The sequence below is a fragment of the Bos javanicus genome, chromosome X (assembly GCF_032452875.1).
Source record: "Bos javanicus breed banteng chromosome X, ARS-OSU_banteng_1.0, whole genome shotgun sequence".
In the NCBI taxonomy this organism is placed as follows: domain Eukaryota; kingdom Metazoa; phylum Chordata; class Mammalia; order Artiodactyla; family Bovidae; genus Bos; species Bos javanicus.
The window spans coordinates 3,525,771-3,597,859 of NC_083897.1; the positions used below are offsets into that span (position 1 = coordinate 3,525,771).

The 72,089-nt window shown below is 41.2% G+C and overlaps 1 pseudogene; it reads left to right on the top strand.

Annotated features, from left to right (window-relative positions):
• Positions 1-10,329: 10,329 nt before the first annotated feature.
• On the top strand, positions 10,330-10,793 carry LOC133242382 (small ribosomal subunit protein eS26-like; annotated as a pseudogene).
• Positions 10,794-72,089: the final 61,296 nt, after the last annotated feature.

Here is a 72,089-nt window from a genome sequence, read left to right on the forward strand (position 1 = left end):
TATCTCCAGTAATACTCCTTATCTTAAAGTCTGTTTTCTCTGATGTTAATATAATCACTAGATTTCTTCAGCTTCGTGTTTGTGCAGTATATATTTTTCCTTGTCCTTTTACTTTTTTTTTTTTAGCAGCACCATGCAGTTTTCAGGATCTTTGGGGCTCCCTGCAGTGGAAGTGCTGTGTCCTAACCACTGGACCTCAAGGGAATTCCCTGTGTTTCTACTTTTACCCTAGTATTTAAACTATTAGACTGGGTTTCCCTTTCCTATAGGGAAGACTACCTATTTCTGTATTGCCAGGCTGACAGCATCTAGCTTTCATTTGGAGTGTTTACTACAGTCCCTGTAATTATTGATATGGTTGTTTCTAAATCTCCCATCTTGGGATTTCTTCATATTTGTCCTATTCTTTCTTTTTTCCCCCTCCTTTTCTCCCTTCCTTAACATTTCCTGAGTATTTTTAGTATCCTATTTTGGCTTTTTAGCCATATGTCTTATTTTATGTTTTAGTAGTTGATCTGAACACCACAGTAGGAATCCATAACTTATCACAGTGTACTTTGAATTAATACTGTACCAGTTCACATAAAATGTAACAGCCTTTTAACAGCACACTTCCCTTTACTCCTTTCCTTCCCATTGTAATCTTGTTTTCTACTTCTAAATAGATTACAAATTCCACAAGACACTGTAATTCTTTTTGTTTAAAATACTCAATTGTCTTTTCAGTACATTAAGAAATGAAAAATGAGTCTTTTATGTTTACCCAGACATTAACATGTCCAGTGCTTTTCATTCCTTCACATAGCTCTGAATTTCCAGCTGGTATAATTTCCCTTAAGTCTGAAGAATTTCCTTTAATAATTCTTATGGAACAAGTCTGCTGGGGATGAATTACAATTGGTTCTCATTACTGAAAGTTCTGTAGTTATGTTCTATAGAGTCACCATGCACACTGAGTTAATGAAGCCTGAACCAGTGCCTCTAGGGCAAATACAAGGTTAGGGTTCTGCTAGCGTCTGGTCAAAACATGGTCATCAATGGATCAATAAGTAACCCTGTTTTATGTGTTTCCATTTAAAGATAACTTACTTAATATACCGACACATGTACTTTCTCTGTAAGGCACGTCAAGCCCTCTTGCACTTGGGAACACTAGTCAGCACTTCAGCACAGCCTTGAGGGTCATTTTAAATAGCAAAATCACCAATAAAAACGTGGCAGTAAACAGACCACAGAAACGACACTTTTTTTTTTTTTTTTTTTTTAACAACATGAGAGCTGAAACAAGAAGGCATTGCTTTGCTTGACCTCAGCTGGGAATGTGCACTTTGGGAATTCAAAATTTTGCCACTCTGTGCATGTCTCTGAATGACTTCAAAAGTGCCACAAGAGCGTTGATTTGGGGGGTTACAGATAAATTTCAGCCAGTAGGTGAATTTGTAAATATGGAATCCATGAATAATGAGAATTGACAGTATCTGATCTTTCTAGAATTTGTTATCATCCTTTAAAGAGTGTTGAGCTTAGTTCTAGCAGTTCTCACTCATCTGATGCCTGAAAACAATTGTTCCATATATTTTGTTTACTTACATATGTTCACAGCCAGAAGGTAAATCTGATGCCCATCACTCTATCATGTCCAAGCCATCCCTGAATTTGGAAAGGAAGATGTAAACTCTGTATTCAGTCTCCCAACAAGTATTGTGTGGATGTGAATGAAGAGGTGTCCAGGGGTACCTTTGCAAATTTTGGTTATTGTATAAATGACTACTTTTTAGCATCCTGTTAGGTGTTGTGAAAAATGAAGAAGAGTAAAAACTCTGCTCTTCTTCCTAAGGAGTTTTCATTTCAGAAGACAAGACGTCATACATGAAATGTCAGCATTTCTCTCACTTACAGTCCTGATTGCCGGCCATAACTCTGTTCCCCTGCAAGCCCTGCCCACAAAACTGTTACAGAGATGTCTTCAGGCTGAGGGATCAAGCAAAATCTCCACTGGATACAACAGTCTCAAGTTGCCCTATTACACGTGGGTCCTATTAATACGTTTGACATTTGGGGTGACCAACTGATTCTGCTTTAACCAGAACTTTCTCAGGAAATTCTGTCCCAGGAACCCCATCAGTCCCAGGAAACTAGACTAATCAGCCACTGTAGCCCATGTTCCCCACAGATTTCCATTGCTTGGACATGGTTTTTCCAGTAGTCATGTATGGATGCGAGAGTTGGACTGTGAAGAAGGCTGAGCACTGAAGAATTGATGCTTTTGAACTGTGGTGTTGAAGAAGACTCTTGAGAGTCCCTTGGACTGCAAGGAGATCCAGCCAGTCCATTCTGAAGGAGATCAGCCCTGGATGTTCTTTGGAAGGAATGATGCTGAAGCTGAAACTCCAGTATTTTGGTCACCTCATGTGAAGAGTTGACTCATTGGAAAAGACTCTGATGCTGAAGCTGAAACTCCAGTATTTTGGTCACCTCATGTGAAGAGTTGACTCATTGGAAAAGACTCTGATGCTGGGAGGGATTGGGGGCAGGAGGAGAAGGGGACGACAGAGGATGAGATGGCTGGATGGCATCATCGACTCTATGGATGTGAGTTTGAGTGAACTCCAGGAGATGGTGATGGACAGGGAGACCTGGTGTGCTGTGATTCATGGGGTCGCAAAGAGTTGGACACGACTGAGCGACTGAACTGAACTGAATTCAAAAAAAGGTGTAATATGTGGAGTACAGAGGAATGATCTCTAGTCCTCAAATACTTTTTTTTTTAACCTGCAGTGTCACATGGCTCATAATTCCATCAGAAATAATGATGCTGGGTTGGTGGCATTCTATTGGAAATTCTTGTTAAAATGCAAATATTTCTGGAAATCATGACATTAAACAATTATCAATTATTAATATGCGATGGGAATTTAACAGATCAGCCAGTAGAGACCAGGACTATGAGAGAACAAGAAAGATTAGGTTTGACAGAAGGCTGCCAGTTTTAAGTAAGTGGTAACACCTCCCTTTTCCAAGTGTTGGGCAAGACAAGTAGTGGTTCTTTACTTGTTTGTTGTTGTTCAGTCACTAAGTTCTATCCAACTCTTTGCAACCCCACGGACTACAGCACACCAGGCTTCCCTGTCCTTCACCATCTCCCAGAGTTTGCTCAAACTTATGTCCACAGAGTTGGTGAAGCTATCTCATCCACTGTCACCCCCTTCTACTTTTGCTTACAATCTTTCCCAGAATCAGAGTCTTTTCCAATGAGTCAGCTCTTCCCATCTGGTGGCCAAAGTACTGAGGCTTCAGCTTCAGCATCAGTCCTTCCAATGCCTATTCAGGGTTGATTTCCTTTAGGACTCACAGGTTCGATCTCCTTGCAAGGAGTCCAAGGGACTCTAAATGTCTTCACCAGCACCACAGTTCAAAAGCATCAATTTTTCAGTGCTCAGCCTTCTTTATGGTGCAACTCTCACATCCATACATGATTACTGGAAAAAACATAGCTTTGACTATAGGGACCTTTGACAGTAAAGTGATGTCTCTCATTTTTAATATGCTGTCTAGGTTACTCATAGTGTTTCTTCCAAGGAGCAAATGTCTTTTAATTTCATGGCTGCAGTCACCATCCACAGTGATTTTGGATCCCAAGAAAATAAAATCTGTCACTACTTCTCCACTTTTCCCCTTATATTTGCCATGAAGTGGTGGGACCAGATGACATAATTTTAGTTTTTCTAATGTTGAGTTTCAAGCCAGCTTTTTCACTCTCCTCTTCTACCCTCATCAAGAGGCTCTTTAGTTCCTTTTCACTTTCTTCCATTAGAGTGGTAACATCTGCATACCTGAGGTTGTTGATATTTCTCCTGGCAATTTTGATTTCAGCTTGTGATTCATCCAGCCTGGCATTTCACATGATGTACTCTGCATAGAAGTTAAATAGCAGGATGACAGTATACAGCCTTGTCATAGTCCTTTCCCAATTTTGAACCAGTCAGTTGTTTCATGTAATGTTCTAACTTTTGATTCTTGACCCACATACAGATTTCTCGGGAGACAGGTAAGGTCGCCTGGTATTCCCATCACTTTAAGAATTTTCCACAGTTTACTGTGATCCACACATTCAAAGCTTTAGTGTAGTCAATAAAGCAGAAGCAGATGTTTTTCTGGAACTCCCTTGCTTTCTCCATGGTCCAATGAATGTTGGCAATTTGATCTCTAGTTCCTCTGTCTCTTTGAACCCAGCTTGTACACCTGGAAGTTCTCCGTTCATGTACTGCTAAAGCCTAGGTTGAAGGATTTTGAGCATAACCTTGCTAGCATGTGAAATGAGCACAATTGTCTGCTATCTTGGGAAGATGGCTTGGAGAAGGAAATGGCAACCCACTCCAGTATCCTTGCCTGGAAAATCTCATGGACAGAGGCGCCTGGTGGGCTGCAGTCCATGGGGTCGCAAAGAGTCGGGCATGACTGAGTGAGTAACACTTAATCACTTTGAACATTCCTTGGCATTGGCCTCCTTTGTGATTGGAATGAAAACTGATCTTTTCCAGTCTGAGGCTACTGATTTTTTCCAAATTTGCTGACGTAGTGAGTGCATCACTTTCACAGCATCATCTTTTAGAATTGAAATAGCTCTGCTGGAATTTCATCACCTCCACTCCATTCTTTGTAGTAATGCTTCCTAAGGCCCACTTGACTAGGTGAGTGACAAGGCCATTGTGGTTATCCCGGTCATTAAGACATTTTTGTATAATTCTTCTGTGTATCCTTGCCACCTCTTCTTAATCTCTTCTGCTTCTGTTTGGCCCTTACCTTTTCTGTTTTTTATTATGCCCATCCGGCATGAAACATTTCCTTGATATTTCCAATTTTCTTAAAGAGATCTCTAGTCTTTCCCAATCTACTATTTTCCTCTACTTCTTTCCATTGTTCATTTAATGGCTTCTTATCTCTCCTTGCTAATCTCTGGAACTCTGCATTCAGTTAGGTATAGCTTTCCCTTTCTCTCTTGCTTTTTGCTTATCTTCTTTCCTCAGCTATTTGTAAAGCCTCCTCAGTCAACGATTTTGCTTTCTTGTGTTTCTTTTTCTTTAGGATGGTTTTGGTTACCGCCTCCTACACAGTGTTAGGTATCTCTGTCCATAGATTTTTCAGGCACTCAGTCTACCAGATCTAATCCCCTGAATCTATCTTAACTGCCAATATAAGAGGCTTTGATTTGGGTCCTATCTGACTGGCCTAGTCATTTTCCCTACATTCCTCAATTAATCTACAGGCTAGGAGTCAGCCAATCAAGGCAACGTAGAGGCAAGGAGTGAGCCAAACAGGGCAAACTACAGGCTAGCAGTCAGTCAATCAAGACAAACCATAGTCTAGGAGCTCGCCAATCAAGGCATACTACAGCCTAGGAGTCAGCCAATCATGAGAAAGTACAGGTTAGCTTTCAGCCAATCAGGGCAAGCTACAGGCTGGGGCTTCCCTGGTGGCTCAGGGGTAAAGAGTCTACATGCAAAGTAGGAGCCACAAGAGAAGGGGGTTTGATTCTTGGGTCTGGAAGAACCCCTTCCAGAGGGCATTGACAACTCACTCCAGTATTCTTAGGTGGAGAAGCCCATGGACAGAGGAGCCTGGTGGGCTACAGTCGATGGAGGTCCCAAAGAATCCAACATGACTGAGAAACTGAGCATGCACGCATGCCTGGCAGTATCCACCTAGGACCAGCCACAGATCATCCCCTCTAGATAAGACCATCAAAATAAGTAAGTAAATCACAGTAACAAGAACTACCCTTTATTGAGTGGACTCTAGGTCAGAGAGTGTTGGAAGGGATTTATAGACATAACCCCATGAAATCCTCACCACCACTCTGTAACATGGGGACCATTACTATAAATGAGGAAACAAAGCCACAGAGAGGTTAAAAATGTAGTCCAGGTCACAGAATTACAGAAGAATTCAAATTCAGGTTTTCCTGACTATGCAGGAACTTTAGATTTTTTTACCTTCAACTTTTTATTATGAAAAACTTCAGGCATATACAAAAGTGGAGTGAAAATCTCAAGACCCTGCTGTGCCCCTAGCTTGAGTGACTATCAATTCAAGGCTAATCTCATTGCATCTATACCCACATTTACTTCTCCTCCTCTGGATATTAAAGCAAACAATAGACATCATTATTCCAGTATAGTTCTCTAAAATGACTCTTTTTAAAAGCATAGTCACAACATTTTATCACACCTAATTATTAACAAATATTCATCAAAGATTCAATCAGTATTCAAATATCCTTGATAGGTTCATAAATTTTTACAGATATTTTTTGTTCCTATCAACATCTAGAGAAGACCACATAGTGCAAATAGTTGGTGTATCTTTTAAGTCTCTTTTAATCTATAGGTTCCTCCACCAATTATTTTTTTCTACTGGAACTTTTTCTTGCAGATGTCGGCTGGTTTCGACTGGAGAGTTTTCCACTATCTATGGATTTTGGTGATTATATCCCAGTAGTATCTTTCAAGAAAACTGGTAGTTAGATGTAGAGATTCATTGATGATTAATTTTTTGGCAAGAGAGCTTCATAGGTGGTGCTGTGTGTTTTCATCAAAAGTATGTAATATCTGGTTATCTCTCTTCTTGTGATGGTAACAGCCATTAATGAGCATTGTCTAGATCCATTATTTCATTGTTGTTCCCGTTGTTCAGTCACCAAATCATGTCCAACACTTCGCGACCTCATGGACTGCAGCATGCCAGGCTTTCCTGTCCTCACCAGCTCCCAGAGTTTGTCCATGTTCATGTCCATTGTGTTGGTAATGTCATCCAGTCGTCTCATCCTCTGATGCCCTCTTCTTCTGCCCTCAATCTTTCCCAGATCAGGGTCTTTTCCAATGAGTTGGCTGTTTGCATCAAGTGGCCAAAGTATTAGAGTTTCAGCTTCAGTCCATTGAATGAATATTCAGGGTTTATTTCCTTCCTTATTTCATTTCTGCTGCTGCTGCTTCTAAGTCGCATCAGTCGTGTCTGACTCTGTGCGACCCCATAGATGGCAGCCCACCAGGCTCCCCCGTCCCTGGCAAGAACACTGGAGTGGGGTGCCATTTCCTTCTCCAATGCATGAAAGTGAAAAGTGAAAGTGAAGTCGCTCAGTCGTGTCTGACTCTTAGCAACCCCATGGACTATAGCCTACCAGGCTCCTCCGTCCACGGGATTTCCCAGGCAAGAGTCCTGGAGTGGGGCGCCATTCCTTATTTCATTAGGGATTGTCAAATGGCGATACTCTGTAATCCCTTTTTCACTCATTGGCTCATGTACTTCTATAAACAAAAACCTCTTGTCACCAAGTTTTTAGTTACACTAAATGCTATATGTATAGAAGAGACTGCAGTGACAATGTTGCTGGTATAGGTCTCCATGTGCACCTCAGGCTTGGGCTCCCTGTGTTTACAATCACACCTCCAGCCTTTCTTTCCTAAGTATATCTTGCATACTAGTGTGTCTGGGTCCAGCCTTGACCACAAGAAATTGGGAGAAAGATTTTTAAATCTATGAAGTATAAATCCAGGGACTTGCCTGTCAATCTAATGGTTAAGACGTCACCTTCCAGTACAGGGGATGCAGGTTTGATCCCTGGTCAAAGAGCTAAGATCCCACATACCTCATGGCCAGAAAAAAAACACAAAACATAAAACAGAAGCAATATTGTAACAATTTAATAAAGAGTTTAAAAATGGTCCACATCAAAAATATTTTTAAAATAAAATATAAAATATAAATTCAGGAGGGTCAACCTCCATTTAAATAGAATTTCAGAAAGAAAGAAAAACAGTTGAGGGGAGGAAGTAATGTTTTAAAAAAGAAGAAAAATTCTAACTGAAAACTTCAGTTTGAAAAGACCACTGAGTTGTAAGTAGAATGAAAGACAAAAGACTTGTGTATAAGCACAGCTTGTGAAATTTTAAGATATCAAGAATAAAGGGGTGAGCCTTAAAACTTCTGGTGAGAAAAGAAGTCTACAAAGAAATGACAATCCTCATTAGCAGCACTTAAATGCTAAAACAACAACAACAAACACAAAAATATTTGTAAAGTTAGAGAAAATGACTGAATGTAGAATTCTATATTAGTTAAATATAAGAACAAAATAGACATTTTTAGACATGAAGTATGAAAGAAATGGCAACCCACTCTAGTATTCTTGCCTAGAGAATCCTGTGGACAGAGGAGCCTGGTGGGCTGCTGTCCATAGGGTCACACAGAGTCGGACACGACTGAAGTGACTTAGCAGCAGCAGCAGCAGACATGAAGTAAGTCAGAAGTTTTAACTCCCAGTTACCTCCTCTGAAAAAATTAATTACTTGAGGATGTACTCCAGCAATCAAAAAAACAAATCTAAGAAAGAAGACCTGGGATCTAAGGAGAAGAAATTCTAAGCCAGGAACACAATGGAAAAAATTCTAAGATGGCAACTGTGAAGAGAGGAGGCCTGGAAAGAGTCAGTAGATGTCAGAGCATTTAACAAGTTGTCCATCCAAACAATTGGAAGAAACGAGTAATATCATGATAAAAACACAAAAACCTTTTGCCAACAACAACAACAAAAAAGACAATTAGAAACTCTAAGAAAAACACACTTCCTCCAAAAGTCATGACCCACATATAAAACAATGTAAAATGTGGCGTGACAAAGCAACTGGTGGACTGTAAGCAAAGAGAAATGATTTGAACTGGAAATTTGTGCTATTCTCCCCTTCAAGTGTTTTTTTAAAATAAGATCATATTACATATACTTCCCAGCATCCTGTCTTTTCCACTTAACAATACTTTGAAGAATCTCTCTAAATCTGTTGCTATAGACCTAATTCTTCATTGTTAATGGACAATACTCAGTGATGTAGATGCACCAGATTTCTATGCTATTAACGACTGATTGGAATTGATTCTATTTCCTTTTTTTGCCACTGCAAACTGAGCTACTGCTAACATCCTTATACATATATCTTTGTTTATATAGTAGTGTTACTATTTCTGTTGGTACATTTCTTTTTCTTTTTTTTTTTTTGGCCCCGTAGCATGTGGGATCTTAGTTTTCCAACCAGGGATCGAACCTATGCCCCTCACATTGAGAGGTGGAGTCTTAACCACTGGACCATCAGGGAAGTCCTATAGTACTTTTCACTTTAAACTTTATATACTGTTTGAATTTTTGCCATCAACAACTATTAATTTTATTTAGGACAAAGCAACTATTAATTTTATTTAGGGTTTTGAAATTACATGCATCTGAATTCAGACCCACTAAGGCTCAGATACTGCTGGTGGAAGTGTGAGGTAATGCATCCCACTTTGAAAAATTATTCAGCATAATTAACCAGACTTGAGCATGCACAGCCCTATGACCCAGCAGCTCTACCCTTTAGCACATCCAATGCAAATGCATACACACGTGCCCCGAGAGATATGGGCAACGTTGTTCTTATCACTTCTATTTGTAATAGCTCAAAACAGAACACTACAAATGTCTAACAACAGTAAAGATAAGTAAGTTGTGGTATATCCCTACACTAAAACACTGTACAGTAGCTCTTCTAAAAACTGTGGTCTGTGGGCCCCTGGGGAATCCCTAAAACCCTTATGTGGATCCTGAAGGTCAAAACCCTTTTCACAATAAGACTAAAAGGATATTTTCCTTTTTCACTACATGGACATTTGCACTGATGGTGCAAAAGCAAAGGTAGATCAAAAAAAATTGCTGGTGCCTTAGCACCTAATGCGAAGAGTTGACTCATTGGAAGAAAACTCTGATGCTGGGAGGGATTGGGGGCAAGAGGAGAAGGGACGACAGAGGATGAGATAGCTGGATGGCATCACTGACTCGATGGACGTGAGTCTCGGTGAACTCCAGGAGTTGGTGATGGACAGGGAGGCCTGGCGTGCTGCGATTCATGGGGTCACAAAGAGTCGGACATGGCTGAGCAACTGATCTGATCTGATCTGATCTAGCACATGTTAAGGCAGCAATACCAACTGTATCACTATTCACTGCGTTCTTCACCCCCACACACTCCCAGTAAACAAAGCCTTTCATGAAACAGTATAAAAGTTAATTGTATTAAATTTCAACCATTGAGTACAGTTACAAAATTTTCCATGTGATGAAATAGGGAGCACGCATAAAGCACATCTGTTACGTATCAATGTGCAATCGTTGCCTGAAGGAAAAGTACTTGTTTTTGTGAGATGAATTAGACCCTTTTTTCATGGAACACCATTTTTGCTTGAAAAGAAGACCCACAGACAGACTATAATTATTCAGACTGAGGCTTTTGGCAGATAGCTCCTTGAAAATGAGTGAAGTGAGTCTGTCACTTAACTGACAGTGTTTGCTACCAGTGATAACAATGGAGACAATGGAGCTTTCAAATAAAAATTCCAATTTTTGCTCTAACCTCCTCATCTCCAAGATGACCAAGGAAAGAAAGAACTGTGGTAATGCCCAAAAGGGCCATGGCCACATACAACCTATTCGCTGTACCAACTGTGCCCAATGTGTGCCCAGGGATAAGGCCATTAAGAAGTTTGTCATTTGGAACATCGTAGATGCCACAGCCATCAGGGACATTTCTAAAGCGAGTGTTTTTGACACCATGTGCTTCCCAAGCTGTATGTGAAACTACATTACTGCATGAGTTGTGCCATTCAGAGTAAGGCAGTTGGGAATCCAGGAAGTCCAGAAGGACCCAACACCTCCATCACGATTTAGACCTGTGGTTGCTGCCCCATAGCTTCCACCAAAGCCCATGTAATGAGCTAAGTCCTTAAAGACTGAAGAAATACTGTTCCCTGAAAAGATAATAAAATGGAAATTACATTTTAAAAAATTCAAATTTGGGGAAACCTATCCACCACTATGGGGGCTTTCCTGGTGGCTCAGACAGTAAAGAATCTGGCTGCAATGCGGGAAACCCAGACTCCATCCCTGGGTCGGGAAGATCCCCTGGAGAAGGGAATGGTAACCCACTCCAGTAGTCTTGCTTGGGAAATGCCATGGAGAAAGGAGCCTGGCGGGCTACAGTCCACGGGGTGGCAAAAGAGCCAGACATGACAGAGCAACTAACACTTTCACTTTCTTCATCCACCACCATGAGTTTGACAGCTTCCCAAATGGTTAAAGACTTTGCTGATGGGACCTATGCTAATAGTAACAAATGTGATTTTTTTGCTACTGTATAGTAAAATTTGTTAATATTTGGAAAGTCTGCACACCTCAGTGAAACAATATTTTCCAAATGACCAATAGAGAATGTAAAATCAAGCATGGGTGAAAGATTGATTCAAAGTGCAAGATAGATTAATGGGATTTTTCTAAAGCAATTGTATCCAAGAATAACTGACACACAATAAACTGCACATATTTAAAGTATAATTTGTTAAGTCTTGACATATGTCAACACCTATGAACCCAGCACTATAATCAAGATAATGAGCATTTCTAAAACCCCAAAAGTTAGCTCATGCCTCTGTGTAATCTGTCTCTTGCACCTCTCTCTCCTTCCCACACCATCCAGAGGCAACCACTGATCTGTTTTGTTGTGTGTATTAGTCGCTCAGTCGTGTCCAACTCTTTGCGACCCCACAGACTACAGCCCGCCAGGCTCCACTGTTCATGGGATTTACAGGCAAGAATACTGGAATGGGTTGCCATTCCCTTCTCCAGGATATCTTCCCGAGCCAGGGATCAAACCCAGGTCTCCTGCATTTCAGGCAGATTCTTTATTGCCTGAGCTGCTTTGTTAATAGAGATTAGTTTACATTTTCTAGAATTTCATGTGAATAGAATCATATAGTACATACTCTTTTGGTCTAGCTTCTTGTACTTAGCATATTGTTGCATGTAGTATTCCACTGTGTGGGTACATCACAATTTATCCATTCACCTATTGATGGACATTTGGGCTGTTCCTAGGTTTGGTCTACTATAAATGAATCTGCTGTGGACATTCTTGTACAAGTCTTTGTATGTACATAGACTTTGATTTCTCTTGGGTAAATAACCTAAGAGTGAATATGGTAGGTGTATGTTTAACATTTCTAGAAACTGACAAACGTTTTCCAAAGGGAGCTCCTGACCTTTAATCAACCTTTAAGCAAGGACTGTTTCTCATCTATCCAGCTCAGGGTCAACTTGACAACAGAAGGTTAATTAACCAGCCACTGACAAAGTAAATGAAAATGACCTGAAATTCTCTGAAAGGTTTGGACCAGCCTGCTCCACTCATCACAGATAAATCAGTAAATAGGTACTGCATTCCTGTGTGCAATGCCTCATAGGGAGACATTGTTGTGGATAGAGAAGCAAGTACCACTGACTGCCTGGAGCTGTACTAGAAGGTAGGGACTCATCAGTACCTAAGACCCATGGCTTATCCTAGTTCATGGTCTAGAGGGGAAGACAGACACTTGGATGATGATAACAAAAGATTGTCAAATTCTAAGACAGAGATGAGCACAAAGTGTTATGGGAGCATAAGAGAGTGGATATGAGCTGGAGTGGGGAGGTAAGGGAAGTAGTTTGTTGCCTAGGAAGATGCTTAAGAGGAGGAATGTCAGGTGGGTCCTGAGGGTCACCAGTTTACCTGGTAGTAAAGAATGGAAGAAGGATGCCACTGCAGGTAAAGGAGATAGCATGAAGAATGGACAACATGGATGCATGTGTTTGCACCTATCTAGGGAAAGAAATGGCTGGAGCATCAGAGTGACAGATGGGGCCTGAATAGCCAACTAGGGCCATGAAAACCACACCAAGGGGTTTTCACTTCACCCTGACAAGTATGTCTTCTGCCTCCCAAGCAAACAGATATTATCTTCTGCCAACATTCCCATCTCCACTTGCCTGGACAGAACTTTCCCATCCTCTTCACTTCCTACCCAAACTGGATCAACTTTATTCCTTACATCATGCATTTACACATTTACCAAATGTACTGGGTGCTTTGCAACATACTAATGTCGTGTCTCCTAGGCCGGCTTATTTGTATCTATTGCTAATTGACATGCAGAACTCAAAAGATGACAAATCCTTCTGCCCCATCACCATTCCTGTGGCCTCTGGGGTTTGGCCAAGACCTCTGGAACCCAGGCCCTCCCAGCAGCACACAGTGTCAGTCTTCTGATATATTTGCCCAGACTCTCATTCATACTCACTGCCACATTTCTCCCTCTTTTTTGTTCTAGAAAATACAATTATTTTCATTAAAATGTGTTATATATATATTAACATGTAATGAATTTGATATTTTTAATGAATTGAATATTTTTTAATTTCTCAGTTTAATTTCCTATACAGTAAATATCTTAGATACAATTCACAGAAACACAAGTTCTTTAGGTTCCTCAATAGTTTTTATAAATGGAAACAGTTTCCAAGACCAAAAAGTTTGAGAATTGCTATACAGCTATGAAAATGAGCAACTACTGCTACTCCCAACACCATTTATAAATTTCACACACACAGACAGAAAAGCATAGATACTGGGTAGACCATTTATATAAAGCTCTGAAACAAGAAAAGCTAATTAATGGTGTTGGAAATCAGGATGGGGGTTTCCCTGGTGGTTCAGTGGTTAAGAATCCACCTGCCAATGCAGGAGACAGAGGTTCTATCCCTAGTCCTGGAAGATTCCACTTGCCTTGGGGCAACTAAGCCCAGGAGCTACAACTGTTGAGGCTAGCGCTCTAGAGCCTGTGCTCTGCAGCAAGAGAAGTCACTGCAATGAGAAGCCCATGCACCACAATTAGAGAGTAGCCCCTGCTTGCCACAACTAGAGAAAGCCCATACATACACAGCAACAAAGACATAGGGCAGCTAAAAGTAAATGAATACAATTAAAAAAAAAAAGAAATCACTATGGTGGTCACCTGGGGGAAGAAGGGGGGCCGTGTGGTTCAGAAGAGGAGTGTGAGGGGTTCTAGGATGCTGTCCCTGTGATGTTTACTGGCCCAAGTGCTAGTTACCCAAGTGTATTCAACAGGTGACAATTCATTGGTATATCACACATTTTCCTATACATGTGTTTGGCTTGGCTTTTTTTTTAAGTTGAAAAAGTATGCCCCATCCACCTTAGCTCTGCTATCTTGTTGGGAGTTGGAAAAGTTACTTGACCTCTCTTCACTTATTCAACCAACAATTCTCAAGAACTGCTCAGACAGGCACTGTGGCACACAGTAGGCACAGTAGCAGGACGGAATACACGGTCTCAGCCTTGTCTAGTGCAGTGCAGGAGACACAACCATTAAAAACGTAATCACAGGGATGGCAAAAAGAGAGCTACGGGGACTACAGAATGTATAACAGGAGACTTAACCTTCACAGCCAGTCTGAGATGAGGAGGGAACTGTCGGGGGGTGGGGGGTGTTGTAATTTCCTCGGTTCTGTCTTGCCGCAGCAAAAATTTGAAATGACGGATGGATCAGTGTTACAGCTCAGTTTTATTTGGCAAGTAAAGGAAAATACATCCTAGACGCATGAGGGCAGGCCAACCCAAAAGAGGCGAAGAGAAGAGAAGCCAGTGGCTCAATTTTGGCTCCTCTTTTTATGTATTTTCTCCTCCCCTGAGCCTGCCCTATGTACATTGGGATAGCCAGGAGGGCTGTTGTTTCACCTGAGGTTCTCATTTGGCTCTTCGGACCTTCCTTTGTTCTGTTTTCATGGACTTTTCCTCTTCTTTGTCTTGTAGCCACTGCCATTCTGGACTCCTTTTTCCTATTCTAACTACCTAACAGAATGCTTAGCTGAACTGTGAGAGATGAGCAGGAGTAAGTCACAAAAGGAATGGTGAAAACTGCCACTTGACTTCTCTGCTTGGCTGTTTAATAGGCATCTCATTCTCTTTTTTGCATATTTTCTTTTCTTACTTTTTAATATTGAAGTATAGTTGATTTACAATGCTCTATTAATTTCAAGTATACAGCAAAGTGATTCAGAAACATATATATACTCTGTTTCAGATACCTTTCCATTATAGGTTAATACAAAATATTGAGTAGTGTTCCCTGAGCTATACAGGCATGTGTGACTGCTCAGTCGTGTCCAGCTCTTTGTGACCCCATGGACTGTAGCCCGCCAGGCTCCTCTGTTCATGGGATTCTCCAGGCAAGAATACTGGAGCAGGTCACCATTTCCTCCTCCAGGGGGTCTTCCTGACTCAGGAATTGAACCCATGTCTCCTGCACTGCTGCTGCTGCTGCTGCTAAGTCGCTTCAGTCGTGTCCGACTCTGTGCGACCCCATAGACGTCAGCCCACCAGGCTCCCCCATCCCTGGGATTCTCCAGGCAAGAACACTGGAGTGGGTTGCCATTTCCTTCTCCAATGCATGAAAGTGAAAAGTGAAAGTGAAGTCGCTCAGTCGTGTCCAACTCTTAGCGACCCCATGGACTACAGCCTACCAGGCTCCTCTGTCCATGGGATTTTCCAGGCAAGAGTACTGGAGCAGGTCACCATTTCCTCCTCCAGGGGGCTTCCTGACTCAGGAACTCAGGAATTGAACCCATGTCTCCTGCACTAGCAGGCAGATTCTTTACCAGTCAGCCACCTGGGAAGCCCCTGTGCTACACAGTAGGACCTTGTTGATTATCTATTTTATATATAGCAGTGTGTATCTGCTAATCCCAAACTCCTAATTTATCCCTCCCCACCTTTCACTTTAGTAATCATAAATGTGTCTTCTGTGTCTGTGGTTTTATATTTGTTCTGTATATAAATTCATGTGTATCATTCTTTGGCATCTCAATCCTAATACAGCCCTGTCTCTCTGTCTCCACCCCCTCTCCACCCCGCACTATTTGACCAGCCAGCTCCTCCCATCTTTGCCACATCAGCAAGGGCAACTTCATCCTGCTGACTTCTCAGGCCCAAAACCTTAGAATCATCCTAAATGTTTCTCTTCCTGTCACATCCCATATCCAATGCCATCATACCCCTCATATCCAGTGCCATATTTTCTTGAAGCTGATAAAGTTTTAGTTTCAGGGACCCTCACATTCCAAGGTCCTGAACAGGTCCATAGGCATGTGTTCACATTGTCATAGATTTTTATGTGATTGGGAAAGATATTTTAACTGCAGTCAGTTGAGACCACTGTCTCTTTCCACTCCAACATTCCTTCCATCACATTTTCCCCTTGTGTTGCATGATAGTTGAGTGACCATGGACATTTTGGGGATCCTGTTTACTGGAAGTTAAGATGTAGACACATTTAGCTGGGCCTTGGGGAGATACATTCATGTGGTTTGCATTCACTTCCTGGGGTCATGACAGGACAGTGGAGGACCAGAAGTCATATTGTGATGGGAATCTGTCCTATGGCACTTGGCATAGGAAGTATACAAATCGTAGAAGTGACAGAAGGTTTGAAATGTACACAGCCAGAATCTAGTCTATGTAGAATTCTCCCAAATTATGGAGCTGTTTGCAGAAAGTTTGCTTCTTATTGATGTCTAAATAAAAATGAAATTTCTCGTTAAAAATATACTGGACAATGTAGCATACACAAGTTCAAGTGCAGGCTACTCTTTTATTTTCTTCTGGTCCATTAAGCAAAATCGGCTTCCCTGGTAGCGCAGATGGTAAAAATTCTGCCTGCAATGCAGGAGACCTGGGTTTGATTCCTGACTCAGGAATATCCCCTGGAGAAGGAAATGGCAACCCACTCCAGTATTCTTGCCTAGAAAATTCCATGGACAGAGGAGCCTGGCAGGCTACAGTCCATAGGGTCACAAAGAGTCAGACACAAGTGAGAGATTAACACTTTCAAGTAAAATCAATCAGAATACCCATGTTTGTAAGGCAAACACCTGTAGCAGGACTGTAAGCAGTGTGTGTGTGTGTGATGTTTTCTTGATGAATCCCTGCATACCAAATCACATAAGTCTTAGAGTATCTGACCCACCCACTTTGTCTTGACAAAGCCTGACTGATCATTGTGATTTTTTTCTCACCTTAAATACATACTCACTTTTCTACCTAATGTTGTACTCTTAAAAAAAAGTCCCACAAATCTTAACAGCTTCAAGTCTTATATATAGACTGCAGCCCTGCTTACATGTTATACCCAACCAGCAAGTCCAGATGGCTGTACTGTCAAAATATATTCATAATCCAACCCCTTCTCACCACCTTGACTGCTGCTACTCCCCTAAGCTAAGCCGCCACCTTCGCTCACTTGCCTTACTGCAGCCGCCTGCTGACAGTCTCCCTGCTTCATCCCTATCATATTCCACCACCTACAGTCTATTCTCCACATAGCAGACAGAAGGAGCTTTTCATGCCATATGTAACTATTCTGCTCAAAACCTTCCAACAGCTTCATATTTTAATCAGAGAAAAACCGAACTCCGTAAAGCAGCCTACCTGCCCCTTCATGATCTAGCCTCCAGCAGCTAGTTTGCAGTCATCTCCAACCACACTTCCCTGCACTTGCTCCGCTCCACCCGTACCATGCTCCTTGCTGTTCCCCAAAGATGTCCCACCAGGTACCCCTGCCACCCCCAACAAAAGTTCTTCATTCAGACATCCACGTGGCTTTTTCTGTCACTTCCTTCAAGTCTTTAAGTATGACTGTCTCAGTGAGGCTTACTCTGATCTTGCCATGAAAATTTTCACTCACTCACCCTTCTCTGCACTCTTTATCTCTCTTACTTTGCTCTCTACTTCTTTTTTCCAATAGTGCTTATCCCTTTCTAAAACACTAGGTGGCTTACTTATTGATTTTACTTATTCTTTTTAATCTCTCGCTTCCTTCTAGAATACAACCTGCTAACAGGCACAGGAATCTCAATTTACTCATTGCTATGGTGGCTCCCTGGTAAAGAATCCACCTGCCAATGCAAGAGATGCAGGTTCAATCCCTGGCTCAGGAATATCCCCTGGAGAAGGAAATGTCGACCCATTCCAGTATTCTTGCCTGGAAAATCCCATGGACACAGGCCAAGGGGCCACAAGAGAATCGGACAGGACTAAGCAACTAAACAACAACTAATATCCTCAATATTTAGAATAGTGTCTAGCACTTAGTAGGCACTCAATAAATATCTGTTGAATGAATAAATAAATGAATCAAGAGTAGCCCAGGCAGTGGGAATGCAAATGCAAAGGTGAGAGGTGAAAGATGTGTGGCTTATTCAAAGAATTCAAAGAAGTCCCTAAGAGTATGGTCAAAAAGGAAAGTGGCTCAATCTGGAGTCAGAAAAGTTAGGCAGGAGCCAAAGGGGGAAGAGATCTGTAGACCAGAGTAAGAAGTCCCAAGCAAGGAAAATTCGTTGAGGAGTTATAACCAAGGGAGTGATGTGATCATAGTTCACAGATACCATTGGCAGTTGTATATAGAAAATGGATCCCTGTGATGGTGGTGACAGGGGTGGGGGAGCAGGGTAAGGGGGTGAAGACCAGAGGCAAAGAGAGCAGTTAAGAGGCTACTGAAGTAGTTCAGGTGAGAGACAATGGTGTCTGACTACTTCGGGTGGTAACAATGGATATGGAGAGAGGTGGAAAGATTTTTTATTTAGGAAGTAGAATCAAGGACTTCCCTGGTGGTCCAGTGGTTAAGACAGTGTCTTCCACTGCAGGAGGCATAGGTTCAATCCCTGGGGAGGGAACTAAGGTCCCACATGTGGGATGCAGCCAAAATTCTTTTAAAAAGGAAGTAGAATCAGAAAGCTCTGGTAATGAACTAAAAGAAGGAATTCTGATAAGAAGGGTGTGGTCATCAGTGCTGACTGCTGCTAGGATTTCAAGCTAACAAGGACTGAAAATTAAGTATATATCGGAATTTAGTGACAGGGAAGTAACAGGTGATCCTGTCGAGCCCAATTTCACAAAATGCAGATGATTCAATTCAGCCTGGCCTGAGAGCAAGGACAAGTGAGTGGGATCTAAGGAAGCACCGGTCACTGGATGTACTGACAAGACCTTGACACCCAGTGGGCTCTCAATCCATGCCACTTTTCTCCCTCCTCTCTCTTGCATTAGTGATGTTGCATAACTGGGATAATCAGTCAGTTCAGTTCAGTCGCTCAGTCGTATCCGACTCTTTGCAATGCCATGGACTGCAGCATGCCAGGCTTAACTGTCCATCACCAACTCCCGGAGCTTACTCAAACTCATGTCCACTGAGTCGGTGATGCCATCCAACCATCTCATCCTCTGTCGTCCCCTTCTCCTCCTGCCATCAATCTTTCCCAGCATCAGGGTCTTTTCAAATGAGTCAGCTGTTTGCATCAGGTGGCCAAACTATTGGAGTTTCAGCTTCACCATCAGTCCTTCCAATGAACACCCAGGACTGATCTCCTTTAGGATGGACTGGTTGGATCTCCTCACAGTCCAAGGGACTCTCAAGAGTCTTCTCGAACACCACAGTTCAAAAGCATCAATTCTTCAGCGCTCAGCTTTCTTTATAGTCCAACTCTCACATCCATACACAATCACTGGAAAAACCATAGCCTTGACTAGACGGACCTTTGTTGGCAAAGTGATGTCTCTGCTTTTTTTTTTTTTTTTAATTTTATTATTATTATTATTTTTACTTTACAATATTGTATTGGTTTTGCCATACATCAACATGCATCCGCCACGGGTGTACACATGTTCTGCATCTTGAACCCCCTTCCCACCTCCCTCCCCATACCATCCCTCCGGGTCATCCCAGTGCACCAGCCCCAAGCTTCCTGTATCGTGCATCAAACCTGGACTGGCGATTCGTTTCTTATATGATATTATACATGTTTCAATGCCATTCTCCCAAATCATCCCACCCTCGCCCTCTCCCACAGAGTCCAAAAGACTGTTCTATACATCTGTGTCTCTTTTGCTGTCTCGCATATAAGGTCATCATTACCATCTTTCTAAATTCCATATATTTGCATTAGTATACTGTATTGGTATTTTTCTTTCTGGCTTACTTCACTCTGTATAATAGGCTCCAGTTTCATCCACCTCATTAGAACTGATTCAAATGTATTCTTTTTAATGGCTGAGTAATACTCCATTGTGTATATGTACCACAGCTTTCTTATCCATTCATCTGCCGATGGACATCTAGGTTGCTTCCATGTCCTGGCTATTATAAACAGTGCTGTGATGAACACTTGGGTACACGTGTCTTTTTCAATTCTGGTTTCCTTGGTGTGTATGCCCAGCAGTGGGATTGCTGGGTCATAAGGCAGTTCTATTTCCAGTTTTTTAAGGAATCTCCACACTGTTCTCCATAGTGGCTGTACTAGTTTGCATTCCCACCAACAGTGTAAGAGGGTTCCCTTTTCTCCACACCCTCTCCAGCATTTATTGCTTGTAGACTTTTGGATCACAGTCATTCTGACTGGCATGAAATGGTACCTCATAGTGGTTTTGATTTGCATTTCTCTGATAATAAAAGAGACCATAGCAAAAATCAACAAAGCCAAAAGCTGGTTCTTTGAAAGGATAAACAAAATTGACAAACCATCAGCCAGACTCATCAAGAAACAAAGGGAGAAAAATCAAATCAATAAAATTAGAAATGAAAATGGAGAGATCACAACAGACAACACAGAAATACAAAGGATCATAAGAGACTACTATCAGCAATTATATGCCAATAAAATGGACAACGTGGAAGAAATGGACAAATTCTTAGAAAAGTACAACTTTCCAAAACTGGACCAGGAAGAAATAGAAAATCTTAACAGACCCATCACAAGCACAGAAATTTAAACTGCTTGTAGACTTTTGGATCACAGCCATTCTGACTGGAGTGAAATGGTACCTCCTTGTGGTTTTGATTTTGAATATGCTGTCTAGGTTGGTCAAAACTTTCCTTCCAAGGAGTAAGTGTCTTTTAATTTCATGGCTGCAATCACCATCTGCAGTGATTTTGGAGCCCAGAAAAATAAAGTCTGACACTGTTTCACTGTTTCCCCATCTATTTTGCCATGAAGTGATGGGACCAGATGCCATGATCTTAGTTTTCTGAATGTTGAGCTTTAAGCCAACTTTTTCACTCTGCTCTTTCACTTTCATCAATAGGCTCTTTAGTTCTTCTTCACTTTCTGCCATAAGGGTAGTGTCATTTGCATATCTGAGGTTATTGATATTTCTCCCAGCAATCTTGATTCCAGCTTGTGCTTCCTCCAGCTCAGCATTTCTCATGATGTACTCTGCATATAAGTTAAATAAGCAGGGTGACAATATACAGCTTTGATGTAATACTTTTCCTATTTGGAACCAGTCTGTTTTTCCGTGTACAGTTTTAACTGTTGCTTCTTTACCTGCATACAGATTTCTCAGGAGGCAGGTCAGGTTGTCTGGTATTCCCATCTCTTGGAGTATTTTCCACAGTTTGTTGTGATCCACACAGTCAGGGCTTTGGCATAGTCAAGAAAGCAGAAGTAGATGTTTTTCTGGAATTCTCTTGCTTTTTGTATGATCCAACAGATGTTGGCAATTTGATCTCTGATTTCTCTGCCTTTTCTAAATCCAATTTGAACATTTGGAAGTTCATGGTTCATGTACTGTTGAAGCCTGGCTTGGAGAATTTTGAGTATTAATTTCCTGGCATGTGAGATGAGTGCAATCGTGTGATAGTCTGAACATTCTTTGGCATTGCCTTTCTTTGGGATTGGAATGAAAACTAAACTTTTCTACTCCTGTGGCCACTGCTGAGTTTTCCAAATTTGCTGGCATATTGAGTGCAGCACTTTCACAGCATCATCTTTTAGGATTTGAAATAGCTCAACTGGAATTCCATCACCTCCACTAGCTTTGTTCATAGTGATGCTTCCTAAGTCCCACCTGACTTCGTATTCCAGGATGTCTGGCTCTAAGTGAGTAATCACACCATTGTGACTATCTGGGTTGTAAACATCTTTTTTGTATAGTTCTTCTGTACATTGTTGCCATCTCTTCTTAATATCTTCTGTTTCTGTTAGGTCCATGCCATTTCTGTCCTTTATTGAGCCCATCTTTGCATGAAATGTTCCCTTGGTATCTCTAACTTTCTTGAAGAGATCTCTAGTCTTTCCCATTCTATTATTTTCCTCTATTTCTTTGCACCGATCACTGAGGAAGGCTTTATTATCTCTCCTTGCTATTCTTTGGAACTCTGCATTCAAATGGGTATATCTTTACTTTTCTCCTTTACCTTTAGCATCCCTTCTTTTCTCAGCTATTCGTAAGGCCTCCTCAGACAACCATTTTGCCTTCTTGCATTTCTTTTTCTTGGGGATGGTCTTGATCACTGCCTCTTGTACAATGTCACGAACCTCCATTCATAGTTCTTCGGGCCCTCTGTCTATCAGATCTAATCCTTTGAATCTATTTGTCACTTCCACTGTGTAATTGTAAGGGATTTGATTTAGGTCATACCTCAATGGTCTAGTGGTTTGTTTTTTACTTTCTTCAATTTAAGAACATACACTGAACTGGGGAAACAGACTCTTGGAGGGCAAAAACAGAAAGCTGTGCAGACCAGGGCCCAGGAGAAAAGAGCAGTACCCCACAAGAGACTGACCCAGATTTACCTGTGAGTGTCTAGGAGTCTTCAGCACAGGCATGGGTCAATGGTGGCCTGCTGCAGGGTCAGGGACATTGAGTGTGGTAGTGTGTGAACAGGACCTTTTGAAGGAGGTTGCCATTATCTTCATTACTTCCACCATAGCTTGGCCTCAGGTCAAACAACAGGGAGGAAACACAGCCTCTCCCTGGATTACTGTGATATTGAATGGTTTGCCTTGGAAATGAACAGAGATCATTATGTCATTTTTGAGATTGCATCCAAGTACTGCATTTTGGACTTTTGTTTTTCAGCATTCAGAAAACTAAGATTATGGTATCTGGTCCCATCACTTCATGGCAAATAGATGGGAAACAGTGGAAGCAGTGACAGATTTTATTTTGGGGGCTCCAAAATCACTGCAAATGGTGACGGCATGAAATTAAAAGACACTTGTTCCTTGGAAGAAAAGCTATGACCAACCTAGACAGCTTATTAAAAAGCAGAGACATTACTTTGCCAACAAAGGTCCATCCAATCAAAGATATGGTTTTTCCAAGGAGTCATGTATAGATGTGGGAGTTGGACTATAAAAAAAGCTGAATGCTGAAGAATTTTGCACTTTTGAACTGTGGTGTTGGAGAAGACTCTTGAGAGTCCCTTGGACTGCAAGGAGATGCAACCAGTCCATCCTAAAGGAAATCAGTCCTGAATATTCATTGGAAGGACTGATGCTGAAGCTGAAACTCCAATACTTTGGCCACCTGATGCAAAGAACTGACTCATTTGAAAAGACCCTGATGCTGGGAAAGATTGAAGGTGGGAGGAGAAGGGGACAACAGAGGATGAGATGGTTGGATGGCATCACCAACTCAATGGACATGAGTTTGGGTAAACTCCAGGAGCTGGTGATGGACAGGGAGGCCTGGCGTGCTGCAGTCCATGTGAACATAAAGTGTTGGACATGACTGAGTGACTGAACTGAACTGAACTGAGCATGACCCCGCCCACCAGAACAAGACCCAGTTTCCACCTCAGTCAGTCTCTCCCATCAGGAAGCTTCCTTAATCCTCTCATCCTTATCCCTCAGAGGGCAGACAGAATGAAAACCACAATCACTGAAAACTAATCAAACTGATCACATGTACCACAGCCTTGTCTAACTCAATGAAATTATGACCCACGGCGTGTAGGACCACCCAAGACAGATGGGTCATGGTGGAGAGTTTTGACAAAATGTGGTCCACTGGAAAAGGGAATGGCAAACCACTTCAGTATTCTTGCCTTGAAAATACCATGAACAGCATGAAAAGGCAAAAAGATAGGACACTGAAAGATGAACTCCCCGGGTCGGTAGATGCCCAATATGCTATGGGAGATCTGTGGAGAAATAACTCCGGAAAGAATGAAGGGATGGAGCCAAAGCAAAAACAACACCCGGTTGTGGATGTGACTGGTGATAGAAGTAAAGTCTGATGCTGTAAAGAATAATACTGCATAGGAACCTGGCATGTTAGGTCCATGAATCATGGCAAATTGGAAGTGGTCAAACAGGAGATGGAAAGAGTGAACATTGACATTTTAGGAATCAGTGAACTAAAATGGACTGGAATGGGTGAATTTAATTCAGATGACCATTATATCTACTACTGTGTGCAAGAATCCCTTAGAAGAAATGGAGTAACCATCACAGTGAACAGAAGAGTCTGAAATACAGTACTTGGATGCAATCTCAAAAACAACAGAATGATCTCTGTTTGTTTCCAAGGCAAACCATTCAATATCACAGTAATCCAAGTCGATGCCCCAACCAGTAATGCTGAAGAAGCTGAAGTTGAATGGTTCTATGAAAACCTACAAGACCTTTTAGAACTAATACCCAAAAACTATGTCCTTTACATTATAGGGGACTGGAATTCAAAAGTAGGAAGTCAGGAGATACCTGGAGTAACAGGCAAATTTGGCCTTGGAGTACAAAACAAAGCAGGTCAAAGGCTAACAGAGTTTTGCCAAGAGAATGCACTGGTCTTAGCAAACACTCTCTTCCAACAACACAAGAGAAGACTCCACAAGTGGACTTCACCAGATGGTCGATACCAAAATCAGACTGATTGTATTATTTGCAGCCAAAGATGGAGAAACTCTATACAATCAGCAAAAACAAGACTGGGAGCTGACTGTGGCTCAGATCATGAACTCCTTATTGCCAAATTCAGACTTAATTTTGATAATACTGATGATTAAACTCTCAGTTCAGTTCAGTCAGTCAGTTGTGTCCGACTCTTTGCGACCCCATGGACTGCAGCACACCAGGCTTCCCCGTCCATCACCAACTCCCAGAGCTTGCTCAAACTCATGTCCATCAAGTTAGTGATGCCATCCAGTCATCTTATCCTCTGTTTTCCCCTTCTCCTTCAAGTAAACTCTAGGTAAAAGAAGAAATGTTAGATTAAAATAATATCATAAGTAGTTAAATATTTACTGTTCCTTTGGTATTATATTTCTTATGGTAAAATATTAAATTCAAATATTAATAAGGAAAACAACTGGTCCTGAATATTCAGGATCCCGGAGGAACATAATAATGAATCATTTTTAAAGCTAGACAGCTTCACCCTTAATCTGCTCAGGGAATAGGAACACAGTCATTTTTCAATCATCTTTTTATAAAATGAATGTAAATTTCTTATTAGTCTGTTCCCAAAATGGAAATGGCCTTTTAACATCATTATGATAAATATTTGTGCAAGAAATTCAGGCATTAACTTAATATATAAAGAGGAAAGGAGGTTCAGAGTTTTAGTTTTGCAAGATGAAAAATGTTCTGTAGATGGGGGTGGTGATAGTTGCATAGCAATGTGAATGTACTTGGGCTTCCCTGGTGGCTCAGTGGTAAAGAATCCACCTGCAGTGCAGGAGACGCAGGAGACATGGGTTCGATCCCTGGGTTGGGAAGATTCCTTGGAGGAGAGCATGGCAACCCACTCCAGTTCTTGCCTGGAGAATCCCATGGACAGAGGAGCCTGGTGGGCTACAGTCCATGTGATCAAGAAGAGTTGGACACGACTGAAGTGGCCAAGTGCACATGCACATACATGAAGGTACTTAATGCCAATCAAGTGTGCATTTAAAATGGTTGATAGCGTAAATTCTAAGTTGTGAATATTTTTACAATTTAAAAAGTAAATCATTTTTAAATAAAAGAAGAAAGGGAAGACCACCCTCTAATCCCACTGATTAAGCTGGCATATAGGATTCATCATTCATTCATTCAACAGATAATTCCTGAATGCCTGCTGTATGCCAAGCACATGCGTAGGCACTGAGGACACAGTATTGAGCAAAACAAGATCTTTCCCCTTGTGGAACTTCCTTCTAATGGGAAAGAAAGAAAATCAATTTTAAAAAGCAGGAGAATATGTTCCATATCAGATGGTGATAAAAGACAGAGAGAAAAATAAGGCAGAGAAAGGTGATTATAAATCATGGGGAGGTTGTAATTATATATAAGGAAGGCCTCACTGATCAAGTGACACTTAAGCAGAGACCCAAAAGAAATGAGGGAATTGTTGTGGAAATGAAATAAATAGTCTTGTTTAGGCTTCAGAAATTAAACAGATTAAATTTTATTTAATAAATAGTCTTGTTTTAGGCATAACTAGTCGTGTTTAGGCATCTGGGAACCCACTCCAGTACTCTTGCCTGGAAAATCCCATGGACGGAGGAGCCTGGTAGGCTGCAGTCCATGGGGTCGCTAAGAGTTGGACGAGACTGAGCGACTTCCCTTTCACTTTTCACTTTCATGCATTGGAGAAGGAAACGGCAACCCACTCCAGTGTTCTTGCCTGGAGAATCCCAGGGACGGGGAGCCTGGTGGGCTGCCGTCTACATGGTCGCACAGAGTCGGACACGACTGAAGCGACTTAGCAGCAGCAGCAGCAGCAGGCATCTGGAAGTTGGTGATGGACAAGGAAGCATGGTGTGCTGCAGTCCGTGGGGTCACAGAGAGTCAGACACGACTGAGCCACTGAACTGAACTGAGGCTTCAGAGGCAAAGCAGAGCAGGCCCTGACTGGGAGTGACTGCCCGTTGTGAGTGTAAGACTTGCAGCACCATAGATAAGATGGGGAAGAAATTTTGAGATTGTTGAGACACTGGAGGGGGCCTGGCCAACCAAGCTCCAGGCTTAGCAGCATTCCAAGTTTTATAAGACAAAACAAATAGCATTAACATAAAACCAGGCTTGCAATTTGGTCACAGATTGATGATGATATCAGTTTGCTTCAATCCTGGGATTATAAGCGGGAACCCAGAACTGCAGTCTTTGAAGTCTCACCCACAGAGCAGACGTGCTGCCTGGGACCCTTTCCCAATTGGGATCCCAGATGTGCTGTGACACGGGACTTCGCAGCACTGTTTAAGTGTGGATGTTGGTCAAAATCCAATTTGTTGATGTATTCTCTGCTTTTTCTAGTTCTCTTTTCTTTTAACATTAGTATGTTAATATCTATATCATTTATTTGTATATAGCAAGTGCCTTATTTTGTTAACAAATCCTTTGAAATTGAGACAAAAGTGAAAACTTTCAGCAAAACAGGAGTGAGCCATGTAGAGGGAATAACCAAGGCCAAAATCTCAAGACAGAAGTAGGTTTGGCAAGTTCAAGGAACAACAGAAAAGCCAGGGTGACTGGAAGAGAGGAAATGAAGGGAGAGGAGCAGGAGAGGAGGTCAGAGAGGTGTGGAGGATCCCAATTGCACAGGTCTCTGAAGACCATAAAGAGGACTTTGAATTTTACTCTGAGTGAGAACAGAAATCGTTGGAGCATTTTGAGCAGAGGAAGGACTTGATATGACTTCAGCTTAAAAAACATTACTCTGGTTGCTGCTTTGGGACTGAACTGAAAGTAGGCAAGGCAAGAATGCAGGGAGGAAAATTAGGAGGCTAGTGTAGTCATCCAAGTGGGAAATGATGGTGGCTGAGACCAGAGTGATGGCGATGAAGACGGGGAGAGGTGCTCAGATTGTGTACATATATGGATGGTGGAGCCAACAGTATTTGCTGAAGGGCTGGATATAGGCAGAGGTCAATCTAGGCTTTGAGAGGCCTGAAGCTTATACACTTTGTGGGGGGATGGTTCTCTGTTCATAAGGATACAAAATTAGGTACAAAAATGAATATTTATTTATAATGAGAAAAGAAATCACAATATCTTACAAATTTATAAAAGCTGACAAATACTACAAACATCAGACAATGTAGAAAATAACCTAATATTAACTTCCTAATACACCCCTACAAAGGCTTTTACTATATATATAAATTGTTAGTATAGTTGTATACTATTAGTATACTAGTATTCTAGTATACTACTATATTAGTATATCTATTGTATACTATTTTGAACTGTGGAGTTGGAGAAGACTCTTGAGAGTCCCTTGGACTGCAAGGAGATCCAACCAGTCCATCCTAAAGGAAATCAGTCCTGAATATTCATTGGAAGGACTGATGCTGAAGCTGAAACTCCAATACTGTGGCCACCTGATGGGAAGAGCTGACTCATTGGAAAAGACCCTGATGCTGGGAAAGATTGAAGGTGGGAGGAGGAGATGACAGAGGATGAGATGGTTGGATGGCATCACCAACTTAATGGACATGAGTTTGAGTAAATTCTGGGAGTTGGTGATGAACAGGGAGGCCTGGCGTGCTGCAGTCCATGGGGTCACAAAGTGTCAGACATGACTGAGTGACTGAACTGAACTGATACTATTAGTATACAATAGTATAGTTGTATACTATTTATTCACCTGTTCATATGATAATTTAATAATATTTAATATAAATAATAGATAATTTTCTCTTCCAGAACAGTTGATCAAAATTTCTATTTTAAAAAATCTACAAACAATAAATGCTAGAGATGTGCTCAGTCACTCAGTTATGGCTGACTCTTTGCGACCCCATGGACCCCACCAGACTCCTCTGTCCATGGAATTTTCCAGGCAAGAATACTAGGGTGGGTTGCCATTTCCTTTTCCAGGAAAAGAGTGTCTAAATTACTGGTGAAGGAATGGAGAAAAAGGAATCCTCCTACACTGTTGGTGGGAACGAAAGTTGGTTCAGCCACTATGGAGAACAGTATGGAGGTTCCTCAAAAAACTAAAATTAGAATTACGATATGACCCTGCAATCCCACTCCTAGGCATATACTCAGAGAAAGTCATAATTCAAAAAGATACATGCACCCCAGTGTTTATAGCAGTGAATTGATAATAGTGAAGACATGGAGGCTAACTAAATGTCCATTGACAGCTGCTGCTACTAAGTTGCTTCAGTCATGTCCGACTCTGTGCGACCCCATAGACGGCAGCCCACCAGGCTTCCCCATCCCTGGGATTCTCCAGGCAAGAACACTGGAGTGGGTTGCCATTTCCTTCTCCATTGCAGGGAAGTGGAAAGTGAAAAGTGAAAGTGAAGTTGCTCAGTCGTGTCCAACTCTTAGAGACCCCATGGACTGCAGCCCACCAGTCTCCTCCACCCATGGGATTTTCCAGGCAAGAGTACTGGAGTGGGTTGCCATTACCTTCTCCGTCCATTGACAGAGGAATGGATAAAGAAGATGTGGTACATATATACAATGGAATATTCAGTTCAGTTCAGTCGCTCAGTGGTATCCGACTCTTTGCGACCCCATGTATCACAGCACGCCAGGCCTCCCTGTCCATCACCAACTCCCGGAATTCACTCAAATTCATGTCCATCAAGTCAGTGATGCCATCCAGCCATCTCATCCTCCGTCGTCCCCTTCTCCTCCTGCCCCCAATCCCTCTCATCATCAGGGTCTTTTCCAATGAGTCAACTCTTCACATGAGGTAGCCAAAGTATTGGAGTTTCAGCTTCAGCATCAGTCCTTCCAATGAACACCCAGGACTGATCTCCTTTAGGATGGACTGATTGGATCTCCTTGCAGTCCAAGGGACTCTCAAGAGTCTTCTCCAACACCACAGTTCAAGAGCATCAATTCTTCGGCGCTGAGCTTTCTTCACAGTCCAACTCTCACATCCATACATGACCACTGGAAAAAACATAGCCTTGACTAGACGGACCTTTGTTGGCAAAGTAATGTCTCTGCTTTTGAATATGCTATGTAGGTTGGTCATAACTTTCCTTCCAAGGAGTAAGCATCTTTTAATTTCATGGCTGCAATCACCATCTGCAGTGATTTTGGAGCCCCCCAAAATAAAGTCTGACACTGTTTCCACTGTTTCCCCATCTATTTGCCATGAAGTGATGGGACCAGATGCCATGATCTTAGTTTTCTGAATGTTGAGCTTTAAGCCATTACTCAGCCATAAAAAATGAAATAGTGCCATTTGCAGCAACATGGATGGACCTCGAAATTAACATACCAAGTAAACTAAGACAGAGAAAGACAAAAATCGCATGATATCACTTATACATGGAATCTAAACAATGATACAAATGAACTTATTTACACAACAGAAACATTCTCACAGACTTACAAAACAAATTACAGTAAACTTACGGTTATTTATCCTTCCTACCACACAGAGGTGGCAAGAAGGATAAATTAGGAGGTTGGGATTAACATACACATGCTATGATATATAAACTAGATAAACAACAAGGACCTACTGTAGAGCATGGGGAACTATACTCAATATTCTGTAATGACTTATAAGGGAAAAGAACCTGAAAAAGAATAGATATATGTGTATGTGTAACCAAACCACTTTGCTGTACACCTGAAGCTGACACAACATAAGTCAACTATACTCCAATATAAATTTTTTTTTAATTTATATTTTATTTTCAATACTTTTATTTCCTTTTATCATTGATAGATCTTTTAATTGCCATTGTGTTAATAAGACAACTTTTGTGAGGCTGGTCTCCGTTCTTTCTTAAATATTAACTTTCCATCATATTTAAATTCTTGTTCATCATAAATTTCCAAAAAATACAAAATTGACCTGAAAATAAGGCATTTATATGAGCAGTTTGAATGCACTTAAACATTGACACTGCACCACATTGAGTTATGCAATTGTTTAACCAAATCACTCAATATCCCACACATTGAATGCATGCATGCTATGTCACTTCAGTCGTGTCTGACTCGGTGTGACCCTATGGACTGTAGCCTGCCAGGCTCCTCTGTCCATGGGGATTCTTCAGGCAAGAATACCAGAGTGAGTTGCCATGCCCTTCTCCAGGGGATCTTCCTGATCCAGGGATCAAACCTGTGTCTCTTATGTCTCCTGTCTTGGCAAGTGGGTTCCAATTATTGATTAATATGTTTTGGCTTTTTGTGGCAAGAAAAGTTGTTTCTTCAGGCTAGCAACCGTGTCTGTGATACTTTCATGTACCATTTTCATCAGAAATTGCCAGATTTCGTCAGAGCAAGATGAGTCAGATACACTAAAATACGATCCAATATGGTAAGATGCATAAAATATGCAAATTCATAAACAAAATCACAATTTGTAGTACTGCTACAGGCTGGTGCTCTGCAAAAATAGGATTTCTGATATATTCTATTTCACAAGATTCCCACAAAAACTTGCTATAGCCACTATCAAGACACTATGGAGTTTCCTCAAAAAATTAAAAATAGAACTACCTCATGATCCAGCAATCCCACTTCTAGATATATATCCAAAAGAACTGAACTCAAGCTCTCAAAGAGATATGTGCTGTCTTCTGTTCACTGCAGCATTATTCACCGTAGCGAAGATATAGAAACAACCTAAATGTGATAGAGAGATCCATGTACACACAATGGAGTGTTATTCAGCCTTAAAAAGAAGGAAAACCTTTCACAGGCTACAACATGAAAAAGCCCTGAGGACATTATGCTAAATGAAATAAGCCAATCACAAAAAGATAAGTATTGCATGATTCAACTGAAATGAGGTATCTAAAATAGTCAACTCAGAAGCAAAGAGTAGAATGGTGGTTGCCAGGGGCTGGGGAGAGGGAATAAGAGGGAGTTTACTTTTCAATGAGCGTTAAGTTTCAGCTATACAAGATGAATCATTTCTAGAGATCTGCTGTACAGCACTGTACCTATAGTCAACAAAAATGTGTCATACAATTTAAAATGTGTTAAGAGGGCAGGGCTCATGTTAACTACTCTGGCCGCAATTAAAAGCATGGATGGTGCATTCAGAGTTGCATATGCCACATTACTGAGTATTCTGTCACATTACTGACAGCAGGAAACTCCCATTCTGAATCCTCCATATATAGTTTCATATGTCCAGTGAGCAGAAGAATTTTCCACAGACTGGTTTCTGCTCTGTACATTCCCAACCTTATTTCTTCTCAACTACACATATTTCCAGTGCTGGTGCTGCAGGACACATTAGTACCGAGATATGATCTTTGGCTCTACACCATTAGTCAGCATAGTGTGAGCAGAGTACTCCTGGATGCCATTCCTATGACACGATGGTTAGCAGTGATACAGAAGTGACTGCAAGTCGAGTAAAAATATTTGATCAAACCCCAAAGAAGCATAAACTCAATTCAACTTCCCCTTTCTATGACCCCAAAACGTCCATGGCCACCCAATACCAACCCCACACGAGAAGAAGAACAGCAGAGGGGAAGCTGGAGTGTAACAAGACAGCTATCTTAACTGATGGCAATTAAAATTTTTCACTTCTGCAAAGTTTACAAAAGCTGGCAGCCATGTCATCCCATTGTTGGGGCCTTATAAGAAGCTCCCATAAGTGAGGGACTTTGACACTTAAGCTTAATCAGCCTCAGAGTAACTGTAGTACTAGATGTGGAGTAAGAGAGAGGAGTCGACAATGGTGCCCAGCTTTTGGTCCTGAGAAGCTAGGTGAGTGGAGTTGTCATTTACTGAGATATGGAAGTTTAAGAGAAGGGAATTTTTCAGGTGAAAATCAGAAGTTCGGTTTTGGACAGGAGAAGTGTAAGAGGTCTATTAGCTTGAGGAAAGATGGAGTAGGCAGTTGGATATATGAGTCTGGAATCCACGGTGGAGGGTCAGCTTAAGAAATAAATCACAGTGACAACAGCACTTGGGATATATTTAAAGCCGTGAGATCGGATACAAAGTGAGGAGTGAGTGAGACAGAAGAGGTGGAGCGGGGCAGAGTCCTGGGAACTATTGCTGGGAAGTTGGGGAGAGGAAAAGGATGAATAAAGGAGACTGAGAAAGGAGTCAATGGGACTGAAAGAAACCAGGAGAGTGTGAGGTCCCAGAAGTCAAGTGAAAAAAGTGTTTCCAAGTGGAAGGAATGATCAACTATTTCCAGTAATGTGTTGGCTGAGCATTGAAAATGAGACATAAGATTAAACATCAGCTTTGTTGAGGTCAAAGTAACAGAGAGTTGGCTAGACTGAGTCAGAGAATGGAAGGAGTAGAACTAGAGACAGTGGTCATACTTGCGTGTTTTAGAAATACCTTTTCTCAGTAAAAGTTCTTGGGATTGTTTCCTATTAACACATACAGATCTATTTCATTATTTTAAAAACTTATTTTGTGTAAGGATCACTATAACTTATTCCTCCAGTTCCCTTTGGATGGACATCCAGGCTGTTAATCTTGGTGATTATAAACAATCCCACCACAAATATCTTTGAATATACATTCTTTTGCACGTGCAAAATATGTCTCTAAGATTCTGAATTCTGAAACTGCTAAATAAAGACTACATTTGTCCCTTGCTATCCACAGAGGATGGTTCCAGGACTCCCTTGTGTACCAAAATCCAGGCATGCTCAAGTTCCTTAATGGTGTAGTATTTGCACATAACCTAGGCACATCTTCCTGTATATGTTCAATCATTTGTAGATTACCTATCAGTTCAGTTCAGTTCAGTCGCTCAGTCATGTCCGACTCTTTGTGACCCCATGAATCAAAGCACGCCAGGCCTCCCTATCCATCACCAACTCCCGGAGTTCACTCAGACTCATGTCCATCGAGTCAGTGATGCCATCCAGCCATCTCACCCTCTGTCGTCCCCTTCTCCTCCTGCCCCCAATCCCTCCCAGCATCAGAGTCTTTTCCAATGAGTCAACTCTTCACACGAGGTGGCCAAAGTACTGGAGTTTCAGCTTTAGCATCATTCCTTCCAAAGAACACCCAGGGCTGATCTCCTTTATAATGGACTGGTTGCATCTCCTTGCAGTCCAATCTATAGTGTCCCAAAAAATGTAAATGCTGTGTAAATATTGGCCAGAGCATTGGAAGTTCAAGTTTTGCTTTTCAGAACTTTGTGGAATTTTTTTTCCAAATATTTTCTATCTGCAGTTGGTTGAATCCTCAGATGCAGAACCCCCTCAGATATGAAGGGCTAATTGCATGCACACTTTCAGTTTTAACACAGACTGTCAAATTGCCCTCAAGTGACTCTCTCATCAGTAACATGAAAGAACTACTCTTTCCCCACACCTTTCAAAGCACTGGATACTAATAATCTTTTAATCTTTGCCACCCTGATACATTTTTTAATAGCAATGTTATTTTAATTTGCATGTCTTTGATCATCAGTAAAGCAGAACAGCTTTTCATATTTATTTTCATTTGCATTCCGTCTTTTGTATTACAACTGGGGCCTTTGCCAATTTTTCGTTTGTGCATGTCTTCTTTTATTTTAATCAATTTGTTAGAAACATATCATATATTTGCAAATATTTTCTCCCCAAAATGTGTTTGACTTGCAAAATTATTTATGGTGTTAAACGTCCATTGACAGATGAATGGATAAAGAAGATGTGGTACATATGTGCAGTGGAATATCATTCATCCTCTGAAGGGAATGAGATAATGCATTTGCAGCAACACAGATGGACCTGGAGACAGAGAAAGACAAATATCATATGATATTGCTTATACACAGAATCTAAGAAAAGTATACCAATGAACTTATTTATAAAACAGAAACATTCACAGACTTAGCAAATGACCTTATGGTTACGAGGGGAAAGGCAGGTGGTGGAGGAATAGATTGGAAGTTGGATTAACACGTACACACTGCTGTATTTAAAACAGATAACAGGGCACTCTGCTTAGTATTCTGTAATAACCTAAATGGGAAAAGAATTTGAAAAAGAATAAGATATTTCTATATGTATCAGAACGCCTGAAACTAACACAACATTGTAAATCAACTATACCCCAAAATAAAATTAAACATTTTTGAAATTATTTATGGTATTTTTATAGAGCTGGGGTTTCGTTTGTTTTTCCTTTGTAATGTGTCCCAAGCTTTCATTGTTTTCATTTATTGGTTTTTCCCATCAATGTCACATCTGATTGTTTTTTAACAAGAGCTGAAGAAATAGATTTTAAGATTATTAACCCAACGCTTAGAGAGAACATGTTCTCTTTCATAGCTAATCAGACATCTGCAATGGGGACAAAATTGCCCCTTCCCACCCAACTTTAATCAAGATGTTTCTCTTTATATTGTTGGCAAAGACTCCTACTGCCTAATTGAGACTTCTGTGTACTCAGTGAATGCTTCTGTGTGTTTGGCCTCACAAAACCCAGGGGCTAATGGGACCACATGGTTTCTTTAACAAACACAAGAACAAACACGAGTAAGGCAGCCTATAAGGCTTTTTCATCCCTTTTGTAAAATACATATAATATTTTCAGCATGCAGTTTTCATAAAATAGTAGCAATGCAGTTTTCAAAGTTTGAATGGATTTTGGTTCATTTCATGTATAAAGCACACTTGAAATAAAATACTTCTGTTCCAAAAATTTTTTTAATCATGCTTTTTCAAGCTCTTTAGGTAAGAGGTTTTTGCCTTGCATGGGCTAGAAACCACAACTATTCCATTAAATTAAGTGGCTTCCACAATATTTGAATACTGCAGTTTGAACTTTCCTTAAGCCTAAAAGCTGAAACAAAAGAGTTCAGTATGAACTGAATTTTTACAGTAATTTTCTTAATAATTAACAAGTCAACTCAAAAAATTGCTCTTAACCACCTATAGAAGAAAGACTCCTCAATCTTGTTTCTTTCCCAAAGTAGAGCAGGTGTTTCAGAGGTAAATTTTGAATTCAGTAAGTGTCCAAAGTAGGGAAAACCAAATAAAGCATCCAGACTCAATTATTGCCCCCCCAAAAAAAGTTTACAAAATCTTTCAGATTATAAGAAACTGTGAAGCTGTTAAAATATTAGAATGCAGAAACAGAGACTTAAAGCCTTCTCATTAAGGAAGCAAAACTAGGAAAAAGAATGTTCTCTATTTAAATTTTTTCCCTCATACTTATTACCCTGGATGGCTGGTTTTGAGGTTATCATATAATATCTACAACCAGTGAGAATTTACAATAGAAGAAATTACCCCATTCACAATAGTAGTAAAGCTGATAAAATATCTAGAAATAAATAAGAAATGAGCAGAAGAACTTACACAAAGAAAACCCTTGTGGAACATAAAATAAGACTTTAATAAATGGAGATATATTTTATTCTTAAATAGGTAAATTGAACATTATAACAACTTTAGTTCTCCCAAACATTTCAGTTCTCTCTAGAAATCCAACACACACCCAACCAAAATTCTAGAAGTGAATTCTCTGAAGGGAGAGATTAAAATCTGGAAAAGAAGGGTAATAAGTGAGGATTAATCCTGCCAGATAGTGAAGTATATCATAAAATGTGATTAAAAGAGTGTGATACAGGAATTTACAGGAATTGGCAGTTTAACAGATAAGAATGGAGTATAGAAATGGACTTAAATATATGGGAGAGCATAGTCCTATATGATGAAGCTGGCATCCATTCATTCAACCATTATTTACTGAGTCATATCTGATGTAGACCTGCAACACTCAAAATTTCTACCTTGAATGTAGCTTAAATTCTCATGGAAAAAACAAAAAAGCAATAAATAAAATATATACTATATCAGACAGTGATCAGTGCTATTGAGAAAATTCATGCAGAAAAGATAGATGGGAGGTGGAGGGACTGCAATTTTAAATAGAGCAGTCATCTCTGAGAGGGTGACATTTCAGCAAAGACCAGGAGCATGAGCCATGTAGACACCCAGGGAAAGAGTAGATCAGATAGGGTGAGGTTTCTCAACATGGACATTGACAGTTTCGGCCAGATAATTCTTTGCTGTAGGAGAGGCTGTCATGTGTGTCATAGGGTGTTTAGCAGGATCCCTGGCCTCTACCCACTGGATGCCAATAGCTACCCCCCTACCGGTTGTGACAATCAGAAATGTCTGTAAAGACTTAGAGAACGAACTCATGGTTGCCATGGGGGATGGTTGGTAGGGAGGGATAGTTAGGGAGTTTGGGAAGGTCATGTGCACACTTAATATATTTAAAATGCATAACCAATATGGTTTCACTCTAATGCCTTTGCAAAATGTCTCCTCTTCAAAATTTATAAAAAGGACTTTAGAAGTTTCTGATTTTCATAACATAATGCTGAACTGAGTAAAAAGAAACTGAAAAATTCTAATGAGAAACCTGATGACTTCATAAAGCTGTTAACAAAAAGGATTATTTACATAGAACTGAATAAACTGGTAAATATGGTTGCAATTTTTATGGTTGCTATTTCAAAGGATTACTGGTTTAAATCTGGGTTTTCCAAGTATAAGAAAAACTTCTTCAATTAATTATGACTTCCAGGAGTTTGGTAGATTATGCCTTTTGGAACATACATCCTTTTCTCTCTACCTGGTTGATCCCGACAGTAATATATGCTATGTCAAAGATTAGGCCATGCATCAGTGTGTATGCCCAGTGCAATGAAACTGTAGTTAGCTCATTAAGTCAGTTATGGTTCCTTTGGTCACTTGATTACTGCAACTGGATTACAAGTAGTTATACTAATCACTGTTTAAATTTGTTCTTTGTTTTCAAATTGTGCTTTGTGTCTCCCTGCTGCTCTATGACATTGTCTGCATTACTTGTATCTTGTTTAATTTATAAGATTGTTGTTTCTTGCAGTAACCAATGTGTATTCAGGCCTCCAATAAAAGTTCTATGACTAAACATTTTGAGAAAAATCACATTTTTAACATAAAATAATTTTAATAGTGTGATTCTAGGTATGGGAAGAAGCAACAAGGGAAAATGTCTCCTGGATTATTGTAGACAAAATCCAGAGAATTTTTAATTATTGATGGGACCTGGTCCAAACCTTAAGACCTGGAGTGACATAGCAAGAATTTTTGGCTTAACTGGGGTGAGCTTCCCAGGACCGTGGGACAAAAGTTGATCATGAAACATTTCCCAGACAATGGTCATTCGTGACCAAGAGGGTGAGACCTTATTGCAGCCCTTCAATGTGAGCCAGTGACCCCCAAGGAAGGGAAATACCTGCCATTATGAAGTGAAAATATGTCCTGTCATATTAATAAACAAGAAATGTCACAGTCATCAGCGATTTCTGGCCTCCAAATATGAATGCTAAGTCACTTCAGTCGTGTCTGACTCTGTGTGACCCCATAGACGGCAGCCCACCAGGCTCCTCTGTCCATGGGATTCTCCAGGCAAGAATACTGGAGTGGGTTGCCATTTCCTCCTCCAATGCATGAAAGTGAAAAGTCAAAGTGAAGTCACTCAGTCGTGTCTGACCCCTAGCGACCCCATGGACTGCAGCCTACCAGGCTCCTCCATCCATGGGATTTGCCAGGCAAGAGTACTGGAGTGGGGTGCCATTGCCTTCTCCACCAAATATGAATGAGGGCTCCCAAAACAGCGATCCAGAGGATGCTGCCACTCCCCATGGTGATTGCTGAGGAGCTGGGGGAATGTAAGAAGCAAGGTGAACCAGGAAATAAGATTGGCCCCAGATAGCTGAGGTGCGTATGAAAGGAGTGAATTCAGTGAGCCCAGAGGCTTGCATCTTCCCATACGTGGAATGCTAAATTCCTTAACTTCATACCTGATCTTTGATTTTCAGAGTGCCTGCTCCCTTTGTTGCAAACTTATATATACCTTGACTCCCCTACTTGCCTCCTTGGGGCAGGTTTCTCAGAGCTACTGAGATGTTGTCTCCTGGGCTTAGAGTCCTAAACATTCTCACCAAATAAAATAACTCTCTACTTTCAGGTCGTGACCATATTTTTAATCAACACCACCTAACATCACACTGCAGCCACTCCAGCCACTCCCTATGGTGAACCCTGTGGAAACTGAGAATGCAGGATTACAGGCCCCAGATAGCTGAGGTACATACCAAGGAAATAATATCAATGAATCCTGACTCTTGCATCATTCCACACATAGAAAAGCGCTAAATTTGTTCACTTGAGATGCTGTCTCGTGAATTTGAAGTTCAGCATATCTAAGTCTACAGGTGCAAAATAGACACTTTCCAAAAGAGGAACAAAAAGAAGACAAATCACAAGATTTGAAACACTGGTAAAGATGGCAGACACTCCCAGAAAGATCCACCTGACTAAGCAGAACAGTCATCACCCACTTTTTCCATAAGATTGAGGAATTGTTGCAGAGAAGAAGCCAGTTTTGACTCCATGTTGGAAACTGTTTCTTTGAATTGCTTTTTGTTGTTTTTGTTAATACAATCATACATAATGCCTTGCTTAAAAGGACCCTCTCCCTCTGGTGGTTTAGGCATTACGTCATGTCCTACTCATGCGATCCCATGGACTGTAGCCCTCCAGGCTCCTCTGTCCATGGAAATCTCCAGGAAAGAATACTGAAGTGGCTTGCCATATCCTTCTCCAAGGGATCTTCCCAACCCAGGGATCAAACCTGGGTCGCCTGACTGTAAACTAAAGTGCCTTTGTTCAGAACTCTCTGTCTACCTATAGATGGCAGGAAGAAATTAACACATCCGGTGCCTGAGGCTTGCCATTCTAGAAGATGTTTGCAAGATGAATAGCCTTTTCACTTTGCTTCCTCACCTCCCCCTCACCATCTCTAATCTATAAAAGAACCTGGCATCCACACCCCATAAGATGATTATTTTGAGGCACTAACCTGCCATCCTGGAGAAATTTGGCCTTGGAGTACAGAATGAAGTAGGGCAAAGGCTAATAGAGTTTTGCCAAGAGAACTCACTGGTCATCACAAACACCCTCTTCCAACAATACAAGAGACGACTTTACACATGGACATCACCAGATGGTCAATACCGAAATCAGATTGATTATATTCTTTGCAGTCAAAGATGGAGAAGCTCTATACAGTCAGCAAAAACAAGACTGGGAGCTGACTGTGGCTCAGATCATAAACTTCTTATTGCCAAATTCAGACTTAAATTGAAGAAAGTAGGGAAAACAAGTAGACTATTCAGGTATGACCTAAATCAAATCCCTTATTATACAGTGGAAGTGACAAATAGATTCAAGGGATTAGATCTGATAGAGTACCTGAAGAACTATGGACAGGAGTTCATGACATTGTACAGGAGGCAGGGATCAAGATTATCCACAAGAAAAAGAAATGCAAAAAGGCAAAATGGTTGTCTGAGGAGGCCTTGCAAATAGCTCTGAAAAGAAGAGAAGCAAATGGCAAAGAAGAAAAGGAAAGATATACCCATTTGAATGCAGAGTTCCAAAGAATAGCAAGGAGACATAAGAAAGCCTTCCTCAGTGATCAATGCAAAGAAATAGAGGAAAATAGAGTGGGAGAGACTAGAGATCTCTTCAAGAAAATTAGAGATACCAAGGGAATACTTCATGCAAAGATGGACACAATAAAGGACAGAAATGATATGGACCTAACAGAAGCAGAAGATATTAAGAAGAGGTGGCAACAATACACAAAAGAACTATACAAAAAAGATGTTTATGACTCAGATAATCACGATAGTGTGATCACTCACCTAGAGCCAGACATCCTGGAATGCAAAGTCAAGTGGGCCTTAGAAAGCATCACTACGAACAAAGCTAGTGGAGGTGATGAAATTCCAGTTGAGCTATTTCAAATCCTGAAAGATGATGCTGTGAAAGTGCTGCACTCAATATGCCAGCAAATTTGCAAAACTCAGCAGTGGCCACAGGACTGGAAAAGGTCAGTTTTCATTCAAATCCTAAAGAAAGGCAATGCCAAAGAATGTTTAAACTTACACACAATTGCACTTATCTCATACGCTAGCAAAGTAATGCTCAAAATTCTCCAGGCCAGGCTTCAACAGTACGTGAACCATGAACTTCCAGATGTTCAAGATGGATTTAGAAAAGGCAGAGGAACCAGAGATCAAATTGCCAACATCCGCTGGATCATCAAAAAAGCAAGAGAGTTCCAGAAAAACATCTATTTCTGCTTTATTGACTATGCCAAAGCCTTTGACTACGTGGATCACAAAAAACTGTGGAAAATTCTTAAAGAGATGGGAATACCAAACAGCCTAACCTGTCTCCTGAGAAATCTGTATGCAGGTGAAGAAGCAAGAGCTAGAACTGGACATGGAACAACAGACTGGTTCCAAATCGGGAAAGGAGTACGTCAAGGCTATATATTGTCACCCTGCTTATTTAACTTATATGCAGGGTACATCATGAGAAATGCCAGGCTGGATGAAGCACAAGCTGGAATCAAGATTGCCAGGAGAAATATCAATAACCTCAGATATGCAGATGACACCACCCTTATGGCAGAAAGTGAAGAACTAGAGAGCCTCTTGATGAAAGTGAAAGAGGAGAGTGAAAAAGTTAGCTTAAAGCTCAACATTCAGAAAACTAAGATCATGGCATCTGGTCCTATCAATTCATGGCAAATAGATGGGGAAACAATAGAAACAGTGACAGATTTTATTTTGGGGGCTCCAAAATCACTGCAGATGGTGACTGCAGCCATGAAATTAAAAGGCTCTTGCTCCTTGAAAGAAAAGTTATGACCAACCTAGACAGCATATTCAAAAGCAGAGACATTACTTTGCCAACAAAGTTCCGTCTAGTCAAAGCTATGGTTTTACCAGTAGTCATGTATGGATGTGAGAGTTGGACTTAAAGAAAGCTGAGTGCCAAAGAATTGGTGCTTTTGAACTGTGGTGTTGGAGAAGACTCTTGAGTCCCTTGGACTGCAAGGAGATCCAACCAGTCCATCCTAAAGGAAATCAGTCCTGAATCATTGGAAGGACTGACACTGAAGCTGAAGCTCCAATACTTTGGCCAACTAATGTGAAGAACTGACTCCTTGGAGAAGACCCTGATGGTGGGAAAGATTGAAGGCAGGAGGAGAAGGGGACAACAGAGGATGAGATGGTTGGATGGCATCACTGACTCAATGGACATAAGTTTGAGTAAACCCCAGGAGTTGGTGATGGACAGGGAGGCCTGGCGAGCTGCAGTCCTCGGGATTGCAAAGAGTCAGACACAACTGAGCGACTGAACTGAACTAACTGTACCTGCCATCTTCTGCTCAATGTTATGGCAGCCTGGATGGGAGGGGCGTTTGGGGTAGAATGGATAGATGCATATGTATGGCTGAGTCCCTTCACTGTTCACCTGAAACTATCACAACACTGTTAATTGGCTATACCCCAATCAAAAATAAATAATAAAGTCAAAAAAAAAAAAAAAAGAAATGTCTGTAAACATTGAGAAAAGTCACCTGGGTAGCAAAATGGGCCCCAACTGAAAACTTCTGGTTTGGAAAGAATAGTATGGGCAAATGTCCCAAGTGGCTGAGGAGAATGGTTGGCATGCTAAAGAGACAGCAAGAGAGCTATTGTGACTGGAGTGGAGTGAGCATAGATCAAGGGTCAGGTTGTATGGCAGGGCTGGGAGGAGAACCGTAGGATATGATGTAATATATTTTGAGGGAGGGGGCGGTCTGTGTCAGATCATACAGGACCTTGTAAGACACTGTGATGACTTTATCTTTTATGTGAAAAGTGTTGAAAGCGTTATTCACTCAAACGTGTCCGACTCTTTGTGACGCCATGGACTGCAGCCTGCCAGGCTCCTCTGTCCATGGAGTTCTCCAGGCCAGAATACTGGAGAGGGTTGCCATTTCCTTCTCCAGGGGATCTTCCCAGTCCAGGGATCAAAGCTGGGTCTCCTGCACTGCAGGCAGATTCTTTAGCATCTGAGCCACCAGGGGAGCCAGGTGGCACTACTGATAAAGAACACTTCTGCCAACGCAGGAGACTCGGGTTCAATCCCTGGGTGAGGAAGATCCCCTAGAGGAAGGCATGGTAACCCACTCCAGTATTCTTGCCTGGAGAATCCTATGGACAGAGGAGCCTGGTGGGCTATAGTCCATAGGGTCACAAAGAGTTGGACACAACTGAAGCAACTTAACACACACACATCTTTTATGTAGAATGAGATGAAAAGCCATTGGAGGATTTTAAGCAGAGAAGTGATTTGATGTCTCCTATTCTCAAAGAACCATTCAGTCTGCTGTGTTGAGAACAGATTGTAGGGGAGCAAGGGACTTCCCTCGTGATGGAGTGGCTAAGACTCTGTGTTCCCAATGCAGGGGGCCCAGGCTCAATTCTTGCTCATGGAAGTAGGTCCCGCATGCCGTATCTAAAAGTTCACGTCACAGCTAGAATTCCCATGTGCCACACCTAAGACCTGACAGAGTCAAATAAATAAATTTTTTTTTAATTGGAAAGGGAAGATGCAGGGAGACCAGTTATTGTGATAAGCCAGAGAAGAGGTAGCTTCAAAAAGGCTTGGATTAGGATGAAAGTGAGCAATGGATATAGGGAAAAGTGGTGGATTTTGGATGTATTTTCGTGGTAGAGTCAACAGGATTTGCTGACAGATGTGAATAAAAGAGGGGCATCAAAAATGACTCCCTAAAGGGGAATTTGGGGGAGAATATATACATGCGTATGTATGGCTGAGTCCCTTTGCTGTCCACCTGAAACTATCACAACATTCTTTACTGGCTATGCTGCTGCTAAGTCGCTTCAGTCGTGTCCGACTCTGTGCGACCCCATAGACGGCAGCCCACCAGGCTCCCCGTCCCTGGGATTCTCCAGGCAAGAACACTGGAGTGGCTTGCCATTTCCTTCTCCAATGCATGAAGTGAAAAGTGAAAGGGAAGTCGCTTAGTCATGTCTGACTCTTAGCGACCCCATGGACTGCAGCCTACCAGGCTCCTCCGTCCATGGGATTTTCCAGGCAAGAGTACTGGAGTGGGGTGCCACTGCCTATACTTCAATATAAAATAAAAGTTTGTTTTGTTTTTTTAATGACTCCCAGGATTTTAGCCTAAGCAACTGAGAGGTTGAGTTTCCCTTTAGTGTTATGGGGAAAACTTTAGGGGTTGCCAATTTTGAGGAAAATTTAGAGTTGGGTTTTGGACATGTTGACTTTGAGTGGTCTTTTTTGGGGCATCCAATGGAGGGACATAGTCAACTGGCTATACAGGTCTGGATTTCATGGGAGAGGTCAGGGATGGAAATATAAATTTGAGGTTATTAGCATGTAGGTGATATTGAAAGTCATGAGACTAGATGAGCTCACTGTGGGAGCAAATTCAGACAGAGAAAAATCTAAGAACTGGCCCAGTGTTAAGAGATCAGGGGTGGAGGGATGGCATGGGAAGGAGTACTAAAGGAAAACTAATCAAGAGATGTGGAAGAAGACCAGGACAATGTGTATCCTGGGAGCCAAGTGGAGAAAACGCTTCAAGGCAGAAGAATTCATCAATGATGTAAGTATCACCCACAGGTTTTGTATTTAGCAACAGGAAAGTAACTTTATAACAGCAGTTGTAGCCAAGTGGTGAGCATGAAAGAATGGCTGGAGTGGGTTCAAGAGAGAATGGGAGGGAAGGAATTAGAGAAGGCAAGAACAGACAACTTTTTAAGGAACTTTGTTTCAGAGCAGAGCAGAGAATGTGGGACTACAGGAGGAAATGAGTTCAAGATAAAGTGGGCCAAAGAACTAAACAGACATTTCTCCAAAGAAGACATACAGATGGCTAACAAACACATGAAAAGATGCTCAACATCACTCATTATCAGAGAAATGCAAATCAAAACCACAATGAGGTACCATTTCATGCCAGTCAGAATGGCTGCTATCCAAAAGTCTACAAGCAATAAATGCTGGAGAGGATGTGGAGAGAAGGGAACCCTCCTACACTGTTGGTGGGAATGCAAACTAGTAAAGCCACTATGGAGATCAGTGTGGAGATTCCTTAACAAACTGGAAATAGAACTGTCATACGACCCAGCAATCTCACTTCTGGGCATAAACACCGAGGAAACCAGAATCGAAAGAGACACATGTACCCCAGTGTTCATCACAGCACTGTTTATAATAACCAGGACATGGAAGCAACCTAGACGTCCATCAGCAGATGAATGGGTAAGAAAGCTGTGGTACATATACACAATGGAGTATTACTCAGCCATTGAAAAGAATACATTTGAATCAGTTCTAATGAGGTAGATGAAACTGGAGCCTATTATACAGAGTGAAGTAAGCCAGAAAGAAAAATATCAATACAGTATACTAACGTATATATATGGAATTTAGAAAGAAGGTAACTATAACCCTGTATGCGAGACAGCAAAAGAGACAGATGTAGTGAACAGTCTTTTGGACTCTGTGGGAGAAGGCAAGGGTGAGATGGTTTGGGAGAATGGCATTGAAACATGTATATTATCATATGTGAAAGGAAGTGCCAGTCCAGGTTTGATGCATGATACAGGGTGCTTGGGGCTGGTGCACTGGGATGACCCAGAGGGATGGTATGGGGAGGGAGGTGGGAAGGGGGTTCAGGATGGGGAACACGTGTACACCCACGGCAGATTCAAGTCAATATGGCAAAACCAATACAATATTGTAAATTAATTAGCCTCCAATTAAAATAAATAAATTTATATTTAAAAAAAGAAAAGAAAAAAAAGATAAAGTTTGAAGATGAGGAGTAGAAATAGCATCTTTGGATGAGGATAGGAATAATGCTGTGGAGAGAAAAGCCAATGAGACAGAGGGAGGGGAAAGCTGCCAGAGGGAGGTCCTCAAGCAGAAGAAAGGAGATGGAATCTAGTGCACACGCATGGGATGGGCTGCACAGAGAGTCGTGGACAGTTGGTTTCTAGCAACAGGAAGCACAACCGTGAACAGAGATACAGCTGCAGGTAAGAGAGCAAGTGTGATGGTGAGGGCTTGTGGAAGTTCTCTTTTGATTGCTACTATCTTCTCAGTGACATAGGAAGCAAGGAGAGATGATGAAAAAGGGGGTGCAGAGGCTTAAAAGAAGAAAAGGTGTGTGTGCTGGGTAGGTCTAGAATTAGCCTGACCTGTTGTACTAAAGCTCCTGCCTGGCACTGACCCCTCAGCAAGGCATGAAACCTACTGATGTTGCTGTGTAACAAGGGGTCTGAGGAAATGCAACGAGGCTTGTGCACATTGTGTACTTTGTAAAATGTATTTATTTGGCTGTGCCAGGTCTTCGGGCTTCCCAGGTGGCACTAGTGGTAAAAGAACCCACCTGCAAATACAGGAGACATACGAGACGCAGGTTCAATCCCAGGTCTTAGTTGTGGCATGTGGGATCTAGTCCTCTGACCAAGGACTGAACCTGGGTCCCTACGCTGGGAGTGTGGAGTCAGCCACTGGAAGAGCAGGGGAGTCCTCACATTATGTATTGATAACAGTGAGACTCATGATTCGCCCTTGGTCTTAATGTGCTATCTGTGCCTTCCTCCCAGGGCTCTTGTGTTGAGGCTGGAATATGCTTATATGACTGGCAAAAGAAAAATTTTAACCACAAACGAGATTGCATTTTGGACTCCCTTGTTCTGAGGTGCTCCATGCAAATGTCAGTGACTCCTGGTCCAAGAGAGAAAATGTACAGCCACCACCCTTATAGAGGAAGGCAAGAGGACCCCTTGCTGTATCCTTTTCCTGTAGTAAACTGTAAAACTGTAAGCACTGCCATTGGGTCCTTGAGTCACCTTTAGCAATTCAACCCTGCTCACCTGCCACTGTGAATGTAGTGGGAAATAGTTATCCAGGAGAACGCAAAAGAAAGGGAGAAAATGCATCGTTCAAATAAGGCACTGGGACCCAAATCCGTTCGCAATGATTCCTCCTAGAGAATTCCCACCCTCTAATCTCCCCATCCCAGTCCATGGGGTTTCAGGAGTGAGTTCACGACAGCCATGTTTGTATTAAGTAATCCGTGTCCCTGATCAGATCAAAGGTGAACCCCTGACCCAAGCTGAACTAATCAGAGTCTCTTCCAGTGTGAAGTGCTGGTGTCTAGAAGGGAGGAGACCTAAAACCTTAGTTGTTGAACTTTGATATGGCTAGCTCCACCACAGGACTCAGTAGTAGGAAAAAAAAAACAGTTCACAGAGAGAGATGAACTAAGCCAACACTCAGAGAGCATCAGAGATGGAAAGAAACTAGTACTCTTTGCATTCCTGACACCTTTCCCTTCCCAGACTTTTGTCCTTTTGGATAATTAAACTCCATCCCAGAACTTGGGTTTCAGGAAAATACGCCATATTCTCATAGATAAAGTTAGCTCCTTTGCTGCTGCTGCTGCTGCTGCTAAGTCGCCTCAGTCATGTCCGACTCTGTAGGACCCCATAGACGGCAGCCCACCAGGCTCCCCCGTCCCTGGGATTCTCCAGGCAAGAACACTGGAGTGGGTTGCCATTTCCTTCTCCAACGCATGAAAGTGAAAAGTGAAAGTGAAGTCGCTCAGTTGTGTCCGACTCCTAGTGACCCCATGGACTGTAGCCCACCAGGCCCCTCCGTCCATGGGATTTTCCAGGCAAGAGTACTGGAGTGGGTTGCCATTGCCTTCTCCGGTTAGCTCCTTTACTAGCAGCTAAAAATCCTTAATTCATTAGTCATTTAGAAACACATGAAGCGAGATCCTTATCTCACCTCCTACACAAAAATACATTCCAGACGGAGTTAAGATTTCAGTTTAAAAATAAAATACCAGGAGTAAAATAAAATATAAGAATATTTTTACAACCTTGGAATCCAGAAATCAAAAAGGAAAAAATAGTTAAACATTTGGCTGTAAATAATTTTAAAGTATGTAAACAGCCAAAACATCATCAACACAGCCAAAAGGCACAAAATTGGGGGAAATCTGTGCAAAAAATGTAAAAAGCAAAAGACTAACATTAGTAATATACAAAGAACTGCTATAAGTCAGTAAGAGAAGACAAAACAAAAGTAGACAAATTGGTAAAGAACAAAAATTGGTAAAGCATAGAAAACCAATTATAAACAGCCAACAAACAAATGCAAAGATGCTCAACCTCTACTTCAGAAATAGATGAAAATTATAGATCAGCAAATGTTTAAAAGATTCATAACCCTAGTGTTGACAAGGTTTTGAAAAAACACACACTGTCTTTTACCATTGGTTAAAAGGTTTGGGAATGTAGTTTAGCAACTTCAATCAAAATTCTAAACGCACAAAACCTTTTGACACCAGCAATTCCACTATTAGGAATTTACCCTACAAAACTGTTTACATAATTCATGTAACACTATTTATGTTTATTATAAAATGATTTATAAAATATGGACACACCCAAATACCTATCACAGAGCACTGAATTACAAAAACATATATATATACATATATATATGTATATATAGTATATCCACAGAGTGTAATGTGCTGCAGAAATTAAAAAAGACTGAAGCAGGGACTTGCCTGGTGGCACAGTGGGTAAGAATCCGCCTGCCAGTGCAGGGGACATGAGTGCAGTCTCTGGTCTGGGAGGACTCCACATGCTGTGGAGCAACAAAGCCCACGCAGCACAACTGCTGAGCCTGTGTGCCACTACTACTGAAGCCCAAGTGCCCTAGAGTTTGTGCTCCAGAGCAAGAGAAGCCACCACAGTGAGAAGCCTGCACACCACAGCAAAGAGTAGCCCCTGCTCATCGCAACTAGAAAAAGTCTGCACACAGCAACAAAGACCCAATACAGCCAAAAATAAATAAATAAAAATGTAACAAAAGAAGTCCACATGTCTAAAAACATGATTGAGGAAGCATTGTATATGCTGACACAAAAAGTTACTCCAGAAATATTTACAGTGGAAAAGGTAAATTTCAGATCACAGGAAAAGCATGATCTTACATTTTTAAAGGGGAAAGTGAGGGGTGGGGGATAAATTAGGAGTATGGGATTAACAGATACAAACTACTATACATAAAAGAGATAAGCAACAAGGATTTACTGTATAGCACAGGGAACAGCATTCAGTATTTTGTAATAACCTATAAAGGAAAAGCGGAGAAGGCAATGGCACCCCACTTCAGTACTCTTGCCTGGAAAATCTCATGGACGGAGGAGCCTGGTAGGCTCCAGTCCACAGGGTCGCTAGGAGTCGGACATGACTGAGAGACTTCCCTTTCACTTTTCACTTTCGTGCATTGGAGAAGGAAATGGCAACCCACTCCAGTGTTCTTGCCTGGAGAATCCCAGGGACAGGGGAGCCTGGTGGGCTGCCGTCTCTGGGGCCGCACAGAGTTGGACATGACTGAAGCAACTTAGCATAAAGGAAAAGAATCTGAATTATATATATAACTGAATCCATTTGCTATACACCTGAAACTATCATATTGTTAACCAGCTATACTCTAATACAAAATAAAAAGTTTTAAAAAGAGGATGGACTTATTTCAGTCTGTGTAATAGGCTTTAGGTTCACCCACCTCATTAGGACATATTCAAATGCGTTCTTTTTTATAGCTGAGTGATATTCCATTGCATATATGTACCACAATTTCTTTGTGCATTCATCTGTTAAGAACCAATACGATCTTGTAAAGCAATTATCCTCCAGTTAAAAAAATCAAAACGAGTTGGGGGAGAGGAGGCTAAAACACCATGACCTAGTACCAGTGGTTACCTATGGCCAGTGGGAATGGGGCAGATGCTGGAGACTGAAGCTTTTAACTTTTACTTTATATAGTTCTAAATGGTTTAAACGTCTGCAACAGACATTAACTTTGCAATATTTTAATAAAATATTTTTAGAAACCTTAGACAAAACCTTAAATAGAAAGGCATACCATGTTTTCAAATAGGAAAACACAACATCAAAACATGCCCATTCTTTCTTAACTTCACTTACAGATTTAACATGATCCCAGGAAAACTGCAGGGCTTCCCTGGAGGCTCAGTGGTAAAGAACTCACCTGTCAATGTAGGAGCTGCAGGAGATGAGAGTTCAATCCCTGGGTTGGGAAGATCCCCTGGAGGAGGGTGTGGCAAGCCACTCCAGTATTCTTGCCAGGAGACTCCCACGGACAGAGGAGCCTGGTGGGCTACAGTTCACAGGGTCTCAAAGAGTTGGACATGACTGAAGTGACTTAGTACACACGCACGCAGTAAAACTGCTTACTTTGGGGGCTGGAGAAGCTTATTTAATGTTCATATGGAAAAATAAACAAGGAAGAGTAACCAGAAAACTGCTGAAAGGGAAGAATAATGGGACAGAGGGGACTTGTCTTACTAGATATTAAACCATATGCAATACATATAAATAGCAAGGATATTTATTACAGCAATGTTTGTATTAGACACAAACTGTGAACCACTGAAATACTTACCAAATAAGACTAGCTAAAATATAGTATATCAATGTTATGGAGTACTAGTTCAGTTCAGTCACTCAGTCGTGTCCGACTCTTTGCCACCCCATGGACTGTAGCACACCAGGCTTCCCTGTCCATCACCAACTGTCAGAGCTTGCTCAAACTCATGTCCATCGAGTCAGTGATGCCATCCAACCATCTCATCCTCTGTCGTCCCCTTCTCCTCCCACCTTCAATCTTTCCCAGCATCAGGGTCTTTTCCAATGAGTCAGTTCTTCGCATTAGGTGACCAAAGTATCGGAGCTTCAGCTTCAGCATCAGTCCTTCCAATGAATATTCGGGACTGATTTCCATTAGGATAGACTGGTTGGATCTCCTTGCAGTCCAAGGAACTCTCAAGAGTCTTCTCCAACACCACTGTACAAAAGCATCAATTCTTTGATGCTCAGCTTTCTTTATGGTCCAACTCTCACATCCATACATGACCACTGGAAAAATCACAGCTTTGCCGAGATGGACTTTTGTCAGCAAAGTAATATCTCTGCTTTTTAATATGCTGTCTAGGTTTGTCATAGTTTTTCTTCCAAGGAACAAGCGTTTTTTTTTAATTTCATGGTTGTAGTCACCATCTGCAATGATTTTGGAGCCCAAAAAAACAAAGTCTCTCACTGTTTCCATTGCTTCCCCATCTATTTGCCATGAAGTGATGGGACCAGATGCCATGATCTTAGTTTTCTGAATGTTGAGTTTTAAGCCAACTTTTTCACTCTCCTCTTTCACTTTCATCAAGAGACTCCTTAGTTCTTCTTCGCTTTCTGCCATAAGGGTGGTGTCATCTGCATATCTGAGGTTATTGATATTCCTCCTGGCAATTTTGATTCCAGTTTGTGTTTCATCCAGCCCAGCATTCTCATGATGTACTCTGCATATAAGTTAAATAAGCAGGGTGACAATACACAGCCTTAACATATTCCTTTCTCAATTTGGAACCAGTCTGCTGTATCCAGTTCGAACTGTTGCCTCTTGACCTGCATACAGATTTCTCAGGAGGCAGGTCAGGTGATCTGGTATTCCTATCTCTTTAAGAATTTTCCACAGTTTTTTGTGATCCACACGGTCAAAGGCTTTGGCATAGTCAATAAAGCAGAAGTAGATGTTTTTCTGGAACTCCATTGCTTTTTCTATGGATCCAACAGATATTGGCAATTTGACCTCTGGTTCCTCTGCCTTTTCTAAATCCAGCTTAAACATCTGAAAGTTTTCGGTTCACTGTTGAAGCCTGGCTTGGAGAATTCTGAGCATTACTTTGCCAGCATGTGAGATGAGTGCAATTGTGTGGTAGTTTGAACATTCTTTGGTATTGCCTTTCTTTAGGATTTGAATGAAAACTGACCTTTTCCAGTCCTGTGGCACTGCTGAGTTTTCCAAATTTGCTGGCATATTGAGTGCAGCACTTTAACAGCATCCTCTTTTAGGATGATCCTAAAAGATGGAGTACTAAGCAGTCATTGAAAACAATGAAGTAGTTGTCTTGATGTGGAAACATGCTCAAAATATATTGCTAAATCCAAAAAACAAGTTGCAAAACAGTAGACATAATGGAATCCCATTTATAAAAAGGAGGAAAGTCATATGCTTATAACAACACCCATACATCATATATATGTAAATATATGGAAAGTAGGTGGGAATTATGCCTACTGAACTGGTAACAGTGGTTACCTCTACTGGGGGGACTGGGATTCAGATAGTGGCAAGCAAAGTAACAGGGACTTTTATTCTGTATACTTCTGGAATGTTTGAATCTATTTTTTAAAAAGATTATTTATTTGGCTGTGCTGGGTCTTCATTGCTGCACGCAGGCTTTCCTCTATCGCAGCGAGTGGTGGCTACTCTTGGTTGTGGTTTGCAGGCTTCTCGTGCAGTGGCCTCTCTTGCTGCAGAGCAAAGGCTCTAGGCAGGTGAGCTTCAGTAGTTGTGATGCATGGGCTCAGTGGTTGTTGTGCACTGGCTTAGTTGCTCCGTGGCATGTGGAATCACCAAGGACCAGAGAATGAACCCATGCCCCCTACATTGGCCGGTGGATTCTTAACCACTAGACCACCAGGGAAGCCCCTAGAATGTTTGAATCTTTTTTCATGAGAATATATTTGTGTAGTACCTGTGTCATTTTTTTTCAAAAGATGCCCCAAACTGTACTGTAAGAGCAGTTACAACCTGCTTTCCTGTGGTATTTAGACATATTGGACCACAAGCAAAGTTTATAAATGAATCTTCAGCGATTCATTCAATCATGTGTTCATTTCCTCATTCATTCAACGTATATTAAAGTTCCTGTTATGTGCCAGGCACCTGCTGTGATCCAAAGCAGCTCACTCACCTGGTGATGGCTGAAGGCAGCTGTCAGACAAAATGACTGAGCCACAATAGCAATTAACATGGCCCGGACCAGGTGTGGATGATGAACAGCACCAATAAAATAAAAAGTTAATGCCTATCACAAGACTGTCCAACAGTGAAACTGAACATGACAAAGGTGAAAAATTTGTATCTAATGATGCCAAAAGCAAGCAACTTTGAAAAATTCTAACGTGTTTCCCATAAAAATTTTGCCTAGAGACTTTCTGGCTCTTGGAACCGACTGTGGAATTGATTCTGCCCTTCCTTGTGCTTTGAGGGCTGCCGAAGTGAAAACCCTCCCTTAGAACTTGCATTTTTCTTCTGCATCATCACAGATTCAGGGAGGAGAGTGGCAGAGTCTGGCCAGGGCAGCTGTGCAGACTCAGAAATCCCAGATTTGTGGCTAAACATCTGAATCTTCCCTTCCTGGGGAGGACTGGATTTTATGGGGCCAGAACCAGAGTGTGAGGCTTCTAGCAGAGGCTGCCAGGCACCTGAAGACCGGGTCAAGTCAAAGACCATAGGAGAAAGCTGAGGTCTGATCACCAGGATGACCTCACACATGCCCAGATCCAAAGAGTCAGAGGCAAGAGTCACACTGGGCCAGGCATTTGACATCACATCTCCTCTCAGCTCTCCAGCCCAGTCCCTCTGAGCTACCAAACTCCCTCCTCACATTCCCCTTCCTGTCCTCCCACAGCCTTTGGACTTAACGCACAGTTTGGGCTCTCCTGACAGAACCTTGGCTCTTCTCCACGTGATGCCTGGCTCTCTGCCTCAGGCTGCAGAAAAGTCCTGAGACAACCCAGATCCTGGGACCCTAATACCAGAAGTCAAGCCTGTGCCAGCACTCCCACCCACCCCATGTGCCCTGGCCTCTTTTTGGAGGGGGGACCAGGACCCACATTGTGGGCAGGAGAATCTCACCAAAGGACCCCTGGGAAGGCATTGCCTGAGCAGCTGTCCCTTTCCAACCAACTCTCTTGGCAATATTTGCAATGCTTGGCAGGCATATTTCTCAGTGTAAGTTCCCAAATTGGTATTCTGGATTAGCAATCAACCCCTTGTAGATTTACACAAGGGAATTCTGACCCAGACCTGAACACTCCTGAGGATGCCAACAAGACAAAGTTTCTGAGTCCTCGAATTTGAGAAATGGATCCTAGGCCTCTGGAGGCCCTGCTCATACCGTCAGCTGGTTTCTTTCTTTATCACCTCATCATGACAACAGGCAGAGTCCAAGAAATGTTTTTGAAATGCAGGGCCCATGCTGGGAAGGTGGGTTTAAGGAGGACCTCCAGGAGGGCCCTTGGGCAAAGTCTAGAAGGTATGCAAGCATATGGTGGTGGGGAAAGGTTGATGTTCAGAAGGGAGGTGCAAAGTAGCCAAGTAGTTAAGAATATAGTCTCTGCCTATGTTTGCATCTCAGCCTGGCCACTTGCAAGCTGTGAGACTCTTGTTATTCAGTCACTGTCATCTCCTACTCTTTGCGATCCCATGAACTGCAACACACCAGGCTTCCCTGTCCTTCACCATCTCTTGAAGTTTGCTCAAATTTATATCCATTGAGTCCGTGATGCCATCCAACCATCTCATCCTCTGTCACCCCCTTCTCCTCCTGCCCTCAATCTTTCCCAGCATCAGGGTCTTTTCCAATGAGTCAGCTCTTCGTATCAGATGTAGGTACAGTTAATCTTCAGTTCCAAGGTTGGTTTGTTTCCATTTCTTTGAGGCCAGTTCTCAAAATTGTGGCAGCTTATGTCATGGCTACAGTCTGGTCATCATGTAGTTAACTTAATCCATCTGGTGAGGGTTTCAATATCTATAAGATATGGCTCAGAATATTATCTACAGATCTTGAGGAGGAACTAAAGGTCCTTGACTACGTTTAATGACTAAACTATTATTATTTGGTCTCCTTTGACTATTTTTGTTTCTACATTTTCTCACTTCTCTGATTAAACTTATTCTTTGGCTAAAGTTTTTCCACAGACAAAAGGGCAAGCAGAGAATATGGGGGTGGGGGGAAGGATTATAGAGTCCAGCTCCACTTCATTTCTTGGGTTTAGGTTGCTGAGTTGAAAGTAGAGTTATTGGTTGTTAAATATAGTGTATTTAATCAGAGTGTCTGGAAGGTGGTCTTAGTCCATATGTGTTTGCTGAAAATTATAACCTCAAGGAAACCATAAAGTTTAGAGTGCATTCATTTTTTAACATTTCCAATAAGATGTTTTAATACATGCTTTTGTTAAAGAAAGAAAGATGGAAAGAAACACACAGAGAGAAGGCAGCCATGCAGTGATAGAGGCAGAGATTGGATTCACGCATCTATAAACCAAGAACACCAACCAGCTGTCAACGGCCAGCAAAAGACAGAAGCTAGAGAGAGAGGGGAGGAAGGATTCTTCCTTACAGGTTTCAGAAGGAGTGTGGCCCTGCTGACAACTTGACTTCAGACTTCTAGCCCCCAGAACTGTGAGAGAATAAATTCCTGTTGCTTTAAGCTGCCCAGTTTGTGGTACTTTGTTGCAGCAGCCCAAGGAAACTACTCCAGAAAGTTCTCTGAAGCATATCTATCTTGTGCTATCAAACCACTGTTTCCAAGGGTCCTGCCCACTTTCCTATTCCTATTTCTAATTAAAGAAAGTTTAAGCACAGCATTCTAAATTCCTGATTTAGTAATTTCATTAAATGATAAAAATGAATGCATGATATACCAGATATTCAGAAAATGTAAATTACTAGAAGATTGTTATAGCAACATCCATACTAATTAACATGTCTCAAGAAAGGCCATGCATGTTTCTCAACTAATTAGAATCACACAATCAAAAAAATAAAGAAGACTTCCTTGGGGATATAAAATAAATAAATAACCACAATATTTTCATTAAATAGCTGGCAATGTTCCTTTGAACCTATTTGAGTGTTAGAAATTGATGTATAAGTGAAATGCTTTTCTAGTTCAGATTTGATATTTAGAAGAGGCTTAGGCCATTAGAGAAAATTGTTTTAAAACGTTATCATATGTTTGAGAAAAGCTATCATGCTTATCATGCTATGTGAAGAAAATAAATGGTAACAGATTTCAAATTTTGAAGAACAAAATGTTTTAGACATTTCTATACTCTTATGAGATCTGAAATATTATCAAAAGTTCAGAGGGTTTGATTTTAAAACACACCAAGTCCTAGATCAGGGATTGCCAAGTATAACCCACAAGCCAAAATTCACCCCACCGCTGGTTTGTATATGACCCATGAGCTAGGAATGACTTTTCTATATGTAAATGGTGGGGAAAAAAACTAAAGAAAACTATTTTGTGACACATGAAAATTATATGGAATTGGAACAACCTCCCATGTTCATTCATTTGTGCATTATCTCTGGCTACTTGTATTCATTTTGTATGATTGTATAACAAAGTCTCACAAACAGTGGCTTTAAACAACACCATTTGATAACCTCACAGTTCCTGTAGGTCAGAAGTCTGGGCAGGACTTAGTTGGTTCCCATTCAAGGTCTCCCAAGGCTGAAGTGAAGGGATTGGCTAGGGTGGCAGCTTCATCTGAGGCTCAAAGTCTTCTATCAAGTGGTTGTTAACAGAACTGTTCCTTACAGCTGTAAAATTGGGGCTGCTCTCAGTTCCTACAGGTCACCCACATTCCTTGTCACATGGCCCTCCTACCTCCAAAGCCAACAACAGGGACTCTCCCTCACAGTTGAGTCTCTTCTCTTATCTGATTAGGTTAAGCCTACCAGGGATAGTCTGAAAGCCAACTGATTTGGGACCTGAATTACATATCCAGAATCCTTTCACAGCAGCACCTAGATCAGTGTTTAGTTGAATAACTGGGATAAAGTGTATATAGATTAGGGCCAGGAAGCTTGAGGGCCATCTTAGAATTCTGCCCATCCCATTGCTTTCCATTCCTTTTTCCACAAAACTGAAAATATTTACGAGCTAGGCCCTAACAGAAAAAGTTGGCTGACTCCTGTCCCAAATGAAGCTGAGGTTCAAGTTCAAGAACTGTGTGATTCCCCATTCAGCAAATAACTCTGAGGCTGGATAGTATAAACAGAAAGAGGAGGCCATGAAGGTCGGAAAATAGTAGCATTAGCAAACTGGTTAAGCATTTAATTCATAGGTACCCAAACACAGATGATACTGAGCTAATGGTAATTTCTTCAAATGAATCATTTCAAGCACATACTAAGGGAATAATGAAGTTATTGTTCATGTCATGTCATGATATTGTCACTACCCACACAACTTTATCAAATTTTAATATATTTGCTTCTTATTAAAGTAACAAACCATAGATAGTTGAAGCCCCCTGTTGTACCCTCTCCTAATCCCATGCCACTCCCTCCCACTTCAGAGCGAACCACGACCCTTTAACCACATGTCCATCTATTCATAGACAACATACAGCACAGTTTATCATATTCTGAAACTTTACATAAATGGAATTATACAACATGTATGCTGCAATTTGCTTCTTTTGCTCTTTGTGTTTATGAGATTCACCCACAATGATGTGTGTATACAGTTGTTCTCCTGTATCCGTAGGGAATTTATTCCAGGACCTCTAATACATATCAAAATCCATGGATGTTCAAGTGTTTTATATAAAATAGAGCAGTATTTGCATATAATGTACACATATCCTCCCCTGTACTTCAAATCATTTAAGTCCATAATACCTAATATATTATAAATGCTATATGTGTCTGTGTGTGTTCAGTCACTTCAGTCATGTCCAACTCTTTGTGACCCTATGGACTGGAGCCCATCAGGCTCCTCTGTGCAAGGGATTCTCCAAGCAAGAATACTGGAGTGGGTTGCCATTTCCTTCTCCAGGGGATCTTCCAGACCCAGGGATTGAACCCGCAGCTCCTGAGACTCCTGCATTGCAGGCAGATTCTTTACCCATTGAGCCACCAGGGAAGTCTTCAAATGCTATATAAATAACTATAAATACAATGTAAGTACTTTGCAAATAGTTGCTAGTGTGCAGCAAATTCAAGTTTTGATTTTTGGAACTTTCTGAAATTTCATTTTGAATATTTTCAGTCCAAGGTTGGTTGAATCTGTGAATGCAGAATCCTCAGTTATGGAGGGCCAGCTATAATTTGTTTATTGTCACCCTGCTTATTTAACTTATATGCAGAGTACATCATGAGAAACGCTGGGCTGGATGAAGCACAAGCTAGAATCAAGATTGCCAGGAGAAATATCAATAACCTCAGATATGCAGATGACACCACCCTTATGGCAGAAAGTGAAGAACTAAAAAGCCTCTTGATGAAAGTGAAAGTGGAGAGTGAAAAAGTTGGCTTAAAGCTCAACATTCAGAAAATGAAGATCATGGCATCTGGTCCCACCACTTCATGGGAAATAGATGGGGAAACAGTGGAAACAGTGTCAGACTTTATTTTGGGGGGCTCCAAAATCACTGCAGATGGTGAGTGCAGCCATGAAATTAAAAGACGCTTACTCCTTGGAAGAAAAGTTATGATCAACCTAAATAGCATATTGAAAAGCAGAAACATTACTTTGCCAACAAAGGTCCGTCTAGTCAAGGCTATGGTTTTTCCTGTGGTCATGTATGGATGTGAGAGTTGGACTGTGAAGAATGCTGAGCGCCGAAGAATTGATGCTCTTGAACTGTGGTGTTGGAGAAGACTCTTGAGAGTCCCTTGGACTGCAAGGAGATCCAACCAGTCCATTCTGAAGGAGATCAGCCCTGGGATTTCTTTGGAGGGAATGATGCTGAAGCTGAAACTCCAGTACTTTGGCCACCTCATGCGAAGACTTCACTCATTGGAAAAGACTCTGATGCTGGGAGGGATTGGGGGCGGGAGGATAAGGGGATGACAGAGGATGAGTGGCTGGATGGCATCACTGATTCGATGGACGTGAGTCTGAGTGAACTCCAGGAGTTGGTGATGGACAGGGAGGCCTGGCGTGCTGCGATTCATGGGGTCGCAAAGAGTCGGACACGACTGAGCAACTGAACTGAACTGGACTGAACTGATAGACTATAGCTATAGCAATGTTTTTACTGCTATAGACTATCCCATTTTATGACTACACCATGGTTTGTCTAGTCTACTGGTGGTATACGTTTGATTTATATCCAGTTGTTTGCTATGAAAACAATGCTACTATAAACATTCTTTTGTAGTCACTTGACTCAAATATTAAAAACTATCTCTAGAATGTTTACTTGGAAGTAGAATTCCTGGGTCTTAGGGTAAGTGCATGTGTATGATCATTAGATATTTCCAAATTCTTCTCCATGATGGTTGTGCCAATTTATGCTCCAACTAACAATGAACAGAGTTCCTTTTTCCTTGACTCCTTCTTGACAGTGTATTGAAAATCATTTAATTAGAATTTAATTAAATCTCTCAGCGGATTTAGGGAGACTTGACACCATTACTCACTAAGTTTCCCTATAGGCAATATCAGACTTCTAATTTTTGCTAGTCTCTTGTGTGAAGTCATCATTTAACTTTGCATTTCCCTGATCACAAATGATATTAAATCTCTTTCCATATTCTTATTGTCCCTTCTGGCGTCCTCTTCTGTGACCTGCCTATTCATAGACCTAAATAATTTTTCTATTGAGCCATGTGTTCTAAGTTTTCTCATTGATCTGTAGTTCTTTACATAGTCTGAATACTAATCCCTTACCATCTGAATTCACTTGTTATCCACTCAAAAAGTCCGTATTACTATACACCATGTGCTAGACATTGTTTGAGTGCTGAGAAATATGACAGCAAAACAAAGTCGCTGCTCTCAAGGAGTAGAGAGATGAGTGCTCATAAATAAGTGAGCAAACAGACATAGAGTATCAAGTAGCAATAAGTGCTATGAAGAGAAAACAGAGGAAGAAGGTGAAGCGACAGAGGTGTTATTTTCAATAGTGTGGACAGCAAGGCCTCTCTGAGGAGGTGACGTGGGAACAGAGGCATTACTGAATTGACGGAGAGAGTGAAACCTGTATTTGGATGACGTTTGTTCCAGGCAGAGGATGATCAGGTGCCAGGGGTCTGAGGCAGGAGCAAGCATATAGCAAATATCACTTCCTTGTCTATGGCTTGGTTTTTTGTTGTTATTGTTCATTTTGTTCATGATTTATTTCTTTATACACAAATGTTTAAATTTCAATGTAGAAAAAATTTTCAAGTTTTTACTTATGGTTTATTTCTGTATTTTAAGGAATTTTTCCTTATGATCCAGCAATCCCACTGCTGGGCATACACACTGAGGAAACCAGAAGGGAAAGAGACACGTGTACCCCAATGTTCATCGCAGCACTGTTTATAATAGCCAGGACATGGAAGCAACCTAGATGTCCATCAGCAGATGAATGGATAAGAAAGCTGTGGTACATATACACAATGGAGTATTACTCAGCCATTAAAAAGAATACATTTGAATCAGTTCTAATGAGGTGGATGAAACTGGAGCCTATTATACAGAGTGAAGTAAGCCAGAAAGAAAAACACCAATACAGTATACTAACACATATATACGGAATTTAGAAAGATGGTAACAATAACCCTGTATACAAGACAGCAAAAGAGACACTGATGTAAAGAACAGTCTTTTGGACTCTGTGGGAGAGGGCGAGGGTGGGATGATTTGGGAGAATGGCATTGAAATACGTATAATATCATATATGAAACGAGTCCCCAGTCCAGGTTCGATGCACGATACTGGATGCTTGGGGCTGGTGCACTGGGACGACCCAGAGGGATGGATGGGGAGGGAGGAGGGAGGAGGGTTCAGGATGGGGAACACATGTATACCTGTGGTGGATTCATTTCGATATTTGGCAAAACCAATACAATATTGTAAAGTTTAAAAATAAAATAAAATTTAAAAAAAAAATTAAAAAAAGAAATTTTTCCCTACCACAAGATCATAAAAGTATTTGCCTGTATTATCATCATCCAAAAGTTTAGAAGTACTTGTCACATTTAAGTCACTAAACCTCTTTGAATCTGTTTTTGTTTACTTTGTGCAATTGGGATCTAATTTAACTTTTTTTCATATGGTTAACCAATGGTTCCATTAACACCTGTTAAATAATTCTTCCTTTCCACACTGTTATGTATCAAGTTTCCATTTATGCGTGGGTCTGTTTCTGGGTTCTCTGTAATATTCCACTGATCTATTTCTTCTCTGCACTATCCTAATTACTATAGCTTATAAGAAGTGTTGACATCTGGTAGGGTAGTTTGTGCTGCTTAATATTGTCTTTGCTCTTCCTGTTCCTATTTAGAATTTTAGTTAGAATGTAATTAAACCTCTAAGCAAATTTAGGGAGACTTGACACCATTACTCACTAAGTTTTCCTGTACATGAGCACGGTTATGTCCCTCCGTTAACTCAGGTTTTCTTTAATGTCATTCAATAAAGATTTCTATTTTTCTCCACAGAGGTCTCACACATCTTTTGTTAGGTTTATTCCTGAGTGTCTTTTAGGTTTTGATGCTACTGTAAGCTCTAACTGCTGCACTACTGATTTTTTTATAATTGTTCTTATATCATCAAACCTTGCTAACTATTCTTACTTGTTTCAATAGCTTGCATCAGTTCAGTTCAGTCACTCAGTCATGTCCGACTTTGTGACCCCATGGACTGCAGCACACCAGGCTTCCCTGTCCATCACCAACTCCTAGAGTTTACTCAAACTCATGTCCATCGAGTCAGTGATGCCATCCAACCGTCTCATCCTCTGTCGTCCCCTTCTCCTCCTGCCTTCAATCTTTCCCAGCATCAGGGTCTTTTCCAATGAGTCAGTTCTTCGCATCAGGTAGCCAAAGCATTGGAGTTTCAGCTTCAGCAACAGTCCTTCCAATGAATATTCAGGACTGATCTCCTTTAGGATGGACTGGTTGGATCTCCTGGCAGTCCCAGGGACTCTTAAGAGTCTTCTCCAACACCACAGTTCAAAAGCATCAATTCTTTGGCACTCAGCTTTCTTTATAGTCCAACTCTCACATCCATACATGACTACTGGTAAAACCATATAGCTTTGACTAGACAGACCTTTGTTGGCAAAGTAATGTCTCTGCTTTTTAATATGCTGTCTAGATTACTCATAGCTTTTCTTCCAAGAACCAAACGTTCTTTAATTTCATGGCTGCAGTCACCATCTGCAGTGATTTTGGAGCCCCCCCAAAATAAAGTCTCTCACTGTTTCCATTGTTTCCCCATCTATTTTCCAGGAACTGATAGGACTGGATGCCATGATCTTCGTTTTCTGAATGTTGAGTTTTAAGCCAACTTTTTCACTCTCCTCTTGCACAGTCTCTTGCATTTTCTATATAGACTATCATGTCACCTGTTAATAATATTTGATTCACCTTCGATATTTTTTTTATTTTCTTTTGATTATGATGCTGACTGGGACCCACAGTACAAGGTTGAATAGAAGTGCCAGTCTTGCCCTTTTATTCTGCAATAGTGGGGATTTAGTAGATTTTTCTGATCCTAAAACATTCATACTCCTGAGATAAATGCAACTTGGCCATAATGCATTTTTAATACATTATTGCTTCTGATTTCTAGGAGTTTGTTTTGGATTTTTGCATGTATATTCATAAGTGAAGTTAGCCTGTAATTTTCCTTTCTCAGTAGCCTTGTCTGGTTTGGTATCGAGATTATGCTAGCCTTGTGAAATGAGTTGAAGGGTATTTACTGCCACAGTCTATATAGTACTGAGATGCTCTGCTCCTTGTACGTGTGTTGGAGCTCACCCATACAGCCAGCTATTTCCTGGGACTGTGGTGCTTTGTGTATGTGCTTCTTTGTTGGTTGCTTGATAGATTTTAATGACTGTTTCAATCTCATTAATAATCATAAGTCTGCTCAGTTTTCCCATTTCTTCCTGCGTCAATTATGGCAAATTATATTGATAGTTTTATATGAAGTTGTCCATTTCATTTAATTTTTCAAATTCACTGGCATAAAGATCTCTTATGGTTGTTTCAATATCCTATCTACTGTGTCAGTTACTTTACACCCCGTTCATTTTTATTACTTGTGCCTTCTCCCCTTTTTTCCAGATAATTGTCTGTTTTATTCACCTAGCTAGAGAATTGCATGTTTTATTCATCTTTTTCAAACAACCAGGTGTTCAGTTATTTCTCATTTGTAAATGCATTTACAAGATAGATTTATGAAGGCTGAGTCATTTAATTCTCTATTTAATCAATAACATTTTTGAATAAAATTACATGAGAAGAAATACAAACTTTAACAAGAATAATTATCTGTTAATGTATCAGTTAAGCATGTGAGATCAAGCCCTGTCCTGGCACACTCAGCATGAATATCTGTCATCTTTATATTCATATAAAAAAAAAACTGGAGTTTTATTTTGTTGTTCCTCTTGATTTGGCTTGGTGTTCTATTTCATTAATTGCTGCTCTTATCATTTTGAAATTCTTTCCTTCTACTTTCTCGTTTCCTTTCTAAGTTCTTGGGTTACTTTTAGCCTTTCACCTTTGCTAATATAAGAATTTGAAGCTATATGTTTTCCTCTCAGGACCACCTTAGTTGCACCCTCACAAGCTCTGATATTTTGCATTTTTATTATCATTAAGTTCTAAATATTTTCTAGTTTCCAGTACAATTTCTTCTCTGACCCATATGATATGTGATTATAAATATGCAAGTATCTGTGGCTTTAAAATTATCCTGTTTATTATTTCTATATAATTTCACTGTGATCAAAGACTGATTTCCATATAAATATTCATTGGTGTTTGTTATTTAGTTTGCAAGTTAATGATCAATTTTTAAACTATTATATTTCTTGAAAAGAATATGTGTTACCTAATTGATAAATGCAAGGTTCTATATATGTCCAGGAGAGAAAGCCTTTTAGTTGCACTTTTAAATCTTTTATACACTACTAATTTCTTGTCTGCATAATCTCTCAAATACAAACAGAAGTATGTTAAAGTTTCTCCTATTTGAGTGTATTTTTCCTTTTTGTAATTTTGTCCATTTTTGCTTTTTTACAACGATATAATTAGATTACATACAGGCTTAGAATTTCTCTAACTTTTTCTTTTGTAATGGGTCATAGCCAACTGAGCTTCCCAGGTGCACTAGCGGTAAAGAACCTGCCTGCCAATGCAGGAGACATAAGAGACACAAGTTCACTCCCTAGGTCGGGAAGATCCCCTGGGAAGAGGGTATGCCAACCCACTCCAGTATTTTTGCCTGGAGAATCCCATGGGTAGAGGAGCCTGGTGGGCTACGGTCTGCAGGGTCACAAAGAGTCAGACACGACTGAAGTGACTTAGCATAGCCAGTTAGGAATGTTGTGCTAGTTTCTGGTGAACATCAAAGGGACTCAGCCGTACATATACGTGTATCCATTCTCCCCAAACTTCCCTCCCATCCAGGCTGCCACATAATATTGAGCAGAGTTCCCTGTGCTAGACAGTAGGTCCTTGTTGGTTATCTGTTTTAAATATAGCAGTGTGTACATGTCCATCCCAAACTCCCTGACTATCCCTTCCCTGCATCCTTCCCTGCATCCTTCCCCCTGTCAACCGTAAGTTCATTCCCTAAATCTGTGAGTCTCTTTCTGTTTTGCAAGTTCATTTGTAGCACTTCTTTATAGATTCCACATATAACGGGTATCATATGATATTTCTCCTCCGACTTACTTCACTCAGTATGATAATCTCTAAGTCCATCCATGTTGCTGCAAGTGGCGTTATTGTATTTTTCGATGGCTGCATAAAATTTTATTATATATATGTATCACATCTTCCTTATCCATACATCTGTTGATGGACATTTAGTTTAGGTTGTTTCCATGTCTTGGCTGTTATAAACAGTGCTGCAGTGAATATTGCAGTGCATGTATCCTTTCAGATCATGGTTTTCTCTGGATATGTGCCCAAGAGTGGGATTGCAGGGTTATATGGCAGTCTATTTTTGGTTTTTTAAAGAACCTCCATACTATTCTCCACAGTGGCTGTACCAATTTACATTCCCACCAACAGTGTAGCAGGGTTCCCTTCTCTCCACATCCTCTTCAGCATTTGTTTCTGGATATTTTATGATGATAGGCATTCTGACCGGTGTGAGGTGATATCTCATACTTTTGATTTTCATTTCTCTAACAGCTACAGATGGTAAACATCTTTTCATGTACCTATTGGCCATCTGTATATCTTCTTTGAAGAAATGTCTATTCAGGTCTCCCACCCTTTTTTGAGTGGTTGTTTGTTTTGATGATATTAAGCATCATAAGCCGTTTGCAAATTTTGGAGACTAAGCCCTTATCATTCACATCATTTGCAAATATTTTCTCCCCACCTGTGGGTTGTCTTTTCATTTTGTTTATTGTTTCCTTTGCTGTGCAAAAGCTTTTGGGTTTAAGTAGGTCCCATTTGTTTATTTTTGTTTTTATTTCCATTACTCTGGGAGACAGATCGAAAATGATATTGCTACGATTTATGTCAGGGAGTGTTCTGCCTATATTTTCCTCTAGGAGTTCTATAATGTCTGGTCTCACATTTAGGTCCTTAATCCATTTCAGGCTTAGAATTTTCATATCTTCCTGATGGACTGTTCCTTTCATCATTATATAGTGACCATATTTATGTCTAATATTTTCTACCTTAAAGTTTATTTTTGTCTGATATTAACATGGTACCAGTTTTCTTTTGGTTATAATTTTCTGGGTATATTTTCTTCTGTCTTTTTCTTTCAAACTTTGTTTCTTTATATTTTAGGTATATCTCTTATAAACAGCATAGTTAGATCTTTAAAAACACAATTTTTCAGGAGTTCCTGGTGGCCCAGTGGCTAAGACTCCATGCTCCTAAGGCAGGGGGCCTGTGTTTGATCCCTGGTCAGGGAACTAGAATCTGCAACTAAAGATCCTGCGTGCCACAACTAAGACCCAGCACAGCCAAATAAAAATAAATACAAAAAAATACAATTTTTCAGTATATGTTGTTTAACTTGTACATTTCATCTGTTTACATTTGTCATTGCTAGTTTATTGGATTTCCTTTTACCACTTTAATTTGTGCTTTCTACATATTCTATTTTTATTTTTTGCTATTTATTTGTGCTTGAAGTATTAGTGTTATTTTTAATCTATAATTAGATTTGTGGGTTTCTGGGGAAGATGAGAAGAGGGGTATTTATTTGCTTGTACAGGAATCATTTAAATCTATTTTTACATTTTGCAAAGGTTAAATCAAAACAAGATCATGTTATTCATGAATTCACTTAATTTGACATCAGTCAGTTCAGTTCAATTCAGTCACTCAGTCATGTTCGACTCTTTGTGACCCCATGAATCACAGCACGCCAGGCCTCCCTGCCCATCACCAACTCCCGGAGTTCACCCAAACTCATGTGCATCGAGTACGTGATGCCATCCAGCCATCTCATCTTCTGTTGTACGCTTCTCCTCCTGCCCCCAATCCCTCCCAGCATCAGGGTCCTTTCCAATGAATCAACTCTTCGCATGAAGTGGCCAAATATTTGGAGTTTCAGCCTCAGCATCAGTCCTTCCAATGAACACCCAGGACTGGTCTCCTTTAGGATGGACTGGTTGGATCTCCTTGCAGTCCAAGGGACTCTCAAGAGTCTTCTCCAACACCACAGTTCAAAAGCATCAATTCTTCAGCACTCAGCTTTCTTCACAGTCCAACGCTCACATCCATACATGACCAGTGGAAAAACCATAGCCTTAACTAGATGGACCTTTGTTGGCAAAGTAATATCTCTGCTTTTTAATATGCCATCTAGGTTGGTCATAACTTTCTTTCCAAGGAGTAAGCATCTTTTAATTTCATGGCTGCAATCACCATCTGCAGTGATGTTAGAGCCCAAAAAAATAAAGTCTGACACTGTTTCCACTGTTTCCCCATCTATTTGCCATGAGTGATGGGACCAGTTGCCATGATCTTAGTTTTCTGGATGTTGAGCTTTAAGCTAACTTTTTCACTCTCCTTTTTCACTTTCATCAAGAGGCTTTTTAGTTCCTCTTCACTTTCTGCCATAAGGGTGGTGTCATCTGCATATCTGAGGTTATTGATATTTCTCCTGGCCATCTTGATTCCAGCTTGTGCTTCATCCAGCCCAGCATTTCACATGATATATTCTGCATATAAGTTAAATAAGCAGGGTGACAATATACAGCCTTGATGTACTCCTTTTCCTATTTGGAACCAGTCTATTGTTCCACGTCCAGTTCTAACTGTTGCTTCCTTACCTGCAGAGGCAGGTCAAGTGGTCTGGTATTCCCATCTCTTATAGAATTTTCCACAGTTTATTGTGATCCACACAAAGGCTTTGGCATAGTCAATAAAGCAGAAATAGATGTTTTTCTGGAACTCCCTTGCTTCTTCAATGATGTTGACAATTTGGTCTCTGGTTCCTCTGCCTTTTCTAAAACCAGCTAGAACATCTGGAAGTTCACGGTTCACGTATTGCTGAAGCCTGGCTTGGAGAATTTTGAGCATTACTTTACTAGCATGTGAGATGAGTACAATTGTGCGGTAGTTTGAGCATTCTTTGGCATTGCCTTTCTTTGGGATTGGAATGAAAACTGACCTTTTCCAGTCCTGTGGCCACTGCTGAGTTTTCCAAATTTGCTGGCATATTGAGTGCAGCACTTTCACAGCATCATCTTTCAGGGTTTGAAATAGCTCAACTGGAATTCTGTCACCTCCACTAGCTTTGTTTGTAGTGATGCTTCCTAAGACCCACTTGACTTCACATTCCAGGATGTCTAGCTCTAGGTCAGTGATCACACCATCGTGATTATCTGGGTCGTGAAAATCTTTTTTGTACAGTTCTTCTGTGTATTCTTGCCACCTCTTCTTAATATCTTCTGCTTCTGTTAGGTCCATACCATTTCTGTCCTTTATCGAGCCCATCTTTGCATGAAATATTCCCTTGGTATCTCTAATTTTCTTGAAGAGATCTCTAGTCTTTTCTATTCTGTTGTTTTCCTCCACTTCTTTGCATTGATCACTGAGAAAGGCTTTCTTATCTCTCCTTGCTGTTCTTTGGAACTAGGCATTCAAATGGGTATATCTTTCCTTTTCTCCTTTGCTTTTCACTTCTCTTCTTTTCACAGCTATTTGTAAGGCCTCCCCAGACAGCCATTTTGCTTTTTTTGCATTTCTTTTCCATGGGGATGGTCTTGATCCCTGTCTCCTGTACAATGTCATGAGCCTCCATCCATAGTTCATCAGGTACTCTGTCTATCAGATCTAGTCCCTTAAATCTGTCTCTCACTTCCACTGTATAATCATAAAGGATTTGATTTAGGTCATACCTGAAGAGTCTACTTGTTTTCCCTACTTTCTTCAATTTAAGTCTGAATTTGGCAATAAGGAGTTCATGATCTGAGCCACAGTCAGCTCCCAGTCTTGTTTTTGCTGACTGTATAGAGCTTCTCCATCTTTGGCTGCAAAGAATATAATCAATCTGATTTCAGTGTTGACCATCTGGTGATGTCCATGTGTAGAGTCTTCTCTTGTGTTGTTGGAAGAGGGTGTTTGCTATGACCAGTGTGTTCTCTTGATAAAACTCTATTAGCCTTTGCCCTGCTTCATTCCATACTCCAAGGCCAAATTTGCCTGTTACTCCAGGTGTTTCTTGACTTCTTACTTTTGCATTACAGTCCCCTATAATGAAAAGGGCATCTTTTTTGGGTGTTAGTTCTAAAAGGTCTTGTAGGTCTTCATAGAACCATTCAACTTCAGCTTCTTCAGTGTTACTGGTTGGGGCATAGGCTTGGATCACCGTGATATTGAATGGTTTGCCTTGGAAATGAACAGAGATCATTCTGTCGTTTTTGAGGTTGCATCCAAGTACTGCATTTCAGACTCTTTTGTTGACCATGATGGCTACTCCATTTCTTCTAAGGGATTCCTGCCCGCAGTAGTAGATATAATGGTCATCTGAGTTAAATTCACCCATTCCACTCCATTTTAGTTTGCTGATTCCTAGAATGTTGACTTTTACTCTTGCCATCTCCTGTTTGACCACTTCCAATTTGCCTTGATTCATGGACCTAATGTTCCAGGTTCCTATGGAATATTGCTCTTTACAGCATTGGACCTTGCTTCTGTCACCAGTCCCATCCACAACTGAGTGTTGTTTTTGCTATGGCTCCATCCCTTCATTCTTTCTGGAGTTATTTTTCCACTGATCTCTAGTAGCATATTGGGCACCTACCGACCTGGGGAGTTCCTCTTTCAGTATCCTATCATTTTGCCTTTTCATACTGTTCATGGGGTTCTCAAGGCAAGAATACTGAAGTGGTTTGCCATTCCCTTCTCCAGTGGACCACATACTGTCAGACCTCTCCACCATGACCCATCCGTCTTGGGTGGCCCCACATGGCATGGCTTAGTTTCTTTGACTTAGACAAGGCTGTGGTCCGTGTGATCAGATTGGCTAGTTTTCTATGATTATGGTTTCAGTGTGTCTGCCCTCTGATGCCCTCTCGCAACAGCTACCATCTTACTTGGGTTTCTCTTACCTTGGACATGGCTATCTCTTCACGGCTGCTTCAGCATAGCAAAGCCGCTGCTCCTTACCTTGGACGAGGTCGCCCCCTCCTGACCTTGAACGTGGAGTACCTCCTCTCCGCACTCCTGCGCCCACGCAGCCACCGCTCCTTGGACGTGGGGTAGAGGTGATATTTAAAGCCATGGGAACAGAAGAGCTTATCAAGGGAGTAAGTGAAGCAGGAGAAAAGACTTGGACCAAGGACTGAGTCCTGGAGCATTCTCACATTTGAGATTAGATTTTGTCACATCTGCCTTGTAATCTGAGACTCACCCTTCTCAAGTTTCCTGTTTAGCTTCTTTCTATTCACAAGTGTCAGGTCTGCATCATGGTCTGTGGCATTTCCTGCCCAATCCTGTTTCTTCCCCTCTCGTATTTCACAGCTAGTACCCCCAATAAACCTCTTGCACTCCAAACTCTCATATCTGCTTCCCAGAGGACCTGAACTGGCAACAACTGGTACTAGGATTGATCTGAGAAAGCAGAGGTAAGGTGGGGCTTGGGACTGGATCATTTATTACGTGAAATGAAATGAGGACCTCATCCCAGCTGGTATGTGGGCCTAGGATAGTCCCTGGCACAAGATGGTGGCCCAATTGCTAAAATTTTCACTAGTAGTGAGTTGACAGAATGCTCTGGTGAGAGAAAATGCTCTGGCAGATGCAATGAAAAGATGTGGATAATGTTGTTTACAAGGACAGTGGAATTGGCTGGCTGTTATTATTAATAAATTGCTTTGAAACCCTATGGAGGAATAATAAAATTGCTGAGGGCAATTAACAACTGAAAACTAAGTAAATAGCCCAAGGATAAACAGACTGACAGGGCTTCCCAGGTGGCTCTTGCAGTAAAGAACCCACCTGCCAATGCAGAAGATGTAAGAGATGCAGGTTCGATCCCTGAGTTGGGAAGATCCCCTGAAGGAGGGCATGGCAACCCACTCCAATAATCTTGCCTAGAGAATCTCATGAACAGAGAAGCCCCAACGGGGTTGGGGAGGGGTGCTACAGTCCATAGGGCCACAAAGAGTTGGACACAACTGAAGTGACTTAGCATGTACAGATGCAAACAGACAGCCAATAAGGATGTTGTTTAATAATACAATTTTTAAAAAGCAGCAATAGAAAAGAGGCCAGGAGTTAACACCTCACTAAAAAGCCATGATCCCCTACCCAGTTCCTGGACCTGAGTCAGTTTTCAGACCCAGAACCCCCTGGCTGAAGAAATGGCTAGGCCTCCAGGAGGAAGAACAATGCATCACCATGGCAATTACATACCATAATAATAGTTCCAGTCCTTCCCCGAAGGGATGTGTGGCCATTGACTTGGGTGACATTATACTAGGGAAAGGGGAGACATTTAGAAGATCACTGGACATTAATACCCAGAGACCTAAAGTGTCTCTCTAGTAAGGGGTTCCAGGTAATAAATAGGGAGGCAGAACACAAATTTGGATAAAAGATAGTTTATAAATACAGGAGTTTTCTTCTGGAATACAGGATTTAACACCCTGGCAAGGACCCTGAAAGATGATATAAACACACATAGAAGGTTGGATCCTAGAAGCATGGAAAACATGTTGGTTGATATTAACTTTGCCTGAAATTAATAAATTAAAAATGCCTCAGTTGCCACAACAGACAGTGATGAGAAGGCTCAGGGAGGTGGGCATGCTGGAATGGATGTGTTATCTGAGGTCAGAACACCCACTGTAGGATTATACTGCACAGAACAGCTCAGGGAACACACTGTTCATCAAGGACATGTGGAATGTGCTGGTGAGAGCACCAGCATCACTGAGAAGTGAAAGGGTAAGAGGCAGGAAGGCTAGGGGTCCCCAAACAGAGGAAACAGGCTGCAAGTGTCAGACTCTTTTTATCTCTCTCTGAAGCGGCAGGAGGAAACAAACTACAAGTGTCAGATTTTTCCCCTTCTCTATACAAAATTAAAAATGTTTATTTTAAAATTCTGTATTGCCATGACGACACCTGGTTCCACCTGAACTTAACTTTCCTCAAACCTTGATCTAACCAGTGTATTTTTCTTATGGAAATGTTCTCAAGCTATGTTAATGAGACTATGTATTTTCTTGGAAACCTGTCTTTCTTCAAGATTCATGTCAATCGTTTTATGGCCTGGGATGACTCACTTTGTGCCAATGTTATCTCAAAATGCATGTTATGGGTGAGGGGCTTGGTGTCACTCTCTGAGTTTTGAAATGTTTCCTGTCTCTAATTAGCAGCCTGCTAGTAGGTATATAACTTCCTGCTAAAGACTAGCAGGAGGGCACTCTTTCTGCCCTCTTCTGATGTCTATGTCAGAAGCTTTCTCTATTTCTTTTATACTTTAATAAAACTTTATTACACAAAAGCTCTGAGCAATCAAGCCTCGTCACTGGCCCCAGATTGAATTCTTCTCCTCGGGAAGCCAAGAATCCTGGCATCTTTCACGGCTCAGCAACAACCTTTCAGAAGTTCATGTGGCTCTCCTCTGCAGGCCAGGGCCAACAGTAGGCAGGGCAAACCCAGAACGGGGCTTATAACTAGCAAAAGGGATAACAGGGCCTCTTTCATTTAGCAAGGACCAGAAATTCACTCAGAGAAATGGAAATTTACTCTGGGTGTGGTTTTGCCTTAACTGCCCATAGATCCTCAGCCAGCACCACTTTATCCAGGGACTTAAGGAGTATCTGACCATTCACACCATGGAATAGCAACTAACCAAGGACTTGCTTCAAGGAAAGTGTGGGAGTGTGTCCGTGACCACAGGACCCCCTGGCATGTTACCTTCCACACCATTCAGAAGATGCTGACCTCATAGAGCAATGGAATGGCCTGCTAAAGGTGCAGCTGAAGCACCAGCTCAGAAGCAATACTCTACAAGGATGAGGTACCATCCTCCAGTATACAATGTAAATGCTAAATCCAAGACCTTTATATGGCTCCATATCCCCCAGAGGAAAAATACGTGGGTGAAGGAACCAAGGAAGGGAAGCAGAAGTGACCACATACACGGTCATTCCCAATAACCTACTAGTAGGGAGACATTAGGCTTCCTAGGTGGCTCAGTGGGTGAAGAATCC